The following is a 61,428-nucleotide window of genomic DNA, read 5'->3' as shown; positions in this document are numbered from 1 at the left end:
AACATTTGTAATGGACTATATAAGAAAAAAGAAAAATTACTCAGATTGACAAACACTAATACTATATTATGCGATAAGGGTATTATGCAGATTGACAAACATTATTACTATATTATGTGGTAAGGGTATAGTTTCAATTAATTACGTGAATTGGCTACAGTTAAGTGAAATTTGCTATTATACAAATTTGGGGGCTCATATTCCAATATGAAAGCGAATATACAAATCTCTAAAGAAAATCTAGAAGCGAATATATAAATCTGAAAATGAATATACAAATCTGAAAGCGAATATATACAATCTCTTTGAAAGCTCAATTTGTATAATGCAGCGAGATATACAAACGAAAATTGACATAGCAACTGAAACTGTAGTTATGAAACGTAATTAAGCAAACTGTAGCTAAGAAGCCTAATTATGTTTTCAAATCTTTACTATTTTTGAAAGTTCCCAAAAAAAAGTCATTTGATACGTTTATATATTCACATGTATATATGATGAGAGATAATTAATAGAGAAAATGGGTGGATTTAACCATTTACAATTTACATAGAAAATGATACAGCAAAAAGAGGGTCTACAGTGATTGTTGCGTTGTTCATGTGAACCTGTAGAGTTTGCCCATATATTGTTTTTGCATTAAGAAATTTACTAAATATTTATATGATTGTAAACCTAATTATTATTGAATATTGACTTTGAGATTATTGTAAAAATTTATAAATTTTAAATTCGTTTATAAATCTTTTTTATATATGTAAAAATAAAGATATCTGGCAAAATCAAAAAACAAACTTGTAATACACTACAAAACAATTGAGCTGTTTAGAATGTTTAAAAAAATAGAAAGGAAGCACACTATAAATACATATGCAACTCAGATCAGGCTTCTCTATAATAGTTGTTCAGGGAAATAGAGATACAACACTTGGCTAAACAACAAAAGGTTACCAAAAAAATAAGGGCAAACATTACACTCTTATTGTAAGGTTTTATTTATTAAATCTATAACTCATTGTGTAAATAATTGAGAAATCCTAGACACTTAATATAATAAATTACTGAGGAAGAAAATATGTATGTAAAACAAAATATGAACAAGTAGTCTCTCTGTCCCAGCAAGGGTGGTGCCAGGTAGAATCGAGAGGAGGTTTATCCACGCTATCTTCGACGGAAAATTACGTTCTTTATATTTGAATTCCCTTAGTGAAAAATTCTGACTCCTGATCCCAGCTACTATCATGAGCAGCGCATTTGTGGAAGGCCAATAACCAATTCAGTCTCCACCTCCACACTCTCTGTACTTCGGCTACAATTTTCCCTTTCTTTCACTTGAGCTGGTGGTGTTTGTGGTGGTGCTGGTACAGGTGCGGGTGCAGGCGCTGGCTGTAGTAGCATTGGCCTAAGCCCGCACTGGGTTGAGTAATGTTTTTTCAAATGTGAAAAAAAATGAGAACATAAATGCAACTATTAGCGTAACAAATTGTTTGAAATATAAAAAATAAAAAAAACGTTTGAATATTCTATAAGATAATGAACATATGTCAAGTATAATGACGCAACCATGAATATTGATATGTATAAATAAAAAATTAAGGTTGAAGCACTATTGAAAAGAAGTACAAGAAAATTGAATTGGATGATTTAACTACTCCATTCATTTCAATTTTGTGGACGCTGAAGCTATTTGATTGAGCATAGAGTTTAAGAAAGAACATTAAAATTTATGATCTTAAAAATATATTGTCATAACGTTTATAACTATAAAATTTTTGAAACTTGTTTGTGCTTTAAACCTCAAATATTTGTGTGAGGCTAAAATAATATAATAATTAATTAATTCAATAGCAAATATTAGAGAGTTCACCTTTTCACGTAAACTTGCATTTTGTTGGAGCAATAGCCTCTCCTGGGGGGGGGGGGGGGGTTGCATTTAGTTAAGATTATACCAATTATAAAAGCCCTAAAATGCATTAAATTAATTAGTTGTTGATGATCATACCTTGGCTTTTAGGCGTTCTATTTCGTCTTTGAACAATTGAGTCTAGAAATTAAAATGACAAAAGAATCAAGAATATTAGTGTCAAATTTGGATAATAATGAATCCAATTACTCCCCTGTGTTTCAATTTATATGACTCACTTTTTTTTTAGTAAGTCCCAAAAAATGATATATTTCTATATTTAGTAACAATGTACTTTAAAATGTTCATCTACCCTTAGTGAAATAATTTATAGGCACACAAATATTTCTCTCTTATTTAAACCACAAATTTTAAAAGTCTTTTTAATTAAATTAATTCATATAAATTGAAAGGAGGGAATAATACCTTTCTAGCCCTGATAATTTTGAGGCTCCTCTCCAGCCGGCTGTCAATGTCTTGTAGTTCATCCATTGAACATGACCCTAATCCTTGCCCCATCAGCTTCCTAACCAATTAATTCCCCAATTCAAAACTTTAATAAGTAAATAAGTAGAAACAAGTGTTACTTTAGAAAAAAAAATCTCAAAATAAGTGTTATCTTAAGAATTCAAGATAAAAATTAATATGTTTTTTCAGCTATATCTTTATACTCCATCTTTTTAATAGTATTCAATTTTTTAGAGATAGTTATTTAATATAAATAGTTTAGTAAATTACATATTGTATATATTAATTTTTTAATGGGCGTTATTTTTATTTAAGTGACACTTATTTCGGGAGTAGTAAATTGAGAATTGTGACAACTAATTAAGACAATTGAGAACCGTTTGGAAACTTCAAGGATCTCTATCTTCTTCACCATGTTAGCTGTCTCATACTTCAAGTTCTGCAAAAAATGAAATTAATCAATATAATGGCTATCATTATCTAAGCATCATTGCCAAAGGGTTCAAAATCAAGGAACATTCATGAGATACAAAATTTTGTTGGAGTTCAAAATCAAAGAACTTATGGGGCTCAAACCTTTACAAGTGTAAAACTAAGGAATATATCCTCGGGTTCAATTAACCTTTATAAGTTCTTCAGTATTTTAGGCCTTATCTACTTCTCTTCCTCTTTTTCTCTTCTCCCACAAACCTCTTGTCTCCAAATATTTCTCTTTGTTTAACAATTTTGAAATAATAGCTTCAAAAGCACCTGCTTATATATATTGTCAATCAACCACGAGTTTCTGATTATCATTCAATAGCGAAGGTTGTTGTGAATCAATCGAAAAGGTACAAAAAGAAAGTAGAAGACCAAACTGTTAATAATTCATTACCAACTTAATTAATACTTAAGATATTTCAAGAAAAACTTGGAATATTCCGAAGTTGTAGAGAATTGAAGGAAGATCTCTAGAATAAGTGTTCTAGAAAGAAAAGTCTAGAAATATTCTGGAGAGGATAGTTCTAGAATTAAGTAATTGGAGAAACATTCTAGAATAGAGTAGAAAATATCCTTGGCTAGATTCTTCCATCACCACCTATAAATAGAGGTGGTTCATTTGAGTTACCAACCAAATAAGAAAGCAAGAAAGAAAGTAAGCAAGTGAGCAAACAACAAGTGAGTGAGAAAAAAAAGAGAGTTGCTAGAATGCGAGTGCAAGAAATATAGTATGTAAGAATTGTAAGGTCGAAGCGGACCTTTACTTTGCAATAATAAAATTCAAGTTGTTATTAACCAATTGTGCCTGTCAAAAATAATATTCAACAAAAACGTTTGTGTGGTTGAAAAGATCATGCCTTCTACCATTAGCTGAGATGTTCAGTCGATTTCCTCCCCTTTGTGGGGTCCCAACTATTGGGAAAAATGGACTAGCACAAAACTATATATTGTCAAAATAGTAGAAATAAAATGAGAAAAATAATGATACAAAGAATTTTACGTGGAAACCCAAATAAGAGAAAAGCAGAGGCTAAGAGGAGCAACCGATATCACTATAGTAAGAAATTTTATACTGGGTAATACCGAATACAATACTAAAAAAAAGACCACCACACACTCAAAAGAAATAACACTCTTTCGATCTCTCACCTTACTAAAAATATCGCTCACACTTTATTTTTCTTCACATACTATTTTCTTATAGTCTGGAATCCTCACAACTCTCTAAATATTTTTTTCTCTGTGAATTGGTGTGTTAAAATGAGGAGCTGAAGAGCTCCTTTTATAGAAACTCCCGCCTACCCTTTTTGACAAAAGAAATGTGGAGAAGCTGCAAACTTTTGAAAAAGAAACAACATTTGGCCAGCCACTTTTGACAAAGAAAAAAAGGTGGTCAGCAAGTTTTGAGAAATTAGTGGGGACTGGACCCCACAAATCTCCCCCTCCAGTCCATACACTAGAAGGATATATCTTCATCTTCTCAGAGAGAGCTCATGCCAACAAGTTCTTTGCAAAGTACGAACTTGTCCCTTGTTACCACTTTGGTCAACATATCTGCAAGATTCTTATTTGTAGAGATCTTTTCAACCCGCATAGATTTATTTTCTATCTTTTCTCAAATCCAGTGATATCTCACGTCTATGTGTTTAGTCCTTGCATGGTACATTGAGTTCTTGCTCAAGTCTATTGTATTTTGACTGTCACAATAGACGACATGCTCCTTCTGATGCAAGCAAAACTCTTGAAGAAATTGCTTGAGCCATATCATCTCCTTGCCAGCTTCAGTAGCTGCAATATACTTAGCTTCAATTGTAGACCGTGTAGCACACTTCTGCAACTTCTACTGCCATGATATAGCTCCTCTTGAAAAAGTAAACAGATATCCAGTAGTGAATTTTTTGTTATCAAGGTCACCTGCCATATTAGCATCTGTATAGCCCTTAAAGATTGAATTTGATCCTCTAAAATTCAAATATTTATCTGAGCTTCCTCTTAGATACCTGAGTATCCACTTTACAGTTTTTCAATGTTGTTTTTCTGGATTATTGAGAAATCTGCTGACAATACCAATTGTGTGAGCAATATCAGGTCTAGTGCATACCTTTCATACATTAAACTTCCAACGATGGAGGAATATGGAACTTTGGCCATGTTCTCTTTTTTCTCACGAGTTGTAAGACATATCTTCTTGCTCAACTTCATATGACCAACAAGAGGTGTGCTAACAGGCTTAGCGTTCGTCATGTTGAAGCGCTCTAGTACACGTTTAATGTACCTCTTTTGAAAAAGATAAATCTTCCTTTCATCCCTCAGACGAGTAATTCTCATGCCTAAAATTTATTTGGCATGACCCAAGTCTTTCATAGAAAAAGACTTACACAACTCTTTCTTCAGCTCGACAATCTTGGAAGTATTTCTACCCACAATCAACATATCATCCACATATAGCAAGAAAATGATAAAATCATCCACATATAGCAAGAAAATGATAAAATCATCTTCAGAAAATTTTTGTATAAATACACAATGATCTGAAGAAGTCTTCTTGTAGCCTTGCTCCCCCATAACAAATTCAAACTTTTTGTACCACTGTCTAGGAGCTTGCTTTATTCCGTAGAGACTCTTTTTGAGTTTGCACACAAAATTTTCTCCACCATTTACTTTGAAGCCCTCAGATTGTTCTATATAAATCTCCTCTTCTAGGTCACCATGAAGAAAAGCCGTCTTCACATCCATCTGCTCAATCTCTAAATTAAGACTAACAGCCAAACCAAAAACTATATGAATGGAGCACATTTTTACAACAGGAGAAAATATTTTGTCAAAGTCAATACCCTTTCTTTGACCAAATCCTTTAACAACCAATCTAGCTTTGTATCTGGGCCTCAAGCTGTATTCTTCAACTTTAACTTTGAACACCCACTTATTCTTCAAAGCTCTCATTCTCTTAGACAATTTCACCAACTCATAAGTGTGATTCTCATGCAAATATTTCATCTCATCTTGCATGACTTCAAACCATTTATCCTTACGCTCATCTTCCATGGCCTCCTCATAACACTCTGGTTCACCCCCATTAGTGAGTATCACATACTCATTAGGTGAATAGTGAGAGGAAGGAGTACGCTGTCTTGTGAACCTCCTAAGAGGATTATTTGCTTCTTCCATAACTTCATGAGCAGGAGCATCATCAATAACAACAGTATTGTTATTATCAATATCAACATGTTGATCTGGAACTTGATTCTGAGCATCACCATGATCATCATGCCCATCAACATCATGCACACTTGTATGAGGAACTTGATAAAGATGGACTATGCTATCAGAACTTGAAGATTTTAGCTTCTCCACTTTGTCAATATCTTCAATAGTTTGATTTTCCATGAAGACGACATCGCGGCTTCTTACAAGCTTCTTTTCAACTGGATCATATAACCTGTAACCAAACTCATTAAGGCCATATCCAACAAAGATGCACTGCCTTGTCTTTGCATCTAACTTTGACCTCTCATCTTTCGGCACATGTACAAAGGCTTTGCAATCAAATACTTCCAAGTGGTCATAGGAAAAATTATTTCCATACCAAACTTTATTTGGAACATCAATTTGCAAAGCAATCGTAAGAGATAAGTTAATAACATGTGCAGCGGTCAATAATGCCTACCCCAAAAGGAGTTCAGCAACTTTGCTTCAGAAAGCAAACATCTAACTCTTTCCATCAAGGTCCTGTTCATCCTCTCAGCCAACCCATTAAGCTGATGAGTCTTAGGAGAAGTCTTCTGATGTCTAATACCTTGATGCTTACAGTATTCATCAAATGGTCCACAATATTCACCACCATTATCAGTACGAATACATTTTAGTTTTTTTCCAGTTTCTCTTTCAACTGAAGCAAACTGCTTAAAGATATCCAACACTTGGTCTTTAATCTTCAAGACATAGACCCAAAGCTTTCTTGAGCAGTCATCAATGAAAGTGGCAAAGTAGAGTGCACCGCTCAGAATTTTTGTCTTCATTGGATCGCATAAATCAGAGTGCACCAACTTAAGCAACTCTGTCTTTTTTGAAGGAGGATTGGACTTAAAGGAAACTCTATTTTGTTTTTCAGCCAAACAGTGCTCACACTTTCTAATTTAGCACTTTGGAAATCTGACAGCAATTGTTTCTTGGCTAGAACATTAAGTCCTTTCTCATTGATGTGGCTAAGCCTCTTGTGCCATAATATTGATGAGTTATCACTCTCAACTGCATTTACCATATTGGCATAAGTAGAAGTCGTAGTTCAGTATAGACCACGACATTTGTTGGCACGAGCCACAACCAAGGAACCCTTGATGAGTTTCCACTTTCCACCGCTATTGGTACTAACATATCCTTCATCATCTAGAACACCAACAGAAATTAGGTGAAGACGAACATCAGGTGCATGTTTTACATTGTTCAAAATTAGTTTAGTTTCAATACTAGTTTTCAAATAAATTGTACCAACACCAACCACCCTAGATACAGTCTCATTACCCATACTCAAGGTTCCAAAGTCACCAGGAGTATAGGAAGAAGAAAATTCCTTTCTTGATGCCAATGAGATGCGACACCAATGTCCACAACCCAACTTGACTCATCACAAGCAATATTTATCAGATCTGCATCAAGGACTATAACAAGATCTTCGGTGGAGACGGTGGCTAGGCAATTTTCATTGTTATCTTCTTTATTTTTCTCTTTTTCTTTGTGTGCCCTTTCATGCCACAATGATATCACTCAATATCCCTAAGTCTGCCTCTGGATTTGCTTCTACTATGTTCTCTATTTAGAGAACCACGATTTTTATTTCTCTCCCTAGAGCCAATTACCAGGACATCCGATGATGAAGAAGAAGAACCTTGAGATTTTCTTCTCATTTCTTCGTTCAAGACACCAGGTGATCTGTCATCGGAAAACTATCATGATATTTTAAACTTAACATTTACTTTATTAAGAATATTTTATTGTTCCCAGTCTTTCGAGCATACAAGCTTTCAAGATGCTCCCATAGGGTACGAGCATGTGTCTCCCCAGAAATCTGGTTCAACACATTATCGTCAATTCATTGCCTAATAAATCCATACATTTGTCTGTGCAATAGATTTCACTCTTCATCTGTTTTATTATCAGGTTTTACAGTGGTAAAAACTGGTTGATAAAAGTTTTACACATAAAGCAAGTCTTCCATTTTTTCCCTTCCAAATGACATAATTAACACCATTCAAAGTAACCATTCTACTAGTGTTAGCTTTCATCGTTTTTTTCCCAAAAATATATTAAATCAAAGTAAATTTTTTCTGATGTGGAAGTTCAGATTATGCTGTAACCACAAAGCATACTCAGATAAAACACTGCTCTAATACCAGTTTGTTGGGAAATATGGACTAGCACAAAACTATATATTGTCAAAATAGTAGAAATAAAATGCGAAAAATAATGACACCAAATTTTTTATATGGAAACCCAAATAAGGGAAAAACCACGGGCCAAGAGGAGCAACTGATATCACTATAGTAAGAATTTTTACACTGGGTAGTACCGAGTACAATACTCAAAAACAAAACTACCACACATTCAAAAGGAATAACACTCTTTTGATCTCCCACATTTCTAAAAATATTGCTCACACTCTAGTTTTCTTCACAGACTATTTTCTTATAGTCTATGAAATCCTCACAGCTCTCTAAATATTTTTCTCTTTGTGAATTGGTGTGTTAAAATGAGGAGTTGAAGAGCTCCTTTTATAGGAACTCCCGCCTACCTTTTTTGACAAAAGAAACGTGAAGAAGCTGCAAACTTTTGACAAAGAAACAATATTTGGCCAACCACTTTTGACAAAGAAAAAAAGGTGGCCAGTAAATTTTGAGAAATTAGTGAGGACTGGACCCCATACCTACCTCTACGAGTGAGCAGAACAAGAAAGAGAAAAGAGGCCCTGACATATTTTTGAAAGATTTTTCCTTATTATAAGGAATACCCGATTTAATCAGAATCATCTCAGGATCTTTGACTTATTCCATGTGATCCAAACTTGAACTCAACTTCCCTTTTTCACCAACATCCGCTTCTCACTCAATAAATTGGTGAAAGTCCTTTCCCTTTGTTGCAGCTTCCACAGTCCCACTCCTCCTTAGACCAGACTGGGTTGCATTGCGGTACCTTTATACCTTCACCCCTATACCATGTCTTAAGGTTTCCCCCTCAACTACCAGTGCAAGCAAACTAGCCTCTAAGGATGAGATATATTGGAACAACGATTCAAATAATTTTTAATGTTTTGAATTTGAAAATGCCGCCAACCAGATTGTCAACATCATAGTATTAGGATACTTTGTATAATCCAATGTCTTATTAGGGGTGATGGTAGTGGAAGTAGCTAGCTGGTATGAAATTGATTGGGCACTTACCCGCATGATTTGGCCCATCTTCTTTCCTCGATGAGCTAACACTGCTCAGTGAGACAATGTAGTCAAGTCAATAGCAGCCAAAGCAAAAGTTTGATATATAATGAGAGTTAGCTTTCTTATGTCAATATCTCCATGCGTAACTCAATTTTTTTTGGCTTATAAGCTGCTTTTAGCTTCTAAGCTGCTTTAGATAAGTTAAGCCAAACAGACTCAATTATTTTTTGAGGATTATTTTAAGTACAAAATGGCTTTAAGTTGATCAGCCAAACACTCAAAAAAGCTGAAAACGATTTATAAGTTATTTTCATCAACTTATAAGTCAATCCAGACGGACCCTTAGAAATTCTGCCAAAGCGGCTCTTCCATGAGGATTTTTTTACCAATAGACTTTCTAGTACTCAAAGTGAATTGTCTAAATCCTCTCCTTTGTCTTATTATTTATCTTGTAATTATACGATTCTGCCTAAAGCTATCTCCTACTCCTTCTCTTTAAGGATATGATCCTTCTTGGTCTTTTTTACATGACATTATTAGCTGCCTCCGATTCATTACACCTAAATTTTATAAGGCGATGTGTGTTATTGAGGAGTGTCAATGGAATCTATGACGATGAAGCAGTTGGAATATTGTTTACAAGTCTGAACAAAAAATTAAGAGGAGACAAGAAAGGCCACTTTCATAAAACCAAGGCATAAAGAATGAAGAAGATGAAAAGAGTTCTAGAGGGTATAGACAAAAAGAAGACGTGACAGTCGTGGAAGAAGAAGAAACAATCAGAACAAAAGCTAATAATGAAAAAAAAAGTCAGTAATCATTCAGAGGTTGTGGTCATGGAAAAGAAGGATAATTGTAGGTCATGATATTTGGATAATAGATCAAGCAATCATATGTGTGGAACCATGATCAAATTGCAGATATTTTTATAAAGCTTTCCAAGTTTATTTGATGATTTTTGAAATTTGAGATTAACATTTGAAGCAAAGAGAAAATTTTAAATTACATTTACGACATCCCTCTCTATGTTGTGTTGTTGCTTCCCTTAAGTGGATCAATAGTAACGACTCTTCTTCTTTCTCATCATCCACAAGGTTGGATCCCCTTCAATTAATATTGCTATGACATTTTTGAGTAATGATTAATTTATGATAATAAATTTTAAATTTGTCAAACCTTTCTTCATTTGTTTCTTGATGGTAATCACGTCTTTTTCCTTTTTTTTTATTCACAATCACGACCTTTAAATGATATTTGGCTTTTCTCTTCAATATTGGGATTGCTACTGTACCTTCTTCCTCTTCTACAACCACCACATTCTCTTATCAATTCTCATTTATCAACGCTTGGATGATATCATATTTGAGAATTGACTAATGTAACAATCTCAAAGGAAATTTAGAAGATTTTACAAAATTCTCTCTGAGAAGTCGATAATTAGGTGAAAAAGCAATATCTTCAATCTCTAAAGGATGAACTTGAATCTTTAAAACTAAATAAATTTCAATTCATTTAGAATTGCTATCCAAGAGCGTAGGTTGTTGTGAACAAGTTAAAAAGATATGGAGAGAAAATAGAAGATGTCAGTTGCACTTTTTAACACCTAAATTTAATTATATGGTATGTTCTATTGAGGAGTCTAAAAATTTAAATTTTATGATAGAAATTAAAGATTCTTCATAAGAGAATGAAAGACAAAAAGGAGATAAGACGTGTAACTAGAGCAATTTCTTATAACCATGGCATCCTTAAAGGATAATGGAGGGCGAAAAAGCTCTAGAGGGTGTGGACAAAAAAGAGGAAATGAAAGTCATGGAAGAGGAAGAAGCAAAAGTAATAACTCCACAATGAAGTGAAAGACCAACAATCATTTAGAGGCTATAGTCGTGAACAAGGAGGAGGAATACACCGTAATCACCATCAAGAAATAAAGGAAAAAAGGTATGCGAAATTTGAATTAAATTGAGTGTTACAAATATCATAAGTATCCATAGTAATATTGAAGAGAAATCCAACATGTTAACATTGAGAAAAAAGAACAAAGCTAAACTTAAGGTAGAAGACAAGTTTCAGCATGTTAAAGCGTATTCGTCGAACTCCAAGCTTGTAATCCTCCTTTGAGTGTGGATACAAAGAAAATATTGTATATGGAGATTCATGTAACAAGCAATATTGTAAATCTATCTTAAATTTTGTTTTGGGATAAAGTTGAACTAGAATTTATATTGTATATCTTTTATAAGTAAAATCATATCTAGAAAGACCTCAAGAATCATCTTTTTACATTTTCTAAATGATAACCTTTATCTAGAAGTAAGTTCTAGGATTCTCCTATATATAGTCCTCTTTAATTTGTTAAACTTTGCTATAACAAAAGTTGAAGAACTTGTCTACCAATAATGTCTTTTATTCTTCTCTTTCTCTTCTCCTACAGTGTCGATTTTATCTCTTCAAGTGTTTCCTTTCCTCATAACATATTGAAACTAATAGCATTAAGGGAAATTTAAAAGCCAAAAGGGGAAGTATTACTAATTGCAATTATTGTTTGATGCACATAAGAAATAATACTAACCTCCACATTGTGCTCGAGTTCAGTGCTGTTGTTGACCATCGTTGTTTCTCTTGCATGTTCACGATATCTCTTAATTATCTTCTGCATGCTGAATCATCCCATATAATTATTGTAAAGCTTTCATCAAATCTGAATTTTGAAGACCTAGATTTGTGCTTTTGTAGCAGTACATGAAGTCACTATATATATACTCTCAATACATCATTTTGGCATGTTTCATAAATTAGGGAAGAACTAACAAAAATCCAGAATTCGTGATTACAAAAAAGTAGTTAAAAGAGAGAATTTGGATTAGTTTTATGGATGATAACTCAAATTTCACTTTATTGCATATATAAAAGCTGTAATAAAAAGGTTACATAACTTTACTTGCATATCACGAGAGCCACAATGAGGAAACAAAGAAAATACAGTGATAATGGACATAACAACTTTTATTTATGTTGGTTGAATCTTTCAAAATATGGCCCATCCGTCTTGAATCCTTCGAGAAATGCATAACTCACTTGATAATATTTTCAAAGGATTCGAGTAACATAAATTTTCATGATACATAAGCAAATTAGTTGAGAGTGGAATAGCTTTGAAGTCCCTTGTGTTTGGCTAGGATTGACACATGGATCCTTCTACTCAAGAGACTTTGTCATCTGAACACTTAAATCCTTTGAAACTTAGCATTTTAAACTCCTTTTTCAATTGACCATCTTATGTGGCATATTTGATGAAGTTCACTTGATAATATTTTTAAAGAATTCGAGTAACATGAATTTTCATGATACATAAGCAAATTAGTTGATGATGGAATAGCTTTGGAAACTTTTGTATTTGGCTCGGATTGTCACATGGTTCCTTCTACTCAAAAAACTTTATCGACTAAACACTTAAACCCTTTGAAACTTAGCATTTTAAACCCCTTTTTCAATTGACTATCCTATGTGGCATATTTGACGAAAGAGCATGTAATACACGTCTTTAAGGGACGTAAAGCCTTCTGAAAAGGCACCTAATATCAATTTTTGATCTAATTAAGAATCATCTTCCCCATATATTCATTCCCCATTATTAAACAAAAAGAAATTGTTATTTTTTTTTTGCTTTTCTACTCTTCAAATTTTTCTATCCAAATCAATTCCCCATTTTTTTTCGGTTGTTGCCTTTCATCCTCTTCGTTGTGCAAATTCCCTCTTCATCACTCTATAAAAGAGTCTCCACAAATACAAAATCCTCTTATTATTCCAAAAAAAAAAGTATTGGACTTATCGATCTTACTCTTTTCAACAAATACTCTATCTTCTCCGACGTACTCAACATCGCCTGAATCTAACAATATCAACCACACAAATTTCTTTAAATCTTCATATGACCCACACCAATTTCTTCAAATCTTCATATGACAAGAATATATCCTCCCACCCTCACCCAACATTTTCAATATGTTGTTTCAATCTGTTTTCAAATTTCATTCATCCTATCTGAAGAACACAAAATTCCTATAACCAAATGAACATATTTTAAAAAGTAAAAACTTAAAATTGGACCAAACTTGCATAGAAGAAGAAGAAGAAGAGGACAAATTTGGAAAAAATTTGAAGAAATAGAAAATGATTTCTCAATTTAAGTTTTGGGGTTTTATTTAATTTTAACATTTTATTTCCTACATGGCAGTTAAAAATGACATGAAATTCAACATGTAGTGATTGTATTACAAGTACCACTGACTAGATGAGAAAAAGTTTTAAAATATTATGTTTCAAAGGATTTAAGTGTTTAGTTGATAAAGTTGTGAGTAGAAGAGTACATGTAACAATGTGAGCCAAGCACAAGGACCCTTCTAGACTATTCCGCCTTAGTTGAGTGATATCTTTTTGTTACAAAATTGTTTAGTAATATACTTTCTTTGGTACTTAGGAAAAAATGACTTTTATAACAAAAGGTTAGTCACTTTGGTGAAATATAAAATAAAATATAGCGATCCGTGAAATTATCAGGACATAATCTCTTTGCGGAGTCCCATATCGCCTATATAAGAGATGGATGGTTTTTATATGATTTGGACATTTTTCATCTCTTGATTTAGCTTTATGGTTGAATCAGAAAAAGATCCACAACTTAATTTTAGAGCAGGACTCATATCAATTTTGTTTCTCAATATTGGACTCTCGTTTTAAATTGCTTACACTTCAAATGTCCACCCTAGACGTGGGAGGGGGAGGGGTGAAGAGTCCACATCATGCCATAATTTATGGATGGGTGGGGTTGCCAAAAACATGTTTTTTGGGAAAAGCATTTTATCTATTTTTAGATTTAAGGTGTTTGATTAAGATATATTTCCTCTTTTCTACTTTTTTTTTGTTTTAAAAAAAGGAAAAAATCTCAAATATGCTATCGAACTTAGAGAGAAGGTTTATTTATGTCATCCATTAAAAGTTTGGCTAATCTATGACATTGCCATTTGAGAAAAGACTCATTCATGTCATTATTTTTTAACTCTGATTTTCCAAAATCACTCAAACAACTTTAACACTTTTCAATTGGAGTTTTGAATCAAATGTACTCTTTTTGCTCTTTCTTTCTCAATAACACCAAGAACTTCAAATTTCCAACTTTTTCAATTTTTCACGAAATCAGCTCAAATTTCAATAGTAGCATTCCTCCAAGCTAGATATCAAAATTCAATATCTTTTGAGCTCAAATTCAACCTAACCCAACAAGACATACTTAAAATTTCTTCAAAGTTTTAAAACTTTAACCTCCTTTAATGGTAAAGTTTTCTCCACAACTCCAAATTACTTGAAATTTTGAACATAGACTCAAAAAACACTATGTTAAAGTTCACTATATCTATGTTCAAAATTTCAAATGATTTGCTGAATGTCATGTCCATAGTTGATTCAGAATTAACTGAGAAGAAAAGTTCCTTACAACAATTCAAAGAGGTTTTGGAGACTAGAGTATTTAAAATTCTTTAACACAAAAGTATGTTAATTTAGTAATTATACTGAGTATAAAAGGTAGTCTATTGCAACAAGTATGTTGCATTCACACAAGATCCAATCGAGAAAGGGCCGTACCCCAAGAAGCCTACCTAATGTAAACATGGACAAATGGAAAATAATTTTGTAATGTACAAATCTAACTATGTTTTCTACTATTTATTGTGTCTACAAAGAGAAATGCCACCACCCACTTATAATAAATTTTGCAATTTCTTTTTGTCACCAAATAAGCACTATGACATATCAAAATAATAGACCAAGGGTTATACCTTAATGATTTCTAATCATCTTGAAATTTCTGAGTTCTAGTCTGTGAAACTAAACTTATAATCTTATATCAACAACCTTCATATTTATAAAAAAAAAAAATAGATTTCAACTTCAGAAGATTAATCTGTGTTCAATCACAAAAACAACCACTAAATTTTAAAATCTTTCTCATTAAGGAACTTGTTAGAATAGATGTATACTTCTTGTGTATTAAAGTTTCTTCTTTTTAATAAATTCTCTGTAGCTTCTTTCTTCAAATTATGGGATGATGGCCGGTCCTTATTTGAGTGTGGAATGTTAAATATTTTTAATAGATTCATTCTATTATAGTGCACAAATTTTCAGTTTATGCTAAACCCTAGCCATTTGTGGCAAGAGTGCCTTGTGAGCTAGGCTAGCACCTCCTTTAAAGGAGAACTTTTGCTATACAACAATCTTTATCATCTCTATGGTTTTAGGTGTTAGATTCATCCCTTGTGGTATCAATCTATATGCTTCAAGTACTACACTAACCCTTTGGACTCTACAATGGGACACCTAGTTAATCCAGGAGATGAATCCCCAAGAAGAAAACTAAATCTGGGAAATCCGATATTTTAGTTGAGAGAAATTTAAGAAAGAGAGAAGAAGATTTCGTATTTCAATTCATGAGTTCCAATTGTAGCATTACGACTCTAGTGAAGTGAATTAACTAAGAGCCCGTTTGGATTGGCTTTAAGTTGGTCAAAACCAACTTAAAGCCCCTTTTTAGCTTTTGGACGTGTTTGCCTAATGCTGACTTTAAGCCATAAAGTTCTTAAAGTCAGTCAGAAATGAAAAGTTAGGATTCCTAACTTTTTTTTCCAAAGTGCTTAAAGTCATTTTTTTTGACCATGTAAATTACTTTTATATCCTTTATATTATAACTAAATTCTCAAACTACCTTTTTTTATTCTTTTAACCCTAAAATTCACATCATAAGCACTTTTATCCAAACACTCAACTGCTTATTTATAAAAATAACTTTCAGCACTTCAAAATTCTAAAAGCACTTTATACATAAAAGTTACTTTTTTAAGCCCATCCAAACGGGCTCTAATAGAAGTTGAACAATAAATCCATAACTAACTGTTTAACTTCCTAAATGTGAACAATATTAACTAACTAGTTGAACAGTAACAACCACATTTCAAATTTTGCTCCTTCTCCTTAACATTGTATCAATACCCCCCTAACCAAAACCACCATTGTCCCCAAGGGTGAAATTTGAAAACCTATGTTGGAACTCAGATATATAATGCCAAGTAGCCTGAGCAGCTTCAAGACCAGACCATTTGACCAAAATTTGATACACAATCTTATTACCTTTTTTGACCATCCTCCTCTCAAAAATAGCTTCAGGCACAGGATAATATGGACTAGGTAGATGGAGCACTAGAGAATTATATATAACACTTTTTAAACTGAGATATATGAAACATGGGATGAATAAGTACATCAACAGGAAGGAGCAACCTGTAGGCTGCCGCTCCAATTCTAGAAACCACAAAGTAAGGAACAAAGTACTTTGCAGCTAGCTTGTTGAATGGTGTAGAAGCTACTGAGTGTCAAGACACTCGAGGAGGTCCTACGGACTGTAGAAAGTTCTACAATCCGTAGGATTGACCCATAGAGAAGGATCAGAGACTTGATTTTTGGGTTTTTGAAAAGTTGGCTGGACGAACAAGGTTGACGACCCGTAAAGACTTTTACGACCCGTAGACTCAAACCTTAGGATTAATATACAAATCCAGTAGCTGCTGTTTCATGTACCTAAGTTCTACGAGGAGTTCTACAATCCGTAAGAGTTGCTACGACCCGTATGACATGGGTCGTAGGAAGTGGGTTGATTTTGACATGGGTTTCCACGAACCAACTCTACGGCTCGTACAAGGACCTACGACCCGTAGGTCCCAGTCGTAGGTCTCTTCAATAGTTTTTAACTAAGGGTGTTTTGGACTTTTTTCCTTCGTTTAACTCCTAAACTACGTCGTTTTGGACTATTTTGGACGTCCTATAACTACCCAAACCCTTCAAACTAACCCCATTCCCTCTCATTCACCAAAAAATCCTCTAAGGCATCAAATTCTTTTCCCAAGGTTTCCCCTCAAGTTCAAGGCTAGGGTTTCCAAGTTCAAGGCCTTCAATCTTCCTTGCATTTAGGGATTGATTTCTAGGTAGGTGGGAATTCACCAATGGATTCCTTTCATCCATTGAGTTCCAAAAGAACTCAATTCTCCTAATTCAATTTTACCCAATTCAAGAGGGTTTCATGTCAATTCTTCATGGTTCTTTTCTGTTTCAATTCAATTGATGTTATTCTATCCTATTATGCATGAATTCACATTATTACATGATTTTAAATTAATTTCACATGGACCCATGCATTATTCGATGATTTTCAATTATGAACTATGAATTTATGATCATGAACTTATGAAGGTTTTATGAATGATTTATGAAAAGCTACAAATTATATTTCAAGAATGAATAAATGAATTGTGAAAGGTTTTCTCACAATATGAAAGAATCATGATTTAGATGCTTAGAAAGGTAAGTGTCTAGACGAAGTATGCTATGATCATGATTTACAAGGAGTTATTCTTATGATATATTTTATGACGTGGATTGGTATTGATTATTGTCTTTTCTAATGATATGAATGATAAATAATATACTTATTTCGTTGGGATTAACTTAGCACCAAGATCACTTTATGGTGGAGACTTGGTATGGAAGTCTCTAGTAGCAACCCTAGTCCCAAACTACGTGCAATCATAGGTGTGCCTTAATTGGCCTAGCTAGTGGATCCACATATAGCACATGATAATGATTATGATATAGAGTCTACCTTGGCAAGTAGTCTCTCTTTTCTCGATGTGGGAGTTACATCAGATTCTATGTTATAGCTCATATGGTCTTAATGTCGGTTAAGGTTAATATACCACAAAATGACTATGTTTTCTTACAAGTTCTTAAATGATGTTTTTATGATGCATTGACCTTATTATATATTTTTATGTTTTATTTCACACTTTTCAAGATATTTGGTCATGCATCATATGGTCATATTTATTATGTCCGCTTATTCATTATTATGCATACTTCTCACATAACTTAGTACATTCCATGTACTAACACATACTTTTGTCTATATTGTCTCATAATATAGATCATGACGTTTCCGCTCCTCCACGTGGCTAGTCGGTGATCTACTCTTAGCTACTTTGGTGAGTCCTTATGTTTCGAGGGAGAACCCGTCATGTTATTTCTTTATATTCAAGACTTATATATTTTATTTTGTTTGGTGAGATAGGGCTTGTCCTATGCCACGTCTAAAGTTTAGTAGAGGCATGCCTAGACTATACGAGTATGTTTAAGTCATTTGACTTTTATGTTTGAATCCTCCTATATCCGAGATTCTTTATGTTGAGACTATTTTCGCATTTAAAGTTTATCTTCTATCTCATGCTTTGAATTGTCATGCTATGTATGCTAAGAGGCTTGGTTGGAATCTTTTGGGATTCTAATTGTCGTGTCACGTTTAGGACCTAATTTTGGTCGTGACAAAATCTGAGTAAAGTAATTATCGCTTCCCTTGCCTCAAGGGATCTACCAACCATATTAAGAGAGGCTTCTCCAACTAAGTATGGTAGGTGAATTGGGGGCTTCTGACCATACAAAACTTCATAGGGTGTACACTTAAGGGTAGAGTGATATGTGGTATATTGTACCACCATTCAGCATGTGGTAGGTGAGTAATCCAATTGTGAGGACTATTAAAAAAAAAAACACCTTAAATAGCTCTCCAAACTTCTGTTAAGCACTTCAGACAATTTGTTTGAGGATGGAAGGTTGTGGACTTATGCAACTGGACACCTTGTAAGGTGAATAATTCTTGCTAAAACGAGTTCAAGAAGATAGGGTCCCTATCACTTACTATAGTAGCAGCCATTTCGTGTAGCTTCAAGATATTATCTAAAAAATACTGAGTTGCAAAAATGATTTTGTAAAGATGTGTCATCCCAATGAAGTGGCCAGACTTGCTTAGACTATCTACCACCACTAATATTACATCATCCCCCTTAGATGTAGGAAGACCTTCAATAAAATCTAGGCTAATATCAGTACATATTCCTTCAGGAATAGGAAGTGGATGTAAAAGACCAGATCTTTATATTATCAAAGAGAAGTATGCTGGAAAATGATCAATGAATGCAAGCCAGAAAGTGTATGTCGTTGCATAATCAGTTACCTGTAATTGCATCATAGTCCCAATTCCAAAGAGTTAAAGTTATATATATTGTCGGCGTAGGTAAAACATATTTACATTATTGTATTACCCTTACTTATTCTAGTAAGTAATTTGCTTTATTTTCAAGATTACGAATTATATTTTATTAAGAAGGCTTCCACATAAATATCTTTTAGATGATATAAAAAACTCTTTGGTACACAGAATGGAATAAGCAAAGTGTATCTCATGGTATTATTTTAATGCACCTTCTATACAACACCAACAACATATCCATAATTCATTGTACATTGTAGTCCCACATAGTGGGAGTATGGAAAGGATAGAGTATTGTATACACATTACTTCTACCTTAGAGGTGAGGTAGAGAGATCGTTTCTGATAGATCTCTTATTCAAGAAAAAATAGTCTAGCAAAAGATATAAGTACAATAGATAATAGATAGTAACAAAAATAACAAATTGTAATAACATAGTACTACAATAAAATAATTCTACAAACAAGCTACACAAAATAATAGATAGTCACAGAATCGAAGAACAGGAAACTACAAGAGTAGTCCTACAACTACTAGTAAGGGCAACAAGACAAAACACTCATATATACTAGTATGGACGCACTCCTACCTACCAACTTAATTTCTACCTTAATTTGTGTCATCCACAACTTCCTATCTAAGGTCTTGTCCTTGGTAAATTGCAATTATGTCATATCCTATCTAATCACCTTTCCCCAGTACTTCTCTTGGGTCTACTTCTACCTCTCCTGAATTTATCCATAACCAACCTCTCACACTTTCGCACTGAGGTATTTCTATAATAGACATTAATTCCACCATTTTAATAGAAATGGTGGGATTAAAAAATCTCCAAATTAGCTGATATTCAAACCATACAAGGAATAAAACTAATCCCAAATTCTATCCCGAAATTATTATCTTTATTTCATGTACCAAATGAACCATCTGATTCAGTTGAAGTAATCAGTCTGGAGTTTGATTTGTAATATTTCTCATTAGTGAGTAGGTTTGCAAACACAATCAACCAGACTATTTTTAGTTGGATTTTGGTTCCCAAGATAATGAGGGTACGTACTAGAGGAATTATAAAGGATGGTGACCTAACACATAAAAAGATGCATATATAGCAGTAGTAATCAACACTATCTAGTACCATACTGAAAAAAGATGCATATATAGCAGTAGTAATCAACACTATCTAGAACCATACTGCTCAAAAGGATTTAAAGCAACCAAAATATGTACCTCCACACCCACTCCCCACTCCAAGAAAAAAGACTTTCCTCAATATACAACCACAAAGTGGGTATTAGGGAGGATATATAAAATGTACACAGGCCATATCACTACCTCGGAGATAGGTTATTTTCGAAAGATCCTCGGCTCAGACTTTACTCAATATATGTAGAAGAAATGTTATGTTGTCATCAGTGATATCATACGGTAATAAATTAAGCGACCCCTTCTGAATTGCATAAAATAACACATCTGCACCTAGCATCTCAACCTTCTAAGTCCCACTAGTATGAACTTCAAATTCAATTGGTATATCTCTCGAAATCAAGTTGAATGGTTACCTTAACTTTCACTTTGTTGATGAGTTAATTAAGTATGTGTTCATCTCATTTAATTTTGTCTTTAGCATGCCTTCACGTGCGGACTTGATTTTTTTTATAGGCCAAGCATGTATGTAGAAAATGTTTTTTTCTAATGGAGTTGGTTCAAACACAAGATCTATGCTTGATTTGATAACATATTTAAGTTCTAAGATAAAATAATAACACACTTCACAATAAAGTTCGATTTCCAACCCTCTAATCCTCTTTCCCTCCCCAGTTCTATAAAAAGAAATATAGTGTGTTTAAGGTCGATTGATTTGATCAAACAATTTTCAAGTAGAGAAGACATTTAAATGATAACGTTACGCAAATTTATATCCAAGTGTTCCTCTGAATTTCTCAGGAAATTAAAGAGAACTCCTTAATAAAAAAATATTGATCATAGGTCTATAATTTATGAGCCCAATTTATTACCCAAAAGCTATAACTCAACGATAGAAGGATTGCACAAGTTTTATAGGGAGACAACACGTCTCATTAATCATTCTTTCAACAAGGTCTTTTTTTTCCCTACGAATAATGACCATAGCTAAACTATTGATGCAGACGAGGTCATGATGACTAGACCAACTTCAAATCAAAAGAAAATAAAGCAAAAACAGTATCATCGTACTTTCAAAGTACATAAAGCCCACGCCTCTTTACTTGGAAATCAGAATAACAATTAGCAAGACAAGCCAGAATTATTAAAAAAAAGAATACATTGAATACAGTGAAATTAATTGGTATTACTAATATTAAGATAATATACTGCTTACTTGGAGCTAGCAAATTCAAAAAGTGTTCCTTTGTGTGAGAAAATAATGAAAGCAACTTCAGCATCACAAAGAACTGATAATTCATAAGCTTTCTTCGTAAGACAATTCCGCCTCTTTGAGAAAGTCACTTGCCTGCTTGTTGAATTCTCTATTCTTTTCATTTCTACTTTTCCTCTCACCATTTTTATTTTTATTTCCTTTACTTTTCCTGCACAAATTGATTGTATCCTCTTCAAAAAAAAACTACAATGAAGGAAAAGTAAAAATTTACCAATAAATTAAGGCTACTGCCAGAAGAAGAAGAACAAGAAGTGGATATTCAAAAATTGTTGGAAATACGAAAAAATAAACTATAAGTCTCTCAAAACCCTTATAACATTTCTATTTCAGAAACAGATGAATTAATTCAGCAAAAATATTAAAGGACAGTGGGAAAAAAACCTAGCTGTGAAAAAGCAAGCTAGACTACAGTAGCAGAAAGGGAAAAAAAAGGTACTATAATAGTTCAAAATCACAGGGAAAAAAAATCAGCTAGAAAAGAAGGAAGACATTGAAAATTTGCCTACCAATTTTCCGGGAAAAAGGGAAGAGGATGGAAAAGAAAATAATTAAGGAATTGGATTCCCAAATATATACATATATACAAAATAAGCTAAGAAGCAAGAATATATATATGAAGGAACTTTATTTATGGGATTGATGTATGTATCTCTTCATTTGCGGACCACAAACCCTCAAACATTAATTTATATTCATGATGTTTGTTCTCGCATATGTCTTTTTCTATCACTGTTTTTACCCACTAAACCAAAAAAAAAAGGGGAAAGAAAGGCACAAAAAAAGTAAACCTTATTTTTATCTTGTTTTGGTAAATATCATCATCCCAGAAAGCAACAGCATATATATAGAAATATAAATTACACTTTTATTTTATTCCATAAAAACAGATGTTAGAAATAAATTTATATTATCCTTTATAGTATATAATATTTATTTAAAGAAAAGATTGTTGTGCATCAAAACCTTAATTAGGAAAAAGCTAAGATTGACAAGTGATATGAGGAGGTCCAAGTCAATATATAAAGTGTATGTTGAGAAAATTAAATCAGCCCTGCAAAAGTTCAGGCAGACAGGAAATAACATTTTGAAACGTTTGCCAGAAACATGGCCAATGGTAGCAAACCTTGTCACGTGCCTCACTTCGTTTGCCGAGTCAGCGTAGTGCCAACTGCTGGTATTTTCATACATGTTTGGTAGGACGGATAATTCTACAATCAATTTTTGGTACCTCATAAGTCATAATTCCTTGTTTGGTTATCAAGTTTAGGTTAATTTATCACGGAATAATAATTTATATTGGGATAAGTTATTGATGCATTTAGGTGTGAAATAATAATTTTGAAATAATTTATCTTGGGATAAAATAATTAAAATGACAAAATATCCCTCAAACTTTTTTATGTATCACTTTTCACATCATCTACACAATGAAAAGTATTTTTTTGTAAACAAACAACTTATTCTTAAACATATTACAATGCATATTATTTTTAATACAGCGAATCAAACATTCACTAAAAGGTCGTTTGGTAGCAGGTTAGAGTTATGCATGTATTAGTATTGTAGAGATAAGTTATGAGTGAATTTATGTATTATTTTATTCATGTATTAGTTATGCAAGGATTAGTTAAACATATATTAATTATTTCATCTTCTATCTTCCATAAAATAATACATAGATTCTCTCATAATTATACATATATTAGTTATGCGGGTTTCTAAATTGTCAACCAAACATCATATACCTACAAAACGTCATATAAGTTATGCAAAAATTAATACATGGATAATTTGTTTCTTATCCAACTATCAAACGACCTCTAGATATAATATTAGGATAACTAATCTCAATATAATTTATCTCATTATAACTAATCTTCAAACCAAACAACCCCTAGTACTCCCTTTGTTCAATTTTACTTGTCCAATATTAACTGGCACACTTCTTACAAAGCAAATAACAATTTTACCATATCACCCTTCGAATATAATTTAATACTTTGAAAAATACATTGGAAAAAAAGACCATTTATAGTTAATAATAAGGATAGATGGGGAACTAAGTAATAAATTATCTCTTAATTTTCTAAACTGGACAAGTAAAAATGAACCTTTAATTTTAGAATTTGCTTGATAAGTCACCTGATAATTGAAATTTGCGTAATTACTAGGATAGTAATTACGCAATAAAGTAATTATGACCAGTGTTTTCAAAAACGTTTTCAATGCGAGTCATGAGGTGGGACATACCAAAAATGCTCTGGGGCACAAATTGCAGGCATAGATCAATAGGGCGTAAGTCCTAGAATTTATAATAAAATTATAAAAATTGAATATACATGAGATGTACACTCCGTAGATTTGTAGGACTTACGCCTCATCTCGTGCTGCATAAGACACCTCGGCCCACGTCTCCGCCTTTTAAAATACTGATTATGATGATCTATTTATTTGACATAATGTAATTACAAGCGTACTATTTGATTGCACAAATGTAATTACACAGTTAAATTATTTTAAAACTAAAATTGAACAAAAAGTGTAGTATAGTAATCAAATTTAAAGTTCCAAAATATCATTAATAAAATTAATTTTGTAAATACACCTCTAATTAAAATTTTCTTAAAAAATATATCAAGTTAATAGGAGTAAAGTAATTAATATAAAACAGAGGGAGACCTTATTTTGTACTTCTTCCATAGACCCAGGTAATTTTATTTTTTGTAGTTCAACTAATGCACACAGACAAGAGGAGGTAGGAATTGTGTTCACAATTAATATTTATATTTTAACAAGTTTTTAAAATATAAATACAAAAATTGAATAAAAATTAGGAGTATCAATGATCTTTTAAAAATCGATTGAATCGAAACGTATTGATTTTTAGGTCATTTTTAATAAATAGCAAGTTATTATATAAATCTATAATTTTACCATATAATTAGGTAGTCTTTAAATTTTATAAAGATAAACCAAAAAATATAAAATCGTATCGAATAATTAATTTATATGTGTGAATATATTTTATATAAATTTAAAAATAGTGAAACATTGAGTTTCGAACCAAGTGTTACTCATATTGCAATTAAATTTGTTTGAACACCTTCAATAGTAAGGTACAAGATATTACAACTATCTTGAGTAGTAAATTATAGGATATATTAGATAACTTTACTCTCGTATGATTTGACTAAATTTCTGTTATTAAATTCTTAATCTTAGTAAATTCAATTTTAGAATCACATATTGCTTAATTTCTTTTCACTTGTGTAATTTAAATTTTTCTTCTTTGTTTAATTTTGTTTTACACTACTATAAAATTGTCACGATTCTAATTCGGGTGTGATTGCACTCATTCTTTTTCATCGGACAAGTCAGTCTAAAACTCAACATTTATGAAAAATAATGCGAAAATAGTTTAAATAGATAGATAGTATACAAAAACGGAAGTCTTAGTCAACTAAAATACCCCTAAAGGATTGATTGCCACATGTACAAGCCTCTAAAATAGCAGAAATGAAAATAATAACAATGTCTCAATGCCTTTGTCACTCGAATAGAACAAAACAAAATGAAAGGAACAGGGGAGGTCGCCAGCATCGAACAGATACCTCTCAAGTTTCCTCTAAAAAACCTCGAATGAAAGAAAGAAAATTGGGTCACTGTACAGGCTCGGAACCTATGCAAGTGTAGTTAGCAAATAGTGAGTACCAACAATACGGGGTCCAACAAGCAAACAACTAAGACTAAGCAAAGCTAAATAGAATACAAATACTCCTGTCATATCAACCGAACTCCTCAGACTACAACCTACATAAAGAATCAACACAGTCTAACAGTTCTAATAGCACAAGTATATATATATATCATCAATAGTACAACTTAAGTCTCAGTCAAATCACACCAATTCATAATATAAATCATGAAATATTAAAATAATGGAATTCATAATCACACCAATTCATAATATAAATCATGAAATATTAAAATAATGGAATTCATCTCTATTTTTATTGTCTTTCATGATCCGATGATTCAACCCTTTTTAAACAGTAAAAAAGTTTAGAGAGTTTTAACCGAAGTCCTAGGGACATATACATGTTATCATGTTTAACCTATACTTGTTATTCTTATCTGGTGGTGTTAATCAAAAATAAAAGTGAAAATTAATTAAATCGTACTGATATTAAAGAAAAATTGAGATGATGAGACGGTTTTGAAAATTTTTAGTGGGCTTTTTGGCCATGAAAATAAAAAAATATTAACTTTATTTGAAAATTTCTAAATTGTGCTTGGCCTAGGGTTGTTCAAAATCGAATCAAAATCGATAAATCGAACCCAAAAAAAAGTTATTGATTTATCGATAATGAGTTATTGATTTAGATGTTCCAGTAATAATTTTAATTTTTTTTATTATCGTGTTATCGATTCTTAAAAGTTTAAGGTTTTTTCTAGTTAATTGATAATTCGATAGTAATTTAATAATTTATATATATTACTATTCGGTATATAAAGTCCTTCACTTAGGGTTTAGTTTTCATACTTTTAATTCTTGCTGTCTCAAACTCTTGGTTATTATATAATGTTTTACATTTACTTTTAAGCAAGACGCAATTTATCAACTCATGTGCATGGTTCATTTGGTTTGTCACCTTGTTTCTAAGTGATTTTCAATGGTTCTTTTTTAATCAAATCTTAACGGTAAAACCAATAATCGGATCGATAATGATCAATATCCGATAAACCAATAACTGATAAGCCAATATCTTAATGGTTCTATAACGGTTTGGCATGTCTATAAATCGATAACGGATAAATTAAACTAGTAAACTTCAAAATCGAACCGAACCAATACGCAACCCTAGTTTGGCTATACTTTTTGCAAATAATATTTAGAATTTAGAGAAAATAGTCAAATGACCTCTCAACCCATAATCAAAACACTTATACTTTACGAAAGTCCTATTACCTCCCCCTCCCCCTTCCGGACTATTTTTAGGTATAATTAATTTCACCTTAAAACATCATTACCATTTATGTGTCTTGTGGTGAAACACACGCACTTGACACGTGTATTTCATTAGTAATCTTTTTTTTCTCTCCTTCTACTTTAATTTCTCTCTTCTTCAATCCTTCTACTTTAATTTCTTTCTTCTTCAATCATTCTTTCAGCTCTAACCATCGTAAAACAACATTTTTGACCTCAAATTCTTTTTATATCTCTAACACATCAAAATCAAACATAATGGCAATGACCTTCGCACTATTTCTACTGCTCTATAAAGTTTTGAACAAACCCAAAAATAGCAACGATCTTACACCTCTTATTCTATCACAATTCAAAAATAGAGTGTGATGGCACTTGTCTTATTCCACCTACACAAGTAAGCCTAAACAACTCTCTACAAGGGTAAATGCGAAAATAAGAAGAAAAAAAAAGCAACTAAGGAGAACAACACGTAATTCATAACTATATATAAATAAAACCACCCCCAAAACCTAATGTCACATGTAGAAGCCACTAAATAATGATACAAATTCGATAAAGGAATAAGTCTAAATGTCTCTAGTTCTATAATAGAAATAAGATATAATAAAAATGGTATGTGACTTCTTGTCATGCCCCAGGAGGGTACCCTAGACGTGTTTGAAACTCAGGGACTATTGCTAGTCCCTAGGAAAACCACTTGGCATGTTCACACATTCATTCAATCAACATTCTATCAGCAGAAGACTTAACTCATCAAGGAAATAACTAAGCATAATAATCAAATAGATAGCGTATAGAATAAGGCCAAAGGATAACAATCTATCTAATCCAATCAACAAGATTAGTATGAATGAAACTAGCCAAAAGACAATATCCAATCAATACATTAACAATCTAATCTATGAAGCCTCTATCAACAGTCTATGTGGTGCCAATAACAAGTTCATGGCTACCTTAATCAAAATAAAAATAAAAGTCTAAACTCTAAAGGTAGATGATAAAATACTGATATCCTCCGAAAGCTGGAAGGACTCACCAATCAGATAGAATGTGGAAAAATATCTTCAACGTTACACATATTGATAATCTCTCGACCCTGTCCCTACATCATTAAAGGATTCAGACCCAAATGGACGTCAGTATGTAGAATGTACTAGTATATAATATGTCAGAATTAAACATGTATCAAGGTAGAATAATATCAGTTCAGATATCTCAAATCAGAAAGATAAGAAACTCAATCAGGATGTCATAAGTCTAAAGCAAGAGTAAGGTTTAGACAAATACCAATCATATACAATCCAATCCAATCAGAGTACTATCAAGACCTATATAGGAGTTTCTCTTATTCGACAATAATCACTTATGAGCAGTGATCGTACAACAAGCTCGTTGTTATTGCCACAACCTTCCAATACTTTTCCAAGGTAAGGGATGAATCAACCAATTATGGATCCAACAATCAATCGTCCTATCATGCCAGGACAATAAAATAGAGGAGCATCCGACTTAATGGTTCAATCCCCTTTTGCGTTTGGCTACATAGTTATTGAGATCGAGTTGTTATTTATTCTTATCCAATTCGGTGCTCGATACTCCTCGGTGCTCAATACTCCTCTCAAGACTCAATGCTCATAAGATAATCAATCCCAATCAAACCAATCAATAAGTCTCATATGGACTCTTATCAGTTCACCAGTTCTATCTAATCAATCCTTTCAACCAATCAATTATCCAATCATTTACATAAGAGTAGTTTGGACAATCATTTATGAAAACATTCAGTTGAGACCATTCACTTGAGTTCAATTATGAAAATATAAAGGACTATCAAGTTTCATCAAGACTATCATAATGCTCACATCCCAATCACAATCATTCATTCACCAGTTCAAGGCTCTAGACTCAATCCTTAGGCATATACATTCAATATTAGTCAATATACTATTAGGGTTTATGAAATAGTAGTTTAAACCATTTATTCAATAAACAAGTTTGTAGAAAACATCAATTACGCAATATTAAGAAAAATATGTTAAATTTAAGGAAATTCTCAAGAAACACAGTCATGGGGACTCAATTCATTCACAAATCAACCTATCACAATCATAGGACACATGAAGAACAAGTTCCATGCTTTAGTTTATCCTTACATACCCTAAAATCTCCAAAAATCATGATGAAGAATCCTAGTTTGAAGAAGAACAATCAAGAGACCCTTTCTTAAAATTCTTGGATTCATTTTCTTGGAAACCTTATGGTTAGGATTTAATATTTCCTTTAGAGATTCATGAATATACGGAGAAATTTTAGTTGGAAATCTTGGAATATATGGAGAAAAACTTACCTTGATAAAGAACCTTGAAAGAGAATCCTGATTTGATATGTTCTTGAAAATTGTTGAGCGTTTAAGTTTAGGAGTGAATGAGAGAATATTTAATGAGGAAAAACTGATTTCTATATGCTTAGGGACATTAAAATAACTCCCCAAAGGATTATATGATAAAAATACCCTTAAAAATAAAAAGAACATCGTTTAACTTAGGCAGTGAAGTTGTATCCTTTTCGAGTCGTGGAGCCATTGCGGACTTCTATCAAGTTGGAGTGTCTCCAATAAAATGGATGTAACTTTTTACTTTGAACTCTAAATAAGGCAAACTTGATGGCTTGGAAAGAGGACACATAGATATTTAATTTGATAGGTCATGTGCCACCTAACTCTTAACATTCAGAGAGATATGGTCATTTGTATTTGACCCTTTATATGAAAACTCAATCTGTAAAGGATCTTTGAACTCGACTTAGTACTGAAGTTTTCTTATGACCCTAATTCACATCTAATACACCTCGAATGCTTAGGAATTAATTCTAAAATATATATACAATTAGAAGTCATCGGGCTTAGACCTATACGCATAAGAAGAATAACTCAGATCTTAGGTTAAAAAATTTCAGGGTATAACATGTCTGCTACTCCTAAAGAAAGCCTCAGACACTGATGCAAGAGGATGATCAGGATGAACTGGACCAGTAACCTATAGTGTAGAAAAGTAAGAGGTATGAAGTTAAGCGAATCTTACTATCTGAAGGAGCTTAGCTTCTTAAAGGACTCTTAATAAAGAAAGATTTTTTTAAGAAAGCAATCCTTTCAAGTAGGGCTTGAAAGAAGGCAGGCACTTTCGCCTGATAGGGATGCCTTTGTTCCACTCTCTGCTTGCACATCTAAAATTCCACCCCAACCTGGATGAGCTGTAAAATTTTGCAGAACGGTCTTGCTTTTTCCCATTGAGTGAGTAACGATACTCAATAAGTATTTATATAAAATATTATTTATACAATATAAATAGATGTTATATAGATGGAGAATTAAAAATGAGAAAAATAAAATAGACTTCTCATAGGATAAAGAAGGGAAGAATAATTATTTCTCAAATTTGAGAGAAAAATTTGAGTTTTAACCCAAAATTGAAAAGTGTAAATAATTTTCTATCATAAGAAGATGTTATCCAGAGCCTCCACCCAAAACCTATCAACTCAACTCTAGCCACGAGCTCCCACCAAACACACCGTCGCTAAGCCCGCTATTCCCCTTTACCCTTTGTTGCTCTGACGAGTATGTACCACCATCTCGCCGCCATCGTTTCTCCTAAAAAGGCATTATTAAAGGTGAGCTTGGAAGCAAACCAAACAAACATACCACATTAGAACAAACCTTCGACCACCATAACCCCACCATTATGATGCCACTCTGATAAATTAGCAACCCCGATTTTACTGTCTGTGAGTCTATCTCTAGCAAAGGACCGCAAACTACTAATCAAGATGCACCTGAAACTCCAGCAAACCAGATGTGCTACTAACCAGTGTCACAGTTTGAGCTGATTTAGGGCTCAACTCATAAAGAACACAAAAGAAAACAGAAATAAGGGAGATAGAAGAATTGAGAAAGAGAAATAATATTCATATATTTGATGATAAAAGTTGAAATGCAGTACAACAGCTCATAAAGGCACTGTGGACAGCTAACGTATATGCCGCGTGTCATTCTAGTTACTAAGAATTAAAAATTATAAAAGGACTAAAGTGAAAATACTAATTAAATATAACTGCTTTTAATTAAAACTACAAATGCAAATTACAATTAATTAAGTAGTAATTTCCTCTTTCTAAGCACTGAATACTTCATATCATGACATTTCATCCCCCTTAAGATCCTTGTCCTCAAGGATCACAATTTGGAAACTGGGAGATTAAAAACTTGTAATCCTCCCAAGTAGCCTCTTCTAGAGGGAGATTATCCCATTGATCTAAAATTTGAGGCACTGCCACATTCCCTTTCTGCACCATTCTGCGATCAAGTATAGCCACCGATTTCATAAGGGGTTGGCCATCTTTGGAACATAGAGGAGGGTCAATAAAAGGGACAATGTGAGCACCTATCCTTTTCTTAAGTTGAGATATATGGACTACAGGGTGAATCTTGGCAGTTGGAGGCAATTGGAGTTCATATGCCACAACACTTAGCTTCCTGATCACTCTATAAGGCCCATAAATCTTAGATGTTAACTTCAGGTTGCTTCATAAATGCAACAGTGGCCTTCTTGTAAGGTTGAAGCTTCAAGTAAACCCAATCCCCGACGTTAAATTCTTTTTCAATTCTATGTTTGTTAGCAAAGAACTTCATCCTATGTTGATCCTTTTCTAGATTAGCTTTTAATATTTTGGCCATGTTTTGTCTCTCTTGAACCATTGGTCCACTTCATCTACCTTTGACTGAGAAACTAACTCAAATGAAAAATAAGGAGGGTCCTATCCATACAACACCTTGAATGGAGACGTCTTGATGGAAGTATAATAGTTTGAATTATACCAAAATTCAGCTAGAGGGAGCTATTTCTGCCATTCTCTTGGTTTGTGGATTCTCTTGCACCTGTAGTATTCTAAGCATTTGTTTACCCTCTCAATTTGACCATTCATTTGAGGGTGGTAATATGAGCTAAACTTCAATCCCATCTTAAGATCTTTGAACAATTCTCTCCAAAACAACCTTAGAAATATTTTGTCCCTATCACTAACAACAGTCTGAGGTAATCTATACAGTTTAAACATTCTCAATAAATGCATTGGCAACTTGAACTTCATTAAAATGATGAGTAAGAGTAAAAAAATATACATACTTACTGCATTTGTCAACTATGACAAATATGGTATCTTTGCCTTCAGATTTAGGTAAGCCTTCAATGAAATTCATTATGATATGTTCCCAAGATTTGTTTGGAACAGGAAGGGGAAACAATAACCCAGGGTAAGAAACTTGTTAATCCATATATTTTTGATAAATATCGCACTCCAATACTGTTTGTTTGATTTCAGCTGCCATGTTTGGCCAATAAAACACCAACTTCATCCTTTGTAGTGTAGCTAATACTCCTGAATGACCTCCCACTCCAGAAGAATGAACATGGTTTACTAGTTGTTGCTTGAGAGCAGTTTGGTTACCTATCCAAATTCTTCCCTTAAATCTTAATAGGCCTTGACTTATTGTGACTTCAGGTAGTGAGCAGGGTCCAGTAAAACTTGAGATATAAGCTGAGTAACTTCATTGTCTCCTTCATAACTCTTGTAGACTTCTTCTATCTATTGTGGCTTCAATTGAGTTATGATGCAACATGATGTAGGATTTTCCTGCACTCTTGAAAGAGCATCAACTACAAAATTACCAACCCCCTTCTTATATTGAATTTCATAGCTCAGAACCATCAATTTAGTCAAATCCTTATGTTGCAATGATATAGTTATCTTCTTCTCCTATAGAAATTTAAGGCTAAAATGATTAGTCCTAATGATAAAATGCTTTGGGTATAAGTAATGCCTTCACTTGTCAACTGCTACAAAAAGAGCAATTAGTTTATTTTCATAAGTGGATAGACCTTGATGTCTTGTACTAAAGGGTTGACTTATATAATCCAATGGATGGCCATCTTGCATTAGTACTGCTCCTACACCAGTGCCACATGCATCCACTTCAACTACAAAAATCTCGTTGAAATCAGGTAAGGCCAGTAAAGGAGCACTATGCATGGTTGTCTTAAGTTCTTGAAATGCTTGAGTAGCTGCATTATTCCACTCAAATGTACCTTTTTTTAACAGAGAAGTCAAAGGCTTACTGATAATGTTGTAGTCTTTGATAAATTTTTTGTAATAACCAGTGAGGCCTAGGAAGCCTCTCAATTCTTTGAGACTCATAGGTTCCAGGCAATGCACCATAGTGAGACTTTTCTAGGGTTAGTTCCCACTCCCTTCCCAGAGATCACATACCCCAAATACTCTACTTGCGGCTGGGCAAAGTCACACTTGAATCTCTTGGCAAAAAATTGATTCTTCCTCAGCAATTGTAGGAAAATCTTCAAATGAACTAATTTCTCTTTGAAGGTCTTACTATAGATAAGAATATCACCAAAGAACACAAGGATAAATTTTCTTAGAAAAGGATCAAAAACTTGATGCATGAGTGACTGAAAAATTGTTGGGGCATTGGTGAGGCCAAAGGGCATCACTCTGAAGTGCCAAAGACCATGATGGTCCTGAATGTAGTTTTATGTTCATCCTCATCCTTCATCCTCACTTGGTGATACCCTGACCTTAAGTCCACTTTGAATAACCATGTAGAACCTAAAAGTTCATATAACAGATCTACTATAATTGGTATAGGGTACTTATTTTTAATTGTGAAGGAATTCAATATTCTATAATCTACACATAACCTCCATGCATTGTCTTTCTTTTTAACCAGTAGAGCAGGTGAAGCAAAAAAAGAATAACTAGGCACTACTGTTTGAGATTCAAGCATTTTACCGACTATTCTTTCAATAGAATTCTTTTGATCAAAGGAGTACCAATTAGGTCTAATACTAAAGGGTTGAGCATTATTGATCAATGGTATTGTGTGATCACAATCTCTACTAGGAGGCAACCTTTTAGGTTCTTCAAAGACATCCTGAAATGTCTATAATAGAGATATTATAGCTTTAGGTGTTTGAGTTGTCTTGGTCTGTAGGGAAAAACTCTCAACCAAACAAAGGACATTCATCTCACTCTTCTTTATCAATATTTTTTGTAGCTCTTGTTGGGTACTTGTACCCAATCTTTGTTCTTCCTGGTGCTCCCAAAGTGTTACCCAATAATCCTATTTGAATAAAGTAATGTTGTGAGGTCTAGTATGGAGAATGATAGGGGAATAAAGATCTAACCAATCCATTCCTAGAATAAGATACACTCCTCCTACTCTAATTAATCTCATATCCAAGCCAAAACTCTCTCCCTGCGTCATCCACCAGAATTATTGACAATGAACTTCACAATGTATTTCCTGACCATTAGCTACTCTGACCTGCTTAGGAGTGGAAAATGGATCAACATATAGTTTCAAAACCCTTGCTACATAAGGATTTATAAAACTGTGAGTTGATCCCGAGTCAATCAATATCTTCAGTGGTACTCTCTTGATGTACCCTAAAATCTTTATTGTTGATGGGGAATTATCTAAGCCCAATACTACACAGACTGAAATCTCCATTACTTTTTTCTCTCTGGGTGGATGGTCCTCCTTAACCACACCACCGGGCTCACCTTCCTCTAGTAACAAGAGAGCAAGTTCTTCTTGTTGTGTATCAGTTCCTTCCCATATGATGACATTTATGTTTTGGGCTTATATTGATGCCTTGGAAAATATTTCTCATGGCATCTGTAACATAAGCCTTTATCCTTAAGATCCTCTATCATAGGATTTGGTTTGAAGGGGGCTTTTGGCCAAAGGTAGGGAGGTTTAGATTGGCTGTAACCAGTATAAGGTACCATAGCCCTTTGGTTTGGTGAAGAAGTTTGTGTAGGAACTATAGCTCTTGGATTGGGATTGGTAGATTGAAAAGAAGGGGCTCTGGGAGTGATAGATCTGAGCAGAGCTTTGAAGGAAGCTTCATAAGCTTTTACTATTTTAAAGGCATCCATGAGAGATGTAGGATTGGACATGCCTACCAAAGGTTTGATCTCAGACCTTAACCCACTAATGTAGCTAAAAATGAAATGGTTTTCATTGAGTATAGGACTAACAAGTAGCATATAAGATTTTAGTTCATCAAACTTCTCCTGATAACTCTCGACACTGCTTGTATGCTTATGATTATTGAATTCATCCACAATCTCCATAGGCCTAACATTACCAAACCTTCTACAAACTTCAATACGAAACAATGGCTATTTAGTGCCTCTTTTCTCAAGGACATGACTATCAAACCACACATCTGCCTTATACTTCGTGTGGACAGACACAACTCATCTTACTGTGATTAGGAATTTGATATATTGAAAATAACTGTTCACACTTGCGTAGCCAAACCCTGGGTTAGTCTTATTGAATTTTGGAAAATTAATTTTGGCTTTGAAAGAATTTTGAGCATTTTTTGGGTTGTTGTTGTAACACATAGGGTTCTGGTTTGGTAAAGAAAGCAGAAGAGGGTTAGGGAGGTTTATATCGATTACTAGTGGCACTGTTGTAGACATCAGGGGATAAGTGAAATAATAACCGGAGTAAAAAACAAAGTTTTGAACTCTGGGAGACAATAGAGGTGGAAATATGAAACCCCGACCAACTAGGTAACTGTAAGAGTAGAGGAAGGTGATACCTGCGCGCGATGGTGGGAACCTTGCCTTGATTCATAAACAAACATAGGACCTTGAGCTCTGGATGCTAAGGAACGAGGAAATAGTGGCAAAACAGGGTTCGACTTGTGTCGCCGTACTATCTCCACAGAGATATAATCAATTCCAACTTCTTTTTCGTCTCTTATAGTTGAGAATAGAAAGAGCTTTGTGTTTTCTCCAAGCATTCAAACAGCTTCTGATTTTCTACAGCCATAACTTGATTGTTTTTCGGGCTTCTTCATTCCATCCTCTAGACCTTTGAATTTTTGATTATCAACCATTGTTTTCCCAAGAGACCAAGGAGCTCTGATACCAATGTCACGATTTGAACTGTTTGAAGACTCAACTCGTGAAGAACATAGAAGAAAATAGAAATAAGGGAGATAGAAAAATTAAGAAAGAGAAATGATATTCATATATTTGATGATAATTACTGAAATGTAGTACAACAGCTCATAAAGGCATTGTGTCCAGGTAACGTACATATGCCATATGTCATTCTCGATACTAAGAATTAAAAATTACAAAAGGACTAAAGTGCAAATACTAAATAACTATAACAACTTTTAATTAAAACTACAAATGCAGATTATAATTAATTAAGTAGTAATTTCCCCCTTCTAAGCACTGAATAATTCATATCATGACAGCCAGAAATGATCAGATCCAGAATTCTCCGGCGATCTATGTATCACTCTCTCTTTTTAAGTTTTGTTTCTTCTTTATTTTATGATTGCAAATTATTTGATGCTATTTTTTGGGTAGAGTAATATCATGACCCAACCCACCGGGCCGTATGGGCACCTACTTTAACACCTAAATAGGAGAATCCTAAAAAAATATCATGCGAAAGTTTAACAATTACCAATAATAGGCCAAAAGAGTTATGTAATCACTTTATATCAACTTTAAAAAACTCTGATGGTTTATTACAAGGAACAATCTAACACCCCCAAGGATACTAGTCTAAACAGGTACAAGAGCTTCTAAAGATATAAAGTATAAATAAGATAATGACACAACTCCCACTATAAGGAAGGAAGAGTAGAAGCTGTTGGAGAATCATCTTCGTCTTCACGTAAGAAACATCACTGACTCTGCAATCAGACTATACCAAGTGGCATAGCAAGAGTAGTATCAGTACAAAAACACATACTGGTAGGCATCATCAGTCAACCTGATACCCACCGCATAATATAAAAATATTAACAAGAAAAAGACATGCTCTTAAGAAAACATTCTCGCCAAACCTTTATGCACAAACTATTATCAATCTCATTAACCTCATTAAAGTAGTTCAAGCCTAACTTTCATACCTTCTAGTTGGTTCGCCGCCAAATCTAATATAAATCAAGGCCTAGCCCTTCTATCACATAGAGGAGTTTCCAAACTATAGGTCACTACTAACTCTGTCTAGCCTGTCTACTATATTTAGTTTTCACACCAACACATGGACCTAGGATAATTAACATCTCACTTGGAGGAGGTAAATATTATGGGGAACTAAGGATCACCTTCTAACCATGCTGGCCTGCCATAACGGGACCTATCCCGCTCTGGTGGCCTCACCACAATGAGATTCCTCCCGTTAAGGCGGCCTGCCTAGAGATAAAAATTCTGAATAACCTCCCAATTCTCATTTTAACTCATGTGCCCACGGGACATTAACAATACCTGACTATTAAGTCATTAATCTCACTTCACAATGCATTGACTACTTTCCACTTGCTTATCGACAACCTCATAACTACTATGCAGACGTATCTAGCACTCATAACATAATCTGAACTGGCATACACAGGAACACATTATCAATTTACCATTTCAGGAGCAATATACAGTTTCATAAGGTAAATCTCAATTATAACAGTCAACATAGCTACACTTGGACCTTCGGTCCTTTTATATCAACTACTTCACAGGATGGGCTTATTCAATTATGTTTGGGTTAGTTTCTCTATCATCAATCATACAGTCAAGATTAATTCACAGATGATAGTCACACAATGGTTCTCTCATGGAACCCATACCCAAGCTATATATGTATCGGAACGTGACACTCAATCTAATATATATGTTGAAACATGACACCCGATCCTATATATGTGTCAGAATGTGACATCCGATTTAATGTATGTGTCGGTATGCGACAACCAATCTAATATCACAATCACAACCACATTCACATATCCACAATGAATATTTTACATACTTGGACAATCAAGTAACAGGTTCATTGCATACAATTGTTCATAATTATTCATTTCATTAGTTTCATTATATATTTCCATTCATTATCAATATCTCAGCAAGCCTTCTTTATTCAAGGCATCACTTTGGGTTGAACAAGTTCAAGATTATGGATTTCACGGTCTTAAGATTATAGACCAATCACAACAACATATCATTCACCCAGCCATAAAAATTTAATACATGATAAATATCACAGTATTACTCAATATTTATTAAGAGTCTCTCTATGATATAGTCTAAACCATAATTTACAGCTACTGTCCATCAAATAGATTCATGGCATGAGATATATCAATACTAAGTCATTCACATTTACTATTTATTCCATGACTCGCATTACTTAAGTAATTCACAGGGAATAATTAGCATAAACACCCACAATAATTGTATAAGCCTATCCTTATATGCATCAATAGCCTATAATCCCTAAGTCTCAGGATTCTGTTATGACTCAGCTATTGTCTATACTTAATCTCACAATAATCATTGGTCTTCTAACAGTTTAACCAAGATTAACATTCAAAGATTGAGTCTTTATCACTAATCACATAATAACTATGATCCACAACATACATTCCCACTATAAAACAATAATTGGCAATCATTTAACCATCCAGACTCCGTGCCCGAATGCTTAGGCATGAAATCTCTCGTCAATCTATAATATATTAAGCAATAGAAATAAATTTATACTAATCAATTAAAAAAACCTAGCCTACCTGGGTGCCAAGTAATTGTAAAAGATTTAAAGCATAATCCTTGACTTTCGGAAGGAGAATCAATAGAGACGTCCTGAAATTTATGGGTTGTAGCCTTCCTTGCATTAGAAACTCTTCTCCCATTCTCTCCAAGCCTAGAATAACTTATTGGGGGTTTCTAGGGTAACCCTCATCTATTTTGGCACCTAGGAAAAGAATGAGATAGTAAAAAGGCCCATCGGATCCCGCATTAGCGGCCCAAATCCCGCTCTGGCTGTCCAGCATAGATAGTGTTAGGTAAAATAGGCATAACTTTTTACTCTAAACTCCAAATGAGGCAAATTTAATGGATTTGGAAAGAAGACTCATAGACCTTTAATTTGATAGGCGATGGGCTACCTAATTCTTTATAGGAGGAGAGTTATGGCTGTTTGAAGTTGACCCTAGTTTAAACTCAAGTCTGAAACTAAATCAAAAAGATACTTTCAACTTAACTTTGTGATAGGAGCATAGTACGACCTTAATTCATAGCTAATGCACTCGCATACAAAGAAATTGATCCCAGTCTTATGACAAATGAGATTCGTACATCTTACCGCATATATTTTTAGTAATGACGGATTAGGTCGTTACAACTAATTGTTCCAGTGATTCATTGTGTTCGGTAATCTTATTTTATTTATTTGTTTATGTGTTAATATATTTTCTTTTGAATAGATCTGTCCAAAGCTTGTCTTATTGATGATTCTTCTGAGTTTTACAAATATTTTTGTTCCTTCGCATATAAATTTGGCTTGATGCTCTATTATGTTTCTCTATCTTTGCATTTGATTGATTTTTTTTGTTATATAAGAGTGTTTTGATTATTTTGTGATTAGTTAATTTTTTAATGATTCTATCGTCTTGACCATTAGCTGTTGCAAAATTTTCTAGTTATTTTTAATTATCTGCTCTCTTTAATGATATTATTTAATTGAAACAATGAAAATAATGGTGAACTTCCAGACTCGTTATTTTTGCTCACATTCTTTTTTTTCAAATAAGATGCACCATTGTGGGACTCAAAAAATAATTTAATTAAATTAATTTAAAAAATTTAATTTTTTAGAGTCGGACACTTAATTTTAAAAAAATTAGAAAATCTATTAATCGTTTAACAAAAATAGTTTACAAAACCAATTAGATTCCAAGTAAGAATTCAAGTTATTTTGAAGAAAAGATATTAGTACCCTTTAGGGTTTACAATGATGGGGTCTCTCAATTGAACTCATTTTTTAATTGGGATGGGGATAAAAATATGGAAGGATTATAGAAATCTCATAGTATTAAGAGCTAATTACATCTTATCCTTATTTTTTTCAAATTACAAAAATTTCTTAAATTTAATAGAATCCAGATACATTCCAAAACTCTTTAATACATCACGTAAAGTGACGTATCCAATCGATACATTTGATAAAGTGATGTATCCGATCGATACATCGCATAAAGTGATGTATCTGAGTCCCAATATATCGCGTAAAGTGATGTATTCGATAGATAAATCGCGTAAGTAATGTATCAGATATCTCGATACATCACATAAAGTGATATATTCGACCGATACATCACATAAAGTGATATATCCGAGAATAGGAGAGAGGAGAAATTTTTATAATTTTTTCAAATGGTAGAGAATTATAGAAAATATAGTAAAATAAGTTGTGTATTTAAACAACATTTCCTAAAAATATTGCATAAATATAATAAACATGAAATATACACAAAAAATACAATAAAACATTAATATAACAAATGACTTAATATTTATCTATCGTCAATAATATACATAACTCTAACTCTCCGGTGGGAGAACCATTCTGAACAACCCAACAACAATAATTCAAGTATACACAACTTAAAGATGCGTAAGTAGGTTTAAGCCAAAGATAAATGTTGAGTCTCATAAACTCAGAAACAAACTAGTTATAAACTCAAAATGTGCGAAAGAGAACACACCCTAAGAACTGAAAGTCATCTTACCAAAACTCTAAAAACTAACAACTCTAAAATAGGAGTACAACTTCAAATAGAAACCATTAACAAATAACCATTGTCTGAACATGTAAATCCTAAAAAAAAGGACTAGGAAAAATAATAGAGTCCACGGCATCCTGAAGGAACAACTCACCCTTGAACTCAAAAACACAATCACTCCTCTAGACGAGGTCTATCCGCAGCCGGCTGAATATGCCCTGTACTCAATAAAAGGCAGAGCAAGAGTAGTATCAGTACAAAAAAATAATGGTACACTGGTAGGATCACGCGGTTAAACAGTAAGCGGATCATAGACAAGTAAATTCAACATAATAGGCATATACATATACAGAATAAGTCAACTAATCTCAAGTTTATCCATATTCAAAAATATCACAACTCAATATCTTCCACATGCTATAACTTCACACAGGGGTCCTCTCAAGGGACCTACAAATAATTAACTTTGTGTCAGAACGTAATATCCGATCCCAATAGGTGTTGGAACGTGACACCCAATCCAATTATGTGTCAGAATGTGACACCCAATCCAATTATGTGTCAAAATGTGACACCCAATCCAATTATGTGTCGAAATATGACACCCAATCCAAGCATTCCACAATCACAAATGCATTTAGTATTTACAATTTTTATATCATCAAGAACAGGTTATCAAAAAAATAGTCTAGCAGGTGATCATTTCATACATAATCTAACATGTTTCCCTATTCATATACATACATGCATGTCATGAAACAATTTAACAAGTATATAAAACACATACGAGAAAGTAAACCATCACCTACCTTAAACTCAAGCTTCAACAACCTTACAATGCAAGAGCCTTCCATTTCCTAGTTCGTTCTTCTCGTTCTTGGTCTATAAAACAGTAAATATATATAAAGGAACAACACAGTGGCTTAACTATCAGGAAATATAACACAATTTCATACCCTAGGCCAACCCATGAACCTAACCCCACCCTAGGGCTATTTTCCACCATAGATTTTCAGTTCAAACACTCCCCCAATGATTACTAACCATACTTTATAGGTTCTAGGAATTAAAGTATCAATTTAGGGAGTAAAACCCTTACCTTAAGTGTGAAAATCCATGGAAAATCAATGAAAATCGCCCTAGATCGCCTCTTGAAGACTTAGGAACTATTTTTGTAGAAAAGAACTGTTCTGAGGTTTTTCACGACTTAAGTCTCGCGAATTTCCCACTCTAGCGGGCTAGCCGGAGACAGAGAGCTTGTAAAGAGTATTCAAGTCTCCCCTTTCACGCCAACTTCAATTTCGGGAGTTTTACTCGCCGGAATGCCATTTCGCGAAGCCGTAAATGCTCTGTATTATCATGACTCAACCCACCGAGCTGTGTGGATACCCACTATACACTCTAAGTAGGAGAACCCTTATATAAAAATAGTTGCTGAATTTAAAACAAACTTGAATAATTAACCCAAAATTCTAAAGAAAGTATATTTAGACCAGCTTACACAACTATACAAAATCCCCAGAGATACTAGTCTAAACAGGTACAAGAGCTACTAAAAGTAGAAATAAAATAAAAGACCAATGACCCAGCTTCCACCAAGATAAGGGAAAAATAGAAGCTGCTGGAGGATCGCCTTCGTCTTCATCAGTGAGACATAACTGACCCTATAATCAGACTATGCTAAATGGCATAGCAAGAGTAGTATCAGTATAAATAACTCGTACTAGTAGGCATCATCATTCAATCTGATAGCCACCACATAATACATGAACAGAAAAGTAAGAGATATCATAATACTTAGACTTCCTCAACTTAGTCACCCCAGCCTAATAAGTGCATTCTTTATTCTCACCCTTAGGGTATTCACCACCCTAAACAACACGGTTCCACTACCACCTTAGTCACAACTTAAAATTGTGGGTTAGGAACCCATCTTACTATTATTCCATCACCCCAATAGTCCTCACCTAGCAACCTTAACCATTCAATAATTTTTTCCAACCCTCACTAGTTGGCCTAATTGTCTCACAACATAAAGCATTTCCGTCTCGCAATCATACTCTCCTCCTCACTTGAGTTCTAGATACTATCCCTACCTCAGTCATTCATGGAGATCACAATGGCAACACTCTCTGGCAACTAAAAACCTCAACTTCTAAGTGTATAAATACGAATATGATTATATCATATAGATCACATCTATGCCTAATAGGGCCCATCTTCTTACCGACCAATAAATGTATTTATGATCATAATCCTCTATATCTATCATACCTTAACTCAAGAATTCATTTATAGTCTCAGTTCATGGCTCATCTACCACTAACCTTATTATCACATGGAAATGCATCTATCATTAGGTCCTCTCATGGGACCATCCACACATAAATACTTAGCCCTCTCAAGGGACCCAATCTAGTCATATTTGTGTTGGAACGTGACACTCGATCCAAAAATGTATCGGAATGTGACACTAATCTAAATATGTGTCAGAACATGACACCCAATCCATATATGTGTCAAAACGTGACACTCGATCCATACATACCACATTCACAATTATATTTAGTACTCACAACATTTATACCACCAAAAATAGGTTCATCATGAAAATAAGCCAGCAAATTCTCATTTATATAAGAACTAACTTTTACTCTTATTGGTACATTTTTAGCCATATCATAAGTAACTCAATTACACATTTAAGACAGCTCCAAAAACATCAATGTCCCCACTATAGAAATTTACAGGTCTAACCTCAAAATCTACTAGTTTTACTTTTCTGTACGAGATTGTAACACCCCAAAAATTTCTACATCAAGATCCGAATCATTCTTCATATGCGTATAGGATCGAGCTCAATGACTTGTAGTTGAATATATGAGTTAGGATTAATTCTTAAGTATTTGAAGTGTATTAGATGTGTTTTAGGGTCATAAGGGATATCTAACACCAATCCAAGTCCAAAGAATTTCCATTGGCTAAGTTTTCGTATGAGTCCGTATAAGGGTCAACTTCTAATGATCATATATCTTAGCATATAATGAATTGTGTGGAATTTTATCTATAAAAATTAATGATATTTGAGTCTTCTTTCCAAGTCACCAGGATTGCATTATTTGGAGTTTGGAGTAAAAAGTTAAGTCATCTTAACCAGAAGGGTGTGCGCCAAGTCTGCGTCGCGAACTTAGTCAATCTTAGCTCAAATTTTAGTTTTGGAAAAAAATGAACTGAAGGGGAGAACCTCCGCTTCGCGTACCTACTCCTAATTACTTCAAAATTTAGCAAAAATTTCCAGTTTCAAGTAAGGGAAACGTGGACCTAAACTTCATCCTCCTTTCTCTCAAATCATCCCCTCCAATTTTTCTCTCAAACGCAAAGGATTCAAGGCTCCTCATTGAAGACCAAGAATCAAGCTTTCTTAAATTTTTACTCTAAGGTATGTGAGTTTTCATCCATGGATTCTTTCACCCATGGAGCCCAAATATTTTCTCAACTTAGTATTTCAATTTTAAATGATGAAATCCTATGAGCTTTTACATGATGGTTTCAAATGCATAGATTATGGTATATTTAAAGTTTATGTACTCATACTGATGTGTGTGTATGTGTGTATATATATATATATATATATATATATATATATTGATTCTCAATTTCAAGGGCTGAGTTTTATGGATTTTCGTACTACAATTTCAAATAAATAGATTCTTGAATATTTGAAGTTTATTTGTCTATATTGACTTATGTTGATCCTTATTTACAATAAATGGATGATTTATCAAGGTCCTTATATAAAGGCTTGAAAGTAGTTTTAAATTATATTGGTGGGTTGTTTTAGGATGTTTAAATGATGAATTTCTTTACTCTCATGCATGCTAGCATTGATTTAAATGACTTGAAAGTTGATTGATTTGAACTCACCTAGTTTCCTATGATAAAGTAAAGTTGAAATGAAATTTTACCCCAATGAATGTTATGAAATAAATGCTTCTAAAGGGGAGTCTTTAGGAAATGACTGATTGATATAAGGGCTTTTTAAGCAAAGTAAGGTTTCAATGTGAAAGAACAATCCTCACACTGAATCAAATGAAATGTTTAAGGTTATGATATGACATGTATGACATCCCTATATGCCATCAATGCTTGTGAACATTTTTCCAAAAGATAGGTCCGATCAGCATGGTACCCGGAATACCATCACTGATTGTAGACCTAATTTTCTTATAAATCAAGTTTCATTAGTAGAATGGTAAATAGGGCATGGAAGCCATGATGATATTATAAACCAAAGGTTTTAATGAGCCATTCTATTGAATGTGATATTTGAATTCTCAAGCTATATGATATGACTATTTTGACGTATTATACTATTCCATAGAATTTAACTTGGCACCGAATGTAGCATGTAGATGGGGACTCGACTGAAGGGGTCCTTAAATAAAGTCTCATGTTGCATTAACTATGTGTCACCATAGGAGCCCTTGTAACCCTTGTAGGTTGGGCCTCTGTAGCCACCAAATTTTAAATAAATGAATGTAAACTGAATGGAGTTCTACCCAGTAAGTAATTTCCCTTACCAACGTAGAGGGTTATGTTGGATTCTATGTAATAGCTCGCATGGTCTTAAATATCGGTTATAGTCATATTCCTACATATGTATGATTTAAATGCTATGTACTTGGTTACTCATGCATGCATTCACTCAGGTATTTTACCTTATGAATGTCTTAATATTTTTATCATTTGCATGCCTACATACTTAGTACATTCAAAGTACTAACGTATAATCTTTTGCCTACATGATATCACCATGTAGGTACTGGTTTTTCTCCTCCTCCACGTGGTTAGTTTGAATCGTTTGACGGCCACTTTTGGTGAGTTCCTATTGTTTCGGGGACAATACTCCTCTCCTTTCTAGCATATGCTATGTTGAGGCATTAAAACACCTATTTTGGTACTTCATTGTTAGTTTATTTGAGGGTGAGTTAGGGACATGTCTTAGCCCCCGCAAGTCTATTAGTAGACGTATGTTTGGACATAATTGTACGATGATCTAAGGTTGATGATGAATATTATTTTATGATGTTCTCCCTTACTCCCGCTTTCCCTTTTTCTTTTGCTTAATATTTATCGTCATTACTGATGAAAGACTAAATGAATGTTAAGAGGCTTGGGTGAGGTACCTTTGGGTTCCTCATTCGCCGTGTCACGTCTAAGCCCTAGGCTTGGGTCGTGACAGAGATTGTATGACCGATATAAATTGACTAGTCATACATAAAACATCACAATCAATAACTTCTCAATTCACTACAGCACTTTTCTACCCAGGTCACATTCTAACTTGACCCTATTACAACCGGATATCTGCCCGTAACCCATGGCCCACAGCTTAGTATATGAATTCTCATTAATTTTCCTTTTATATTACACAGTAGGTATAGGTTTACTACTCAGAAAAGAGAAGCCTAGCCTACTTGAGCGCCAAGCATTCGCGGAGAGATAACACTACTGAAATCATTGGTTCCAGATGTTCCACAGGCAAGACTAGATTGAATTCCACGAGCTGAAGCCTTTCAAAATTTGAGATTTCTCCCTTCCTCTTCTTCTTTCAAGAGCAGCCTTTTTGGAGGGTATTGCAGAAACTCTCGCCTCTAACCTCCTCTTTGGGGATTGGGGAAAATAAGAAAATTCGCGACTTAAGTTCTGTCCCATAACTTCCCACTCTAGCGGCCTTATTTTTGCTCTGGCAGCGCCGCCTAGGCGGGACCATCCCGCTCTAGAGGGGTGGTGAGACCCAGTCAAGCCAAATTCTTGTGACTTCTTTTTAATCGAAATTAACGACGGTTCGGGTCATTACATGTATCGTCCTAACTATCAGCCTATCCAATAAAAAATTGGAGGTTTGACCTCCCATCATTCACATGATCACCCTAGACTTCACCTGACTCAGAATTCGTCCAAGTCTGACGTAGGCTAAGTTTTTTTTCGAAATTACTACCCGAAATTTTCTGGCCCAAAACCCTTCTCCATTGGCCTATTCCTAACGATGGAAACAAGTCGTTACAATCAAAATATTTCAAGACGTCGCATTAATAACTAGAATATCAATATATTTCTTTCATAAATAAATTATAAAGAATACATATTATTACAAACTTTTAAATACATATATATAATTTTACAAAGATTCATTAATTTTGTAAATCAACAATAGTAATAGCTAGTTATTTTTTGATATAATCATCTCATATGACACATATATTCTCTTTACATGGCATGATTTTTTTTATAAATTTGAAAATTATTTATCTTGTTTATTTAAAAAATAAACTTATGTATGACTCAAGTTTTAAAAAATTAAATTCACAAATTTAAAATTGAAATTCTACTTTTCATAAACAAGAAAAATATTCATAAAAAAACACAAATTCCAAAACTTTGAAAATTCAAATTACATGATCAAATGTCGAAAATAAAAATATGATCTAATGTCACATGTATAAAACGTGTAAAACCAATTCAAATAAAAGTATGATCTAATGTCATATGTATAAAACGTGTAAAACCAATTCTTGAGGCAGTTGTACCTCTATGAACATGTCTTGTCTCTGCGAGAAAAAAAAAGTGGTCCCTTATATTTCAGAATATATTTTTAAAAACAAATCCTTAATTGTAGTTCCAGCACTTTTTGGTTTTTTAGATTTGCATATATTTAGCAAATTCTGATATTAGATTTAATGAAAATTAAAAATATAACAAAAACTCATATTTAGAGGTATAATTTTTGCGATTTCTATTATTTTAGGATTTTGGTGCAGTTATTTTAGGTGCAATTTAATATAAGAAAAAACTCATACATTATTGAATACAATTTTTTTAAATGAATTCTTTTAGATTAATAATTATCCTTCTTAGGATATTTTTTTATTACATTCTATAACATATTTATCTTAATTAATAATTAAAATTACTCCATTATCCCCCCCCCCCCCTCTCTCTTTCTCATGGACTCTCTTCTTCTTTCTTTTCCATTTCTTCTCTCTTTCTCTTTCTCCATCTTTTAAAAATATAATTAATTATCCTAATTTTAAAACTAATTTAAATAGTATCGAACTGTCTGAAATTCACACATAATACTTATAATACATTTATATTAAAAATATTTCAATTATATATTCACCACATTTTAATTATAATATATTGAATTCAAAATCTATTATAATTATTTTTTATTTTTTTTCTTATTAACGGAATATATTATTGTATTAAAAATATGTTAGTTATATATTCAACACATGCATTAAAACATGTCTATAATATGTATAATATATTGAATTCAAAATGTATTACTGTAAACATTAAAATTATATTGGATTTAAATCCATAAATTAATTTGGACTATATTAAATTCAATAAAATAATCTAAATAATGTGGCAATCCAATTCAAATAAATGATCCACTAAAAGCACACCATGTGTCAAAGTTATGTGGCAATCCAACTCAAATTAAATAAGCCACTAAAATCACACCACGTGTCAAAGTTATATGGCAATCCAAGTCAAATTAAATGAGCCATTAGAATCTGCCATGTGCCAAAATTATGTGGCAATTCAAGTCAAATTAAATAAGCCACTAAAATCATGCCACGTGTCGAAGTTATGTGGCAATCTAAGTCAAATCAAATGATCCACTAGAATAATGTCACGTGTATATGTGACATGTTCTGACCAATCAAATTAAAGCTCTTCACTAAAGAAATCTGATTGGTCAGTTCAAACCAACCAATCAAATCACACTCTCATACCACTCCCTACAACTATAAATAGGGGTCCTCATTATTCTCAGAGGGGGAATTTTTTCAAGAACAAGAAGCAAGAAGAGAGCTCGTGGATCAAAGACCGCAAATTCTCTACAAAGCTACAAAGTTCAAGTAATCAAATTCTAGTTCAAGTTCAAGATCAAGAACGAAGGCAAATATCAAAAAAGTTCGAGATCAAGTTACTTGTTCATATTTATTACTCGTCATATACGTACAAGTGTTCGTGACGAATAATTCAAATCCAAATTTGAAGACGAAGATTCAAGATCAAGCTGTTCAAGCCCTTTACTCTAAATCAAATTCAAGTCCAACATATTTCATATTATTTGAAGAATCAGAGGATTATCATAGAGATTGTACACACACTACATTTTGAAATTAAATATTACACTTTGTTACTCTAATTTTTCGGACTTGATTATTTAATTTTTTTCGGCTCGAAAATTTGTTGTTTACAATTACAATTCGAATTCAATATTATATATTATTATGAATTCGATTGTTGTTATTTCAATAAATATAATATATTTTCTAATAATGTAAATTAATTTGAATAGTACTACAATATTTGAAATTCACATATAATACTTATAATACATTTGTAGTAAAAATATTTTAGTTATATATTCACCACGTGCATTGAAACATGCCTATAATATGTATAATATATTGAATTAAAAAAATATTATAATTATTTTTAATTTTTTCTCTTATTAACGGTGCTAAAATATATTATTGTATTAAAAATATTTTAATTATATATTCGTCACGTGCATTGAAACATGCTTATAATATAATATATTAAATTTAAATTTTATTATAATTATTTTTTATTTTTTTCTCTTATTAACAGAATATATTATTGTATTAAAATTTTTTTAGTTATATATTCACCACATGCATTGAAACATACCTATAATATGTATAATATATTGAATTCAAAATGTATTACAATTATTATTTATATTTATTTCCTTTATTGTGTCATTATATATGTATTTACATAAAAAAATTGTCTCATTTAAAAAATAGCAAAATCATCATTTTTGTAATATTTAATCCAAAATTAAGTTTGAATTAGAATAATTAATTATTATTTTTAAAGTAGGAAGAAGAGAAAAAAAAGATAAAGATAAATATAGAGAGGGAGCGAGAAAAAACAGACAAAAAAAGAGAAGAAGGAGAGAGAGAAAGGGAAAGAAAGGGAAAGAAAAAGAGAGAGAAAGGAAAAAACGGACAAAAGAAGAAGAAAACAAAAGAGAGAGAGGACGGAAGAAAGAGAAAAATGATTTTATTCATATTTGACTATTTCGGATAAACAAAATATTGTCATTTTTTATAAAGCTAAAATCTATATTAAAACTCGTAATTAATGTTATATACTATATTATTTATTGAATTTTATATACACGGTTTGTATGCATTTGCTGATTGATATTTGATTGCAGTTGGAATGAATAAACTTCGTATGTATATAAGTGCAGGTTTATCCTTTATCATTTGTTGTTGTTGAATTTTGTATACACATCTTGTATACACCTACTAATTAACTTAAGAGTTGTATAATTTTAGATTGGCAAAAAAGAATATATTTTTTTTGCCTTTTGAGTCCGGTGGATACATCGTGTGTCTAAAATTAGTTTGTTCCAACATGTTCAACTTCACTAGATTGCTATGTACATATGTATTCAAATCAAAAGGTATATACAATATATGTATACAAATCCAACAACAATTAAACTAAAACAAATCTGCAGATAGATAAATATACCCAAAATTTGGGTAGGTATTTTTTTAATAAATAATTACTGATTTTAGCGATATTTTTTATTTATTACCATTTATAGCAATACGTCAATACCATGATAAATTTATTATATGTTAAAAGTGAATTATACATGCAATATAAATGTATTATAAGTGTTTTAAAATTTATTGTGCTTATTTGATAAGAAATTGACACAATGTATTATAAACATATTAAAGTATGTAATAAATGTTTTATTCTTAATATAACATTTTCCCTGCATTATATGTAACCGAATTTAGATTGCAATACAATTCAACAAATCAGTATGCACATCACAAATTTTTAACAGACACCATGTACCTCAAAATATGAAAATTAATATTCATTTATTGTATACATATAATTGTAACTTGGTACATACGGTATTAACTACGAAATTCATTCACTATTAATCAAAAACATGTATACATTCAAATTCATTCCCGTGTATCATAAATTATTGAGTATTCATCATCATACTTATTAACAATCATCTCCATGAGAATGATTAGCTTTTTGGTAGGAAAGGCGGTCACAGGAAGAAACATTTTATTTCGTCAATTTTGGCTAAGAACTCAGAATTGATAGAATTTCAATATTTAGAAGCATATCAAGGCATGGCCGGCTCAAGCAAATTAGTGGCCTAAAGCCAAAATCAAACGGAAGTCTTAAATTTAAATTGTTAATAACATTTATATAATTAATTTCTTCTAATATATTTTCTTCAACTGATAATATAACCATTCTTATTCTAAATTATCTTTCATGAGACATAATGCTCCAAATATTTCAACTTTCTTCTAATAATTCTTTCATTTTATATGACAACTTTTCTACAAATAGTATTCAATATTTGTTAAAAAAATAATTTATGACCTATTATTGTTAAAAAAATGGAGCCCCTCAAATTTGGAGGCCTTAGACACATTTCTTTTTTTAACATTGTTGAGCCGCCCCTGATCAAGCCATATGATCAATTGAATTTTTTTCGAAACGACAACATTACAAAATTTATAAATAATCTACAAATATACAAATATCATTATTTGATAAATGATAGACGATAAGAAAATTCCAAATTGAGTTTCCTTAAAAAATCAAAACTTCTTTTTTGCTATTTAAACTTCACTACCTGATTAGAAACATGAATTTGCTGTTGGAGAATCTTAATAGCTCAGTTTGTGTAACGATCCGAATTCGTCGTTAGTTAAAAGCAGGAAAATTGTGGAGAAACTTTGTCTCCTAGGCCTCACGATCACCCGCCACAGCGGCACTTCTCCAGCGGGATCCCTGCCGCTAGAGTGGGAGGTCGTGGGACAAAACTTAAGTCACGATTTTCTTATTTCCCCACTCCCCCCAAAGTGTAAGTTATGGGCGAAAGTTATAGCAAAAACCCTCAAAAAGGTTGCTCAAGACTTGGGAAGGAGGGAGTGAGGAGTCTCAGCCTCGGAGGAATTCCAACCGGCAGATTTCAGACCTATATATCTTGCCCGTCAGACATATGAAACCAAGGATTGAAGCTATGTTATCTCTCCACAACTGCTTGGCGCCCAAGTAGGCTAGGTTTCTCTTATCTGAGTAGTTAAATCTATACTTGCTATGTAGTATAAAGGGATTTAGTGAGGGATTTCATAATTAGGCTCTAGGTCACGGGTCATGGGCAGAAATACCGGTGTTTTTTAGTGGTCAAACTTGATGTGACTTGGGTAAGGAAGTTGTACAATGAGTTTGGAGAAAATTGGTAGTGGTATTCTCGTATTTAAACTTGTGATAAACTCTAGGGGTTAGCAACTGTAATGACCTTGAGGGTGATTTTTAAAAAATTTGTACAAAAACGCGTGAACAGTAACACGCGTGAACAGTAACTTTTTGGGTAGAAAATGCCCCTTTCTTCCCATTTCAATATTTTTCATCATTTGTTTGAGTTCTTGAACTCCTTGAGGTGATTTGAGAAGAGATTTTCGAGGCAAAGTGTTGGGTAAGTGATTTTTGACCTAAAACCTTTCTTTTTCATTAAGTTTTTGATGATTTTAACTCTTAAATTTTAGTTTCAAACCCCAAAAATCTTTGTTTCTTCCCTAATCCGAATTTAAGGAAAATTGTGATTTCCAACTCGTTTTAAGCTCTATTTTTATGGGTTTTTCAACCATGAGTTCCTTATTACCAATAGAATGGGATTGTTCAATAAATTTCCAGATTTGACCCTTTTCGAAAATAGTTAATTTTTGGACCATTTTACCCCCAGTTCCGAAACCTATCAATATGGGTGTCATTGGACTCCTTGTGACATGTATGTTTCATTGTTGATAGTGGGTTGTCATTCTGAGCGCTGAATTCGAGAGTTGCCTGTCCGGTGGAGGTATTCGAGTGCGGTTTCGGCAATTGAGGTAGGTTTGGCTATCCTTCTTTGAGATTGAGATGGGGTAATTAGTCATTCATATGTTATAGACTTTGGGATGGGGTTGTAGTATGAGTTGATAATGTTATATATATTGTGATGCCCGTGTGGAGGCTTATTTATTAATATGTTGCCGTGACGGAGTTTATTTGTATTACATAGCCCGGGTGGAGGCCTTATTTGTTATCTTATTTGCTTTGAGAGCATGTGAATTATGATTTGCCTAAGAGAGAGGCTTGAGTATATTATTTGACTTGTGATGTCGCCTGAGAGATTGAGTTGGGGGTTTTGAGCATACTTGAGTATTGAAATATTGTTGAGAAAGGGGTGAATATTTAAATAAAAGTGTGTTCTTCCCATTACTATTTATTGAGGGTGAATATCATGTATAGGTTAAGTTTTGAGAACTTTGAACCTTATACCACATGTGAGTTGATTATTACTTCCATGCATATGTGTTTTGATGCATTCATCCTCATTCATCATATCATGAAACCTGGGAAGTTGAGAAATATGGAAATTCTTTTTGAGAAAGAAAATGAAACACCTTTAAACCTTTGTATCTTGAGTCCCTGACCGAGGCAGTTTTCCGGCAGGGTAGTGGATGCATTGTGATCCCAACCTTTGTATCTTGAGTCCCTGACCGAGGCAGTTTTCCGGCAGGGTAGTGGATGTATTGTGATCCTAACCTTTGTATCTTGAGTCCCTGACCGAAGCAGTTTTCCGGTAGGGTAGTGGATGCATTGTGATCCCTTGACCATGAGGAGGTGGCAAGGATAATGAGATATTGTGATTGAGGTATATGGTCTGCGAGACCCCCATGGGTCCTGCTTGGTAGCACAGCTCGGCAGGTGTATACGACAGGCTGTGCGACAGTCTTGATTCCACCATACCACCACATCATTGCATCATCATATTGCATTGCATTGACATTTGTGCTGCTTGAATTATTTGATTAATTATGATTATGAGTTGTTATTGTGGGTTTACTTTACTCGCGCCAATATATATATAAACTAGCAGCACCGATGCCGAAGTGGGACTTTTCTGTATGCAGGTGGAAGCGTTCCTTAGATTATTTCATAGGTTTGATTAATTCCTTATACTCAGTCAGCTAAAACCTACTGAGTACATGTGAATTGTACTTACCCCTACTTCTGTGTCCCTTTTTGATGCAGATACGAGTCGGGGTACCCCACGTGGTAGTTAATATTCTAGCGGATTGTGTATTCTCAGATTAGTGGTGAGGTCCCAGAATTCGGATCGTCACTAGTCTATCTTTATTTTTCAGTCTTTTGTACCATTCAGAGACTTATGTTGTATCTTCAGATTCGAACCTTGTATTAGATGCTCTTTATACTTATGACACCAGGTTTTGGGATAATTTCTTTATTTTTTTTTCTTTTTATTTAAATCGTGGCATCACTTTCCCCTTTGGGAGTCTTGTATGAGTTTTATTTTTAGGGTTACACATCAGATTGGGTTTTGAGATGTGTGCCATCATGATCTCAGTTTTTGGGTCGTGACAATTGGTATCAGAGCACTAGGTTCACCGGTCTTATAAGTTAAAGAGCAGGGTGTCTAGTAGAGTCTTGCGGATCGGTACATAGACGTCCGTACTTATCTTCGAGAGACTACAAGATACTTAATATGAGAATTTCTTTCTTTTTACTCCCTTCGTGCGATTTATTCATATCAAGTGTTATATACCTCTGATCTATTCCTTTTGCGCAGATGGTGAGGACTAGAGCCATAATTATTGAGGGTGAGGCTGCACCTGCTGCTCGAGCCCCAGTACGCGGGCAAGGTAGAGGACGTGGTAAAGTTAGGGGACGAGGCCGAGCCAGGGGAGCGGCGCCTGCTCGTGGACGAGCTAGAGAGTTATCACCTGAGCCCATGTATGAGCATGAGGATGACTTGGAGCAGCAGACTGAGGAGCAGAGGCCATCCCAGCCTCCTGTGGTTCCCGATAGTGCTCCAATTCTTCAGGAGCTACTGGTTCGATTATTGGCTAGACTGGATGGTGCTCCTACCTCTGGTATTGTTTCAGGTACTGTAGGTTCTCCTATCACAGTTGGTGCTACACCGTCAGTTCAGGGGCCTAGTGTAGGATTTCAGACTCTTGGTTCATCTTCAATGCCTTCTATTGCACCTCCGAGATTTGCAGCTCCGCCAGTTTCTACTAATGCTGCCATGTCGGTAGCTGAGCAAAAGAGTTTCGAGAGGTTCGTTCGATTGGCACCTCCAAGGTTTGATGGTAAAGCCGGAGAGAAAGCCTATGACTTTTTGAATGAGTGCCAAGACAGGTTGTTCAACCTAGGCATTTTAGAGGCACATGGAGTTGCTTACACTTCATATCAATTTACGGGAGTGGCCAAAGAATGGTGGAGGTCAGTTCTTGCTCGTAGACCTATTGGTTCTCCTATGATGAGTTGGGAACAGTTTACTGAGGTGTTCCTTGAGAGATTTGTGCCTTATAGCCTTCGTGATCAGCGTAGGGATGAGTTTGACAGACTAGAGCAAGGCTCCCTATCTGTATCTGAGTACGAGACTCACTTCTATGAGTTATCTCGTTATGCTATGTCGAGTATTCCCACCGAGTTCGAGCGGATTCGGAAACTAGTGAAGGGATTCGCCGGTTATCTCCAGGAGGCTACAACCTCTCTTGTACTGTCTGGGGGTATGTTTCAGAGTATTATTGATCATGCCAGGATGATAGAGAGTATCCGACGTGCTAGACAGGGCGGGGCCAAGAGGTTCCGTCGGCAGGGTCAATTCAGCAATCATTCCTCCAAGGGTAGAGAATATTCGGGTCCAGGAACCCATGGTTATCAGGGCAGACCAGTCCAGGCCGCTATTCAGGATTCTTCGAGCTCCGGAGGTCGTTTTGACACTTCTAGTTATTCCCCACGGAGTTCAGGTCCTCGAGGTTGTTATGTGTGTGATGAGTTTGGGCATAAGGCCTAAGATTGCCCCAAACGTGCTCCTTCTAATAGACGGCCTGGGGAAACAGTTGTTCATTCTATAGATGCTCCAACTGTTCGAGGTTTTTCGCAGAATACTAGAGGTGGCACCCATGGTGCTAGGGGTAGAGTACGAGGTGGTGCTCGTGGTGGTTCGCAGGCTAAGGGTGACCATCAGTTATGCTATGCTATACCGGGTAGATATGAGGCAGAAGCCTCTGATGCAGTTATTACAGGCATTGTTCCAGTTTGCCATCGTTCTGCTTCAGTATTATTTGACCCAGGGTCTACCTATTCTTATGTGTCGACTTATTTTAATGTGGGTATTGATTATGTGAGTGAGTCCCTTATTGTGCCTATTACTATTTCTACCCCAATAGGTGAATCTTTAGTAGTGGATCGGGTATACAAGGGATGTTTGGTGATATTTTCGGGTAGAGAGACCCGTGCAGACTTGATTTTATTAGACATGCTTGATTTTGATGTGATACTGGGTATGGACTGGTTATCTCCTTATCATGCTATATTAGATTGTTATGCAAAGACCGTGACCTTAGCTTATCCCGGTTTACCTAGCTTAGTATGGAAGGGTAATCCGAGTTCGTATCCTAAGGGGGTGATATCTTATATTCGTGTTCGTCGCTTGATGGATAAGGGTTATTTGTCTTATTTGGTTCATGTACGTGATCTCACCACGGAGTCATCTCATATAGAGAATACGAGGGTGGTGAGAGAGTTTATGGATGTATTTCCTACAGACTTGCCGGGAGTTTCTCCTGACCGTGATATCGATTTTATGATTGATTTGGAGAATGACACTAAACCCATCTCTATTTCTCCTTATCGGATGGCTCCGGCAGAATTGAAAGAGTTGAAAGAACAATTGGAAGATTTATTGAAGAAAGGGTTTATTAGACCTAGTGTATCACCGTGGGGTGCACCGGTTTTATTTGTGAAGAAGAAAGATGGTACTATGAGGATGTGTATTGACTATCGACAGTTGAACAAAGTCACTATCAAGAACAAGTATCCTCTCCCTCGCATTGATGATTTATTTGACCAGCTTCAAGGTGCATCGGTGTTTTCAAAGATTGATTTGAGGTCGGGTTACCATCAGTTGAGAGTTCGGGAATCTGATATCCCGAAGACTGCATTCAGGACTCGTTATGGGCATTATGAGTTTGTGGGTATGTCCTTCGGGTTGACTAATGCCCCGGCTGCTTTTATGGAGTTGATGAACCGGGTATTTTGACCTTATTTGGACTCGTTTGTGATTGTTTTTATTGATGACATCTTGGTTTATTCCAAGAATGAGGCGGATCATGTTAGGCACCTGAGGACAGTCCTTCAGAGATTGAGAGAGGAGAAGTTGTATGCAAAATTCTCCAAATGTGAGTTTTGGCTTGAGTCCGTGACATTCTTGGGTCATATAGTGACCAAGGATGTTATTATGGTTGATCCAGCCAAAGTTGCATCGGTTCGTGATTGGGTTAGGCCTACTTCGGTTACCGAGATTCGGAGTTTTATTGGGTTGGCAGGCTACTATCGTCGGTTTGTTCAAGGATTCTCTTCTATTGCAGCCCCATTGACTAGGCTAACTCAAAAGACCGTGGCATTTCAATGGACTGATGAGTGTGAGGCGAGCTTTCAAAAGCTCAAGGAATTATTGTCTTCAGCACCTATTCTAGCCTTACCCGAGGAGGGCGTGGCATTTATTGTGTTTTGTGATGCTTCGGGAGTTGGCTTGGGTGGTGTATTGATGCAAAAAGGTAGAGTTATAGCTTATGCTTCTCGACAGTTGAAGGTACATGAGAAGAACTATCCTACCCACGACTTAGAATTAGCAGCGGTGGTGTTTGTTCTGAAGTTGTGGAGGCATTATCTCTATGTAGTGCATTGCGAGGTCTATACTGACCATCGTAGCCTTAAGTATATCTTTTCTCAGCCGAATCTGAACATGCGGCAGCGTAGGTGGTTAGAGTTATTGAAAGACTATGACATTACCATACTTTATCATCCGGGCAAAGCTAATGTGGTAGCGGATGCCCTGAGTCGCAAAGCATCTAGCATGGGTAGTTTGGCCTTTCTTAAGGCTGTGGAGAGGCCTTTGGCGTTGGAGGTTCAGTCATTGGCTAGATAGTTGGTCCGACTTGATATTTCTACACATCATGGTATTTTGGCCTTTGTGGAGGCTAGGTCTACTTTGATGGACCAGATTCGTACACACCAGTTTGAAGATGAAAAGTTGAGGTCCATTCGAGACAAAGTGCTAAGTGGTGAAGCAAAATCAACCTCTCTTGATTCGGAAGGAGTTTTGAGGATTAATGGTCGCATTTGTGTGCCCAAGGTTAGTGAATGGGTACGTATGATATTGGAGGAGGCTCATTGTTCCAAGTATTCGATTCACCCGGGAGTGGCAAAGATGTTTCATGACTTGAAACAACACTATTGGTGGTGTGGCATGAAGAGAGACATTATTGATTTTGTGGCTAAGTGTTTAAATTGCCAACAAGTGAAGTATGAGCATCAGAAACCGGGTGGTCCTATGCAAAGGATGCCCATTCCTGAGTGGAAATGGGAGCGTATCACTATGGACTTCGTGTCTGGATTACCCATGGCATTGGGTAAGTATGACTCTGTCTGGGTGATTGTGGATCGATTGACCAAATCAGCCCATTTCCTTCTGGTGAAGACTAGCTACAATGCGGATCAGTTAGCTAGGATCTATCTTCGTGAGATTGTTAGGCTGCATGGGGTGCCTATTTCTATTGTATCGGATCGGGGTTCAGTGTTCACCTCTCACTTTTGGAAGGCATTACAGCGTGGTTTGGGTACGCGGCTAGAGATGAGTTCAGCATTTCATCCCCAAACCGATGGTCAGTCCGAGCGGACTATTCAGGTGTTGAAGGATATGCTTAGGGCCTGTGTGATTGATTTTGGTGCCCGATGGGACCAACACTTGCCCTTAGCAGAGTTTGTCTATAATAACAGTTATCACTCCAGCATTCAAATGGCACCATTTGAGGCATTGTATGGTCATAGGTGTCGATCACCCATTGGATGGTTTGATTCTGTTGCGGTTGATGCATTGAATACTGACTTACTTAGGGATGCTGTGGAGCGGGTACGTTTGATTCAGGGTCGACTATTGACAGCTCAGAGTCGTCAGAAGAGTTATGCTGATAGGAGGGTTCGTCCCTTAGAGTTCATGGTGGGTGATTGCGTGTGGCTTAAAATATCGCCCATGAAGGGTGTAATGAGGTTCGGAAAGAAGGGCAAGCTTAGCCCAAGGTTTGTTGGCCCGTTTGAAATCCTGAGGAGAGTAGGTGGAGTGGCGTATAAGTTGGCCTTACCCCCTAAATTATCAGTTTTCCATCCGGTGTTTCATGTTTCCATGCTTCGCAAGTACATACCGGATGAGTCTCATGTGATTTCTTATGATGCGGTAGAGTTGAGTCCGGATTTGACTTATGAGGATGAGCCGACAATTATTCTAGATAGGCGGCTTCGTAGACTCAGGACCAAGGAGGTCGCTTCGGTCAAGGTGCAGTGGTAGCATCGGCCCGCTGAGAAGGCGACTTGGGAGTTAGAGTTTGATATGCAGGCTCGGTACCCTCAGCTTTTTGAGACCCCAGGTACTTTATTTTATCTTATGTTCGAGGACGAACATCCTTTTTAGTGGTGGATATTGTAATGACCTTGAGGGTGATCTTCAAAAAAATTGTACAAAAACGCGTGAATAGTAACATGCGTGAACAGTAACACGCGTGAACAGTAACTTTTTGGGCAGAAAATGCCCCTTTCTTCCCATTTCAATATTTTTCATCATTTGTTTGAGTTTTTGAACTCCTTGAGGTGATTTGAGAAGAGATTTTCGAGGCAAAGTGTTGGGTAAGTGATTTTTGACCTAAAACCTTTCTTTTTCATTAAATTTTTGACGATTTTAACTCTTAAATTTTAGTTTCAAACCCCAAAAATCTTTGTTTCTTCGCTAATCCGAATTTAAGGAAAATTGTGATTTCCAACTCGTTTTAAGCTCTATTTTTATGGGTTTTTCAACCATGAGTTCCTTATTACCAATAGAATGGGATTATTCAATAAATTTCCAGATTTGACCCTTTTCGAAAATAGTTAATTTTTGGACCATTTTACCCCCGGTTCCGAAACCTATCAATATGGGTGTCATTGGACTCCTTGTGACATGTATGTTTCATTGTTGATAGTGGGTTGTCATTCCGAGCACTGAATTCGAGAGTTGCCTGTCCGGTGGAGGTATTCGAGTGCGGTTTCGGCAATTGAGGTAGATTTGGCTATCTTTCTTTGAGATTGAGATGGGGTAATTAGTCATTCATATGTTATAGACTTTGGGATGGGGTTGTAGTATGAGTTGAGAATGTTATATATATTGTGATGCCCGTGTGGAGGCTTATTTATTAATATGTTGCCGTGACGGAGTTTATTTGTATTACATAGCCCGGGTGGAGGCCTTATTTGTTATCTTATTTGCTTTGAGAGCATGTGAATTATGATTTGCCTAAGAGAGAGGCTTGAGTATATTATTTGACTTGTGATGTCGCCTGAGAGATTGAGTTGGGGGTTTTGAGCATACTTGAGTATTGAAATATTGTTGAGAAAGGGGTGAATATTTAAATGAAAGTGTGTTCTTCCCATTACTATTTATTGAGGGTGAATATCATGTATAGGTTAAGTTTTGAGAACTTTGAACCTTATACCACATGTGAGTTGATTATTACTTCCATGCATATGTGTTTTGATGCATTCATCCTCATTCATCATATCATGAAACCTGGGAAGTTGAGAAATATGGAAATTCTTTTTGAGAAAGAAAATGAAACACCTTTAAACCTTTGTATCTTGAGTCCCTGACCGAGGCAGTTTTCCGGCAGGGTAGTGGATGCATTGTGATCCCAACCTTTGTATCTTGAGTCCCTGACCGAGGCAGTTTTCCGGCAGGGTAGTGGATGCATTGTGATCCTAACCTTTGTATCTTGAGTCCCTGACCGAGGCAGTTTTCCGGCAGGGTAGTGAATGCATTGTGATCCCTTGACCATGAGGAGGTGGCAAGGATAATGAGATATTGTGATTGAGGTATATGGTCTGCGAGACCCCCATGGGTCCTGCTTGGTAGCACAGCTCGGCAGGTGTATACGACAGGCTGTGCGACAGTCTTGATTCCACCATACCATCACATCATTGCATCATCATATTGCATTACATTGACATTTGTGCTGCTTGAATTATTTGATTAATTGTGATTATGAGTTGTTATTGTGGGTTTACTTTACTCGCGCCAATATATATATAAACTGGCAGCACCGATGCCGAAGTGGGACTTTTCTGTATGCAGGTGGAAGCGTTCCTTAGTTTATTTCATAGGTTTGATTAATTCCTTATACTCAGTCAGCTAAAACCTACTGAGTACATGTGAATTGTACTCACCCCCACTTCTGTGTCCCTTTTTGATGCAGATACTAGTCGGGGTACCCCACGTGGCAGTTAATATTCTAGCGGATTGTGTATTCTCAGATTAGTGGTGAGGTCCCAGAATTCGGATCGTCACTAGTCTATCTTTATTTTTCAGTCTTTTGTACCATTTAGAGACTTATGTTGTATCTTCAGATTCGAACCTTGTATTAGATGCTCTTTATACTTATGACACCAGGTTTTGGGATAATTTCTTTATTTTTTTTCTTTTTATTTAAATCGTGGCATCACTTTCCCCTTTGGGAGTCTTGTATGAGTTTTATTTTTAGGGTTACACATCAGATTGGGTTTTGAGATGTGTGCCATCATGACCTCAGTTTTTGGGTCGTGACAGCAACTTATCTTAATTGAGTGTAAGAGCCTGAGTAATTGTATATGCATTGATTATTGTAACTGTAATGTGGATCAGATGTCACGTACCGATATATTCTTGGATTGAGCGTCATG

General features: G+C 34.5%; 1 protein-coding gene across 2 annotated transcripts; it reads right to left on the bottom strand.

Moving 5' to 3' along the window:
- Positions 1-865: 865 nt before the first annotated feature.
- LOC129895134 (MADS-box protein SOC1-like) lies at positions 866-22,499 on the bottom strand. 2 transcript variants are annotated; one of them, XM_055970793.1, is made up of 8 exons: positions 22,353-22,499; positions 21,787-21,994; positions 11,852-11,939; positions 2,749-2,810; positions 2,330-2,429; positions 2,003-2,044; positions 1,868-1,909; positions 866-1,402 (listed from the first exon to the last, which is right to left on the bottom strand). In XM_055970793.1, the coding sequence occupies exons 2-8, from the start codon at positions 21,966-21,968 to the stop codon at positions 1,310-1,312; spliced, it is 609 nt and encodes a 202-aa protein (XP_055826768.1). In that variant the 5' UTR covers positions 21,969-21,994; positions 22,353-22,499; the 3' UTR covers positions 866-1,309. The 2 variants fall into 2 exon arrangements, with proteins under 2 accessions (XP_055826768.1, XP_055826767.1); XM_055970792.1 differs by having other exon boundaries at positions 866-1,413; positions 22,353-22,495.
- Positions 22,500-61,428: the final 38,929 nt, after the last annotated feature.

This window comes from Solanum dulcamara, chromosome 7 (assembly GCF_947179165.1).
Source record: "Solanum dulcamara chromosome 7, daSolDulc1.2, whole genome shotgun sequence".
In the NCBI taxonomy this organism is placed as follows: Eukaryota; Viridiplantae; Streptophyta; class Magnoliopsida; order Solanales; family Solanaceae; genus Solanum; species Solanum dulcamara.
The sequence above is the reverse complement of the archived record's forward strand: the minus strand, read 5'-3'. Positions and strand labels throughout refer to the sequence as shown.

What these genes read in the sequence shown, in the direction of transcription:
- LOC129895134 (XM_055970792.1), bottom strand. Translation starts at nt 21,968, where the DNA reads ATGGTGAGAGGAAAAGTAGAAATGAAAAGAATAGAGAATTCAACAAGC. An exon ending in TTTGAATTTGCTAGCTCCAA is followed by an intron (nt 11,940 to 21,786) that starts GTAAGCAGTATA and finishes GGGATGATTCAG; the next exon opens with CATGCAGAAGATAATTAAGA. An exon ending in AACTCGAGCACAATGTGGAG is followed by an intron (nt 2,811 to 11,851) that starts GTTAGTATTATT and finishes CATTTTTTGCAG; the next exon opens with AACTTGAAGTATGAGACAGC.